This window comes from Poecile atricapillus, chromosome 1 (assembly GCF_030490865.1).
Source record: "Poecile atricapillus isolate bPoeAtr1 chromosome 1, bPoeAtr1.hap1, whole genome shotgun sequence".
NCBI classification, from domain to species: Eukaryota; Metazoa; Chordata; class Aves; order Passeriformes; family Paridae; genus Poecile; species Poecile atricapillus.
The window spans coordinates 72,702,572-72,774,660 of NC_081249.1; the positions used below are offsets into that span (position 1 = coordinate 72,702,572).

The 72,089-nt window shown below is 38.9% G+C and overlaps 2 protein-coding genes across 2 annotated transcripts; one reads left to right on the plus strand and one right to left on the minus strand.

Annotated features, from left to right (window-relative positions):
- Positions 1-558: 558 nt before the first annotated feature.
- CENPJ (centromere protein J) lies at positions 559-17,916 on the plus strand. The gene is made up of 17 exons (XM_058829733.1): positions 559-641; positions 1,984-2,494; positions 3,457-3,580; positions 4,369-4,599; positions 5,251-5,395; positions 6,544-6,649; positions 6,947-8,552; positions 11,149-11,281; positions 12,109-12,274; positions 13,326-13,565; positions 14,177-14,276; positions 15,464-15,558; positions 16,238-16,336; positions 16,442-16,582; positions 16,689-16,773; positions 16,867-16,987; positions 17,593-17,916. Exons 2-17 carry the CDS (start codon positions 2,117-2,119, stop codon positions 17,783-17,785), a joined length of 3,963 nt encoding a protein of 1,320 aa, XP_058685716.1. The 5' UTR covers positions 559-641; positions 1,984-2,116; the 3' UTR covers positions 17,786-17,916.
- A 1,004-nt stretch (positions 17,917-18,920) lies between these two features.
- RNF17 (ring finger protein 17) lies at positions 18,921-60,439 on the minus strand. Its single transcript, XM_058835846.1, has 34 exons — positions 60,203-60,439; positions 57,303-57,358; positions 55,924-56,023; positions 54,713-54,790; positions 53,248-53,345; positions 51,615-51,786; positions 50,210-50,286; positions 47,821-47,895; positions 46,560-46,651; positions 44,832-44,993; positions 44,047-44,239; positions 43,413-43,578; positions 41,895-42,085; positions 41,200-41,342; positions 40,596-40,745; positions 39,785-39,900; positions 38,706-38,826; positions 37,850-37,967; positions 36,033-36,254; positions 34,947-35,097; positions 33,772-33,890; positions 33,085-33,175; positions 32,119-32,234; positions 31,501-31,802; positions 30,200-30,363; positions 29,285-29,404; positions 26,761-26,841; positions 25,963-26,088; positions 23,640-23,744; positions 22,931-23,081; positions 21,890-22,025; positions 20,376-20,565; positions 19,940-20,041; positions 18,921-19,089 (listed from the first exon to the last, which is right to left on the minus strand). Exons 1-33 carry the CDS (start codon positions 60,437-60,439, stop codon positions 19,943-19,945), a joined length of 4,518 nt encoding a protein of 1,505 aa, XP_058691829.1. The 3' UTR covers positions 18,921-19,089; positions 19,940-19,942.
- Positions 60,440-72,089: the final 11,650 nt, after the last annotated feature.

Here is a 72,089-nt window from a genome sequence, read left to right on the forward strand (position 1 = left end):
TTCCGGAGTTTAGAGGAAAACAATAATTTCTCTCAGTAAGACAGAGCGTGCCTAAAGCACAAAATGTCACAAAGCCTGGGGGTGCCTTTTGCCTACTTATCTTTGCGTTCCTCCCGTCCCGCTGCTGTTTAAAGTTTAAAAGACTACGGATAACCGCAGCTAAAGCACACTGTCCGCAGCCTCTCCTCAGCAGCAGAGCGGCGCTGCCCCAGGGGACCTCCGCAAAGGGCCAGCCCGGGAGCGGCCGGGAGCGGCCTTCGGGAGCCAGGGAGAGCCGCGGTCCCGGAGCGGATCCCGCCGCCGCTTCCCGCCCGCACGAACCGGGGCACGGCCGCCGCTGTGGGTGCCCATCAACGGCCTTCCCGCCGCGGAGGCTCTCGGGAGCTGTAGTCGCACTCCGCTGCATTCCCCGGCTACCTGCGAGGCGGTCCTGCGGCGCTCGAACTACAGCTCCCGGCATGCAGGGCGTCGGGGCGGTGCCCGCCTGTGGCGCCGGGAGGCTGTGCGATGGCGGCAGGTTTGTAATAGAAAGAGAAGGCTGTGGCAGTCGGAGCTGAGCGCGGTTGCGGTGGCGACCTGAGGAGCGGCGCCGGGGCACCTACCTCGCTGTATGCGAGGGTTCGCGGATCGGAGCTGTCGTGGTGCGGGTGCCTCGGGGCCGGGGGTGCGCTTGGGGCGTGCTCTGTGAGGGCGGTGTCGGTGAGGGAAGGAGGGCGCTGGGCCCGACGCCTCGGCTCGGCTGAGCAGCAGGGCTGTGCTCCTCTCCGCGATGTCGACCTCTGTGGGGGTCCCTCTGCCCCTCCTCCCCTTCCCGGGAGGAATCAGCCTGATCCCTGCCGGCTGCTCCGGTTGGCACGAAGGTGCTGGTGCTGTGAATTTCACGGGGAGGTTTAGACTGGCAGGCGGCGTCCAGAGGGTCTCCGAAAGGGGATGGGTAAAACAGAATGTGAAACTCGCAGTCTTAAATTTGCCACTGCAGGAATCTGCACCTCGCTGGGAAACTTCCCTTTAGCATCTCAAAACAGAAAGCAGTCATTTCTATATGAAACATTTCTATAGCGTTTCTCCCAGTCGCGGTTTCAAACTCGGGCTGGAAGCATAAGTATTTTTACTGCGGGAAAGTTGAGAGCTGGCATGAACTGATCTCTTGGGAATGAGGAAGCTATAAGTAGTCATTTCCTGATAAGCAGGGCTCTTGAACCTGGGCTGCTGTGGTTGTCTGCCCTTGGTGCCCTGGCCCCTTCTGTCCTCTGTATTCCCCCTGGCACACCACATGCACAGGCAGAGAATTATTTGCCCTGGGATTAGTTTGAGGAAGTACGGCTGAGGGGCCCGGCTCCTGCTGCCACACTGTCACCAGCAGCAGTTGTGTCTTTTTCTGCCTAAGTGAGGAAATCACTTTGGGTCTCCTTCCTACATGAATTCATTCACGTGCTATGGCACTTGTAGGATAAGTTGCTGTATTTAAAGTTTCCTTTGGATGGATTTTAAAGAAGCTTTTTGGGAGAAGGAAGATAACAGGCAGCATAGTTGTAGCGTTTCCGCGAGAAACTAAGGAAGACATGAAAATGATAAGTGTTGCATTGAAATATGTGCAGTAGAGTGTTTCTATTTAGATGGACATATCTGAAACTTTGCATTAATACGAAGGTCATGTGGTGGAGATCTCTCAGCTCATCAAATAATTTCTTTTGTTGCAAGTGTTTAAAAGAAATTTTGAATCCCTCAGTACTACTGAAGGAAATATTATGTACAGCTTTATGGTATTTGAGATTATATTAGCTGCACTCAAATAATATGATTACGAGTTGGATTATGTTGATTTTCTGCACAGAAAGTGTTTGTTATTTGTTGTCCAAATTGTTTCTATTGATTATGACTTATTTTTATAAGTACACTAGGTTGGTTATAAGACAGTAACTTTCTTTAACTAGGAATCTATTATTGTAGATTTCTGATTTTGTTTATCTGCTTAATTTCTAGGTGCTAGAAGTAGATAGATAACCATCCATACCAACTACCTGGAACTCTGAAAGTTATATTGTCTTAACCCTACAGAACGTAATATTATTGTGTTAATGCTGATCAGAATAGAAATTGGAATACAATTTGCAAGATGCCAACTGTTGAAAATCTGAGCGGTGAGCAAAACTTCAGTGCACACTGGATGTTCAATAGTTCCCATGCTGGAGTCCTATTAGGTCCTAGTTTTACTGGTTTGAACTTCAAGAAGGAAAATTTGTTACCTGGACTTGGAAACACCACAGCTTTACCTGAAGAAGTGCAGCACCTTTCAGACAGCTGTTCTGTAAGTGATGACTCCCTGTGTGAAGAGTCTGCCAGCTCTCAGACACTCCAGCAATGTACCACTGGAACACCTTTTCCAGCAGCAGCTGGAAACCTAGAAAGCTCTAAACCAGACTTAGTCAGTGGTGAAGTGGATGGCCAGAAGAAATGCAGTCACAGTGATCCACTCTTACAAAAGCTTGAACAGGTAATAAATATACCTAGAATTCCTTGTCATACTTACAGTAAGATTTATTTTGTTACTGCATATGATTTGTCATGCCTGTAAGTAAGCGAACCCTGCAACGTGTAGGCCACAGCAAGCTTAAAGAGCAAATCCTAAATTCCAGTTAGGCTCACATGAAAGTTTGTGTCCTCCTCATGATGTGCGTTTACTGAGAGTGTAACTACTGTTGTTTCCAGGTGGCAAAAGTTACAGTTTAATGTGAAATCGTTCTCAAAATCATTTTACCTGGAAAGGTGCATACAATGTTTCTTCACTTGAGGCTGTGGAAATGGGGTGCTGGTCATTACAGTGGTAGTGCTTGGCCACAGATATTCACAACACACTGGAGTTGAATGTTCTTGTATCTATAGCAACATCTTTTGTTAGTTCTCAAAGTAGGTGTGACATACCAGGTTCTGTTTAGATGAGGAGGTATGTTAGTGTTGAATGTGATAAAGTATCCAAGACAGAATAAAAAAAGGCCTGGAATTATAATGCTGTTATGTTACTGGTTTTTTTTTTCTAATGCAAGTGTGTCAGTCAATTCACTGTAAGTGGCTGTGTGTTCACTTAAAGCTCTTGCCAATTACTGGATACAAACTGTAAGCCTTCAGCAGCACTTTAGATCTTGCTGTTAGGGTCAAAGAAGTCTTTGTCCACTCTGCCAGCAGCTATGTGTGTCTCTCCAGAGTAGAATTCCATGAATTACCAGGTGCTATAAAAGTTTTCTTCTGTATTTTATGTGATAGGAGAATACTTACCCACTTTTAAAATATTATCAGTAGTATCAATCAGTGGCTAAATAAATATTAGCTGATTTATTGGTATCTTAAGAGGAATTATTAAGTGTCCTTAGAAAGTTACTGACAGTCTATAACAAAATAATTTTATGGTACATTCTAAATAAACCTAGCCTCTAATTATTTATTTATTTGTTTGAAAAGCTGAAGGAATTGCAACAGCAGAAACAAGAACAGCTAAAGAAACAACAGATGGAACAGCTTCAAAGGTTAATGGAAGAGCAGCAGAAACTACTTAGCATGGTATCTGGCCAGCCAGCAGCTCTTGGTAAGTTGAAAAAGAAAGAACATGATGTACTTTGTATAAACTGAGAAATTTAAGCTCATTTTCCAGTTAAAATCTGAACGTGTCTTCTGTGTTCTTCATTTGAAGATTGCTTGATCAGTTAAAGATAAATGCTGCATTGCTTCAGTGCCTGAAAGTTGAGTGCTACTGAAGAAGGAATATTGTCCTATTTTTATAAAATGCCAGGTGTAATTGTAACTTGATCAATATGTGCTGTGATGGGAGCCCTTGCTTCAAAGTATAAAACAATTACTTTCCTTTCTTATTAGCCACTTCTCACAGTACTTTTGATTGCTTTAAGCTTTCAGTGTAGCCAAGTGAAGTGGTCCCTCCTTGTTTGTGCTCACACATACCACATTCAGGTGATGAACTGAACTAGAATAGAGAGCTGATCTGTATTTAAAAACAAGTACTTGTAACCTGTATCATTTTTCCGGTCTTGTTTGCTGGGTGCAAGGAGAGGGGACAGCTCTTGGCTGGGAAAAGCTTTTAGAGCTGAGGGAGGGTACATTCTGCTCTTGGCTGTGTCAGTCCAACCTGACTTAAATGATTGCCTTTCTTCCACTCTGCCTACCTGAGAAGATTAAATTAGAGCTTATTTTAGGAGAAGAAAATCAAGATTGCCTTGTCACTTATTGTTGGTCAGTGACATAAGGTTGGAGGCTGCCTGATCAATGCTGCCCTTCAGTGCCATTTCTTTTCTCCCGTGGAGCAGTAGTTTTGTGATACAAATAGAATGACGCAGGCATTTTATTCCTTCTCATTTCAAGGTTATACTGTAATGGCTGAAAGTCAAAAGCTAAGACCTGGGCATTCTACAGGCTTAGCACCTTCCTCTCAGTTGGCATCGTCTGGATATCAGAGTATCTTTGAAGACAGAGCTAATGCTCTGGTTGTTTCTTCCCATACACAAGACAACGACTCTTTACAAAAGCTCAACAGAGAATGCACCTCATCTTTGAAGAATAATCTTTCAGAAGTGTCTGCCTGTGAAAAGCAAGGTCTGTGTGTGCCTCTGAAAAGGCCAAATTGTTTGAAAAACTAGGAAGACAGATACATTACTGCTTAGTCATTTACAGAAAGATAACTTGCTGTGTGGTGCTTTTTTCCCCCCTTGTCACTGAGAACAATTTTCTGCTACTTATTTTGAATGTTTTATGATTTTTGTTGGTTTACTTGGTATGTTGGTTTGTTCACTGACAGCTTACAGACTTCAGAATATTCCTGTTGTTGTCCATTAGAGTTTGGTTAAAAACAGCATGTCAAAAATCAAATTCTTCTCAATTTATGCATATATTTGTGGGAAACAGCTTGATAAGAAGGCTCATCAGTACAGCAGACATCAAAATTTGTTCAGTTATGTTTTTAAGCCATACATTAACAGTAGCAAAGCAGATGAGCAATCAGAACAGATTATTTAAGGTCTGTGGAAATTTTTTAAATGCTTAATTGCTTGTTCCTTTAAAAAGAAAGTGCAAATTCAAATAAGAATTAATTTGGGGAAATCTTAGGACTGTTTTTTGTAGGAATTCAGATCATATGGCCATGAAGCTCCCTTCTGGTTTTCACCTGACCTGAATGCTGTTTAAAGTATGTGCTGAAAACTGATTTGTTGTTGAGATGAAAAAAACCCCAATCTGTTACTTTCACAGGAAAAAACATGTGGTGTCCAGAAAAAAAGATGGAATTATTAATGGAGAGTGAAGATAATCACATTGATCCTTTAGGTGTGGCAAGCGCAGACGTGTCTGAAAATTCCAGTGGAGGTGAACATTTATTGACTAATACAGAGGAAAGGTAATTCAGACTATGTGCAATTTTTATCAAGTTACACAAGTTTGGTTGAATTCTGAGTCCTGATTGAAAGAGTCTGATACTCTGAATTCGTGCAATTTCTTAACAAAGGATTTGATTTGTCTAGGTACTGTGGAGACCTGTGGTAAGAGAGGCTCTTACCACATTGAATTGCTTGTGCTATGAAAGATGAAATGTTGTGTGTAGGATGAAGAGGTGTGTGTGCATCCTGGGGTAATGACAGCTTTAGAAGCACCTTTCAGTATAGCTGGGTGTATAAGCAGTTATGATTGCTGTTCCCAGTTTGATTTATTACAATGTCCTATCCGCTGTTACATGCTGAAAGTAGTAATGAGAGGGAGGAGGGCAAGGATGTGACTTTAGTTTATTATGAGTTAGGATTCTTTGAAATGTTCAAGTCCAGAATGAATGGGGGTCTGAGTGAGCAGCCTGGCCTAGTGGAAGGTGTCCCTGCCCACTGCAGGGGGGTGGGGAGGTTGGAACAAGATGATCTTTAAAGTCCTTTCCAATGCAAACCATTCTGTGATTATGTGATTCTATGAAATGTGGCTGTGTCTTCCCTGGAGTCTTCCCCCAGCCTGCTTCCTGGGGGGGACAGCAGCATGAAAAAGCAAAGAAAGCCTTGTTGCTGTACAAGCAGGGTTCAGTAACAGCTAAATATTTATTATGTTATCAGTGCTGTTGTAGTCTCAAAGCCAAAATAGCTGTGAAAAAGCTCATTCCATGCCAGCCAGACCCAGCACTCCTGTGAAGGAGGAGGAGTATCAAAGGGGGAGACAGGGAATGTAATCTCAGTAGTATTGCTGAGTGGAAAGGTGATACTGTAGGAATTGGCAGTGTGATTAAACTATGAGTGGAAGTTTGGTGATTTGTCTGAACGAAAGGGTCATTAAGAAAAGCAGTGAAAGAAAAAACCTGCATACAGTGTCTTTTAGATATGTATGTTAATTATTGCAGGGATTGGATAAACATGTAGTATTAAAATTAATTTCTCAGATTAAATTAATGCCTGAAGCACCTCAGAATTTGTCATCTTTTATGCAATTACACCTTAGGTCTTTGAATACCAATGATGTTAAACATAGTTATTTTATACAGAATTGTAAAAGTTGTTTTTGTAATTTCTCTAGACCTATTAAAGCTGCAATACATGAGAAGAAACAAACTTTTGAAGAATTCTTGGAAGAGCAGATACAACTGGAAGAACAGCGTCTGGAGCAAAACCAGAAGTTACAGGTTATTTATTATTACTTTAAAAACCTTCATTCTTCTTTATATATTGTGCAAATATGTGATAGGTGCTTTAAAAGTGTACAAGGAAGATGCTAGCAGGGAAAGATACCACTGAATGCAACATTCACATTCTTAAAAATTATAAGCCCCAAGTACTCCACTTGCTTAGGTCTTCAGAAATCCAGTAGAAAGGTACCATGTAAATTTCTACTGGTATGTGGGATTTATTTGAAGCAATCTTCAAACTGTGTGAGGAGCTTTTTAACATTTTATCATTTGCTTTTCTTTACTCATTTTCAGGAGACAAATGGATCAGCTGTCCAAAAACCAGTGGTGAAGAGACCCTTCCTGAAACGAGGAGAAGGTTTAACAAGATTCACTAACGCCAAGTCTAAAATGACAAAACTTGGAGAAAACACCTCAAAACTTCAAGAAAGGGCTTCAGATGATAGAAATGTTATTAAAGCACACAGATCACAAATACAGAAGAAAACTGTGCCTCTTGGCAAAGAACTGGTTTCTGAAAATCCTTTTGCACCATGTAAAAAATACAACCATCCCAATAAAGTAAAACATTGTCCTATTCTGAAGACAGTGGTACTCAGGAATCACAATGGAGAAAATGTCTTGCCATTAGAAACAAGAATGCAATCAGGAAAAAATTATGATGGACAGATGAGAGATTCATACCCGTCAGAAATTAATAACAAAATAGAAAATAAAGAGAACAGAGGAGAATTTGCTAACACTGGCAAAATCAACACCAAAGTACCTGGTGCAGAAAAGTCTCAGTTGTCTCAAGAACTGACTAGTGCCTTTTATAATTCTAAATGTCCCAAGGGTCACCCTGTAAAAGATTCAGAACTGTCTTTTGAACTTTCATTTCAGAATAAACTAGAGAAGTGGGAAAAAGAAAAAGAAAAAGAGAACCTAGAATTAGATGAATTTTTGTTTCTCGAACAAGCTGCAGATGAAATATCTTTCTCAAGTAATTCCTCATTTGTGCAAAGGATCTTGGAACGAGACCAAACTTTAAAAGGCCGTAGGATGTCTTCTACTCCTATCAAGGCAACACAGCAGCAAGTCAAAGCGCTGGCAGTCGAACTTACAAATGAGAGAAATAAAAAGGCAGACTGTGTGGCACCTGAAAATATAAATGATAGCCCAGTTATGCATACAGCCTCAAATTCAGGAACAGATTTTAGAATGAAGGATCCATTGAGTAAAACAGATGGTGTAATATTCTCAGCTTCTTCCATGAAAGCAGCTCCTGCTTTAAAAAATAACCACTGGATTGTCAATGAAGATAAGAGTGAGGGCAGTGGTGATATTACTACAGATTCTGAGAGTGAATTTGGGGCCACATTGAAGCATGCCAACAAAGATGCTAAGACAGCCCTTGCGAACCACAGAGAAAGTGATCCAGAATTTTTTGATTGTGGAAGTTCTGTTACAGACATCAGTAAAGAGAGCAAAAATGGAGATGCTGACCTTGGCTTGTCAGACAAAGATTGCAGTGCACTGTCAAAGCAAAAGATTAGAAAAGTTACAGATGATCACAGAAGCATGTTGTGTATAAACAGGAATGAGTTTGAGTTTGATGATGAAAGAACATGGAGTGATCTTGATGAAAACATCATTGATTTACCTGAAAAATACACTAAAACACCTTTGCAGATGGACTTTTCCTTTAAGAATGATACAATTGTCCCAGATAAAGCCATAAAGAGAAAAGTTGCCTCAAAGAAAGATGAAATGTCCAAAGAGTCTGCAGTGAACAGTGATTCAAATGGACCTCCTGTATCAAACCTGATGATGAAACTCTTTCCTTCACTGAAGCCAAAGCAGAAGGCAGGCTGCCATCCAGAGCGTGAAACCAAATCAAATGTGGAACCGAAGCTGGGAGGTGAGAGAACAGCAAGGTAGAACACTGGTAGGAAGTGGTGAGGAAGGCGTATTGACAAGTCTTCCCCACTGGTGCTTAAGCTCCAAGCTGAAATTACACCAAAGGGTTTAAGTACAGACTTCTACTGCAAGCAATGGCCCTAATCTTCCCCTACATCTCTGGTTGCATGTCTTATGCCAGATCTAAAAATTACAGAGCTTGCAGAATGAAATCTGATTGGCAAAAACTTCTGTTTAAAAATCTGTTTATTTAATTCATGGGATTTTTTTTTTCCCTTCCCTCTGGAGGCTTCAGCTCATTGAAGTAACTTGATCTGAAGCTGCTTGATCACTGTTTCTGAATGAAGGAAAGTATCAAGGGCAAGCTGAAAATGAAGTGGTACATTCCTTTCCACCACAGTGAATTTACACCACAGTAGGGTAATACTATTCACTGCTAGGTTAATTTTTTTCCTCTTATGATATATAAGGGAGCGGCAGATTTGTCTGAGAGTAGTATAGTATCCACAGAGTTGACATGGAATATAGGAAATGTGGATTCATTTTTCTGCTTTGCCCAAGTTTGATTTCATCTATATGGTTACAGTCTGTGCAGGACTGACTCTAAAACCCCCTGTTGCAGCTGTTGCATTTCTGCTATCATTAAAAATGGAGTTGTTCAGTGACAGCATGATGGCACAGCATAGTATTTAAATATTTTGTCTGGTTGTGATCTTGGTTTCAGAATCTGCTCCACTGAATGTTTAGGATTTTGTTTAGGTTTTTATGGTAAGCCAGTTGATGCAATCTTTTTGGATTTCAGTAAAGCCTTTGATTTCATCTCTCTCAGTGCCCTTCTGGACAAAATGTCCAGCATTCACAAACACATCATGTGATGGGTGAGCAACTGGCTTACAGGTCAGGCACAAAGAGTTACAGGGAATGGGGTGACATCAGGCTGGTGACCTGTCACTACTGGGGTTCCATGGGGTTCTATTCTCTGCCCTGTGCACTTCAACATCTTCATAAATGACTTGGACACAGAACTGGAAGGAATACTAAGCAAGTTTGCCAACCATGCTAAATTGGGAGGAGCTGTTGACTCTCTTGAAGGCAGGAAGGCCATGTAGAGAGACCTGGACAAATTGGAGGGCTGGGCTATCACCAACCAGATGAAGTTTAGCAAGGACAGCTGCCAGATTCTGTACCTGGGATGAGGCAGCCCTGGATGTACTGGGGGATGAGATGCAGGAGAGCAGCGCTGCACAAAGGGACCTGGGGGTCCTGGCTGGCAGAAGGTTGAACATGAGGCAGCAGTGCCCTGGCAGCCAGGAGGGCCAACCCTGTCCTGGGGGGCATCAGGCACAGCATCACAGCCGGGCAAGGGAGGGGATTGTCCTGCTCTGCTCTGAGCTGGGGCAGCCTCACCTCAGTGCTGGGGGCAGTTCTGGGTGCCACAGTATAAAAAAGACATTAAACTATTGGAGAGTGTCCAAAGGAGGGCAACGAAGATGATGAAGGGTCTGGAGGGGAAACCATACGAGGAATGGCTGAGGTCACTTGGTCTGTTCAGCCTGGAGAAGAAGAGACTGAGAAGAGACCTCATTGCAGTCTGCAGCTTCCTTATGAGAGGAAGAGGAGGGGCAGGCACTGATCTCTTCTCTGTGGTGACCAGTGACAGACCTGAGGGTGAAACACAGGCCTCACTTGATATCAGCATCTTAGCATAAATATGAATTAAGAAAAACTTAAGTGTGACTGCTGCATCTGGCTGAAACCACTTTTGCAAGCAGGGAACTACCTGTGGTGGGCTAAAGTGGCAAGAAGGGAGAGACATGTTGGCTGTCACAAAAGGCTAGAAAAATGCCAAGTTGAAGGATTTGTTTTCATAGAAAATGAGGGGGAGGGTAGGGTTTTTTTTTACAGCATTTCAGAATATTTAAGGGTGAGAAAGGAAACCACTTACACAGCAACATCAGTATTTTGTCTATTCTGTTGCATACTCAGACTCTGAAACCCTGGAGATTCTTAAGTAATGACTGAACAGCAAACTGGGATGGGAAAAAAGCCTGCAAAAACCCCTCTCTATTATCAAACTCTGCAATAGATTCCCCATCAGGGATGGGTGTGAACAGACTTTGTAGTGACTAAAACTTGAAAAAATTTACAACCATAAACTTTCCTGTTTGATATACCCATCATACATGTACCTGGCACATATAAATGGTATGTACCTAGACATGTGCCATATGCACTCATTACACCCTTATACCTTCATTTTATTTCTCTGGTTTGACATGAAGCCCTTCACGTTCCACTTCCAAATACAGCTTTAGTTCTACCAAGATGAAAGATACATTCACTACTTAAAAGTACTGCAGAAGCGATGGATCTACTCCATATTTGAAGTATTGAGTAAATAGTGCTAAGTGTTTTAAAACATAACTTCTGTGTTATTGGGATAGTAGAAGTTTTTTACAAAATTACTGATGCCTCTAAAATAATATTTACTTGTTTTTTCTTTTTTTTTAACAAATTTTAAGCTGGTGTGTGATAATTGTTTACTTCAGTCTAATGAATGCCATTTAGATAATGTGCATGTGGCTGTGCTTTGACAGGAAACACTGTTCCATCCCAACTACTGAGAGAGAGACTTGCCGAGTTGGAAAATGAAATTGAGAGATTCCGAGCTGAAAACACAACTCTGACTAAACTCCGTGAAGAAAGAGAGCACGCCCTGGCAAGTATCAGGTAATTTTTAATTGAAACGTTTTGGTGCATTCGCTTCCATAGTGTGTTGCAGACTCTCCTAATTTCCAGTTACCAACAGCACAGGTAAACAATTCATGTGTTCCAATAACAGTGGGGATAGGTCTAGATACAAGTTGTTGCCCTATGTGTGTATTAAACTGTAATTATTACACACAATTTATAGTATTAAGAACCTCTGCTCAGTTAATATGATGTCCCTAAAGGCTGTATTTCGGAGAAAGTATACTTTTGTTCTAAAGGTTAACACAATCCAAAACTGGCCCTGCAGAACTAGTCTTAATGCTTTTGCTTTGGATTTGGTATTTGTGTGTACACACTGAGAATTTTTTAATTTGAACTGGGTCATTTATAGGTAGCATATAGAACAGAATAATTACCTCTGATGACATAAATGGGGCACATCTGTTCCTACCACAGCCACCTTTGTTTTGTTTGGGAACAGCATTGTGTCTTTGGGTAATGTTTATTTTTTGACCTCCTATTAGCAGATTCTTTGGTGCTTTTGGGGGATGATGTTCTAATGTTTTGAAGAATGGAGTAAGATTTTAGCCAAAGCTTTTCTAAAGTCAGGATAATGTTTGTGAATAGAAGATGTAAAAATATATACTGTTGGACTTCAAACACCCACTGTGTGACAGTTCTTACTCCTTAAATAAGTAATACCGTTTCTATGTAAGTCTTCCTGGGGGCAATAGTTGCTGAATTGCAACCTGTGACCACAAAATACTGAGTCTTCACTTTCTTTTGTAAAATCCAGATATGAAGGAGATTTTGGCTAAAGCAACAACTTTGTTTCATAATTACAGGAAAGAAATTGCAGACTTTGAACAGAAGAAAGTCCAAGAACTGGCTGAAATAGAAGAATATAAAAAAAAGGAAATTAAAAAACTGCAGAAGGAGCGTAAAGTTTTTGAAAAATACACCACAGAAGCTAGAGCAATTCCAGATAAAAAAGAACGGGATGAAATTCAGGTATAAGAGTGTATTATTATTCTAGTCCAGGAATATGCAAGTTCACTTAAAGGCAGTCAAGAACTAAATTCTAACTTAGTTCAAGTGCTTTCAAGATGGGAGCTGCTCACAGATGTGGGTTAATAGTGAACTTGGCAGTGTTGGATTAACAGTTGGACTCCATGATCTTAAAGTTTTTATTCCAATCTAAATTATTCTAATTGAGGAAGGGAACTACAGTTTTCACAATGTTGTTTGACGGTTTTAAGGCAAAAACTCCTCATGAGCAAATCTTTTTGTCACATTTATATACTAAAAACTGCTGGTGACTGATAGAATGATCTTCAACTTTGAAACAAAATGTCTGAAGTTAAAATATTAAGTTGTAGGTTTTTATTCATGGTTGTGGATCAGAACACAAATTAGAACTCCACATGGGGTTTATTCTGTCTATAACTCTTGTACAGTCTATGCAGTAATCTACAATTTTCAAAGTTACATTATATTATCACTTATAGGTCTTTAGGTATCAGCAATGTAAGGAACAAGATCTGTTTGTTCCTTCATTGTTAGGATGTATAGTACATGATACATATAAACAAGCCATATTAAACACCACACAGGGATTTCCCTCTTCCTTCCCTACAAATTTCCCTTACTTCAAAAAACTGAATTGACATTTGCTAAACTAGGCAGATTTACACGTGTTTTGTGTGATTGTGTCCTCCATGTTTTCCTGTGCCAAGATTTTTAAAGGGCCCTCCAAGAGCAGTATTAATGATTTTGTGTTTTTGTCTCATGTGTATTTGTACTGGCCAATCTAGGAAGTGTAAAGGATGCCAAGAAAGCAAGAAAAACAATTCCTGTGATTGTACTAGAGCTTATAAATTTGATAGTCTAAAGTAAATAGGAAAGAAAACTCTTCCTTTCCTTTCACCCCTGCACTATTAAGCTGATTTGACTTTTTTGCCACTTGTGCCCTTTTTGCTTGTGTTTGTATTTCTATTGGAAACTAAAATATATTTTACTATATTAAAAATGCAAACTCTTTATAAACATGCATTTTTCTAAGGCTTTAAAACAGCAGATTGCAGAGTTACAGGAAGATCTAAAACGAAAAGAGGCAAAATGGTCAACCACCCATCGACGCCTGAAAGATCAAATAGAAGCTTTAGTAAACGAGAATTTTGAGCTAAAAGAGGAAATCAGAATTATGGAGAAGTTTCGTCTAGAAGCCTGGAAGAAAGTAGAAGCTGCTGGAAGCAAGAAGAAAATAGAAAATTCTGGGATGAGTCTAAATAGAGCAGAATCTGTAAGTTATTAATCTTAGTGCTTTAAATGCATTTGTGTCAATACTGGTGAGTCTCCTGTTACATACTTGGACTCTAATAGCTACAACTTAGCTGTTTACTTTTAATTTACTGATTTGGGGACTGTACTAGTGGTGACAGACAGATTTTTGTTCATGTCATATTCTCTGCAAGTGTCAATGCGCACAATGTGTAGCATCCCTTTTGTTGAGGAACTGATCTTGGAAATTAAAAAGGATGAAAGTATGAAAGAAAAATAATTGATGGAATCTAACCTGTGAACCTCTGCCCCTTTGGGATGAACCAGACAAACCAAGCAGTTCATGATTGTCTAAACAGTTATGTTAGGTTTTGAAACTATAACTATTACTCGGGATCTACTTGCATCAAATTAACATTCTGGAGTTGTTGATAGCAAGGCAGCTGATGGAGGAAGAGCTCTGAAGTGCAGCTTGGGCTACTTCACGCAAGCCCTTCTGTTGATCAAGTCTCAAAACTGTATAGTTTGTGAAGAAAGTTTCCAGTGAATTTCATGTCATATAAATTTTGTTGAGTCTGTATGAACAGTTAGGATTTTATGTCACATAAACCACAAATACTTCCTTTCTTTTAGTGTCTACCAAATAGAGGCCCAAGAAGTCGAACTGCATCTCCGCTTCTTCTAGTACAGAAATGCAGCAAGATAAATGGCAAAAGTTATTCACAGGCAAAAGGTAAAAATACTTGTCTATGCAGAGAATTCTGTTAAGTCTTTAAAATAAAATGAATGTGAAGTTTAGCTTTGTGGAGTACATCACCACATCAAAAGGAGATAGAGTGGGAGCTGCCACAGGCTTGAGCATATGGATAAATACCTCATAGGGTGGGATTCTGGAGAGAGCTGTGATGTGACCAATTTTGGAATGAAAAATGCTTCTGGTCATACTTGATTGGTCTGGAGCACTGCAGAAGCTGCTTTCTGTAATCAAAAATTACATTCATTACTGACATTGGTGTTCTCCAAGCTGCAGATGTTGGTTAGATCAGAGTCACAGAAGGGTTTGGGTTGGAAAGGACCTCAAAGATCATACAGTTCCAACCCCTTGCCATGGGCAGGGACACTTTCCATTGGACCAGGGTGTTCAGAGCCCCATCTAGCCTGGCCTTGGACTGTTCCAGGAACAGAGCATCCTCAGCTTCTCTGGGCAACCTGTTTCAGTCCCTCATCACCCTGACAGTGAAGGATTTCTTCCTAATGTCTATCTGAGTGTGTTGATAGCATCAGAACTGCTGTGTCTCTTCAGAACCTTCTGTTACCAGGATCTGTGATCACATGAGCAATGCTGTGGCAGGTGTTCCTTGTTCACAGTTAGGAGCAAAGGCTGTCTGCCTTCCTAGGGGATGATCACCTATGGAAAGTAACTGCAGGGTACTTTCTTGACACCTCTGACAGCTCATCTGACCATCATGTTATCTGTTAGAGGAGTATGTTCCAGAATTGAAGGTAGTTTTATTTTGGTAATTTGATAGGAGAGACATGGAAAAAATACGCTGATCAGTTCCTGTTAAAAGCTGATATTCATCTTCCTTTGTTCATTATAATGCATAACTAATAAAGTTGTCTAAATTTCTAGGAGAGGCAAATCCTTTGTAAATGTACAGAGATAAAATAGGAGAGGAAGTGCAATAAATGTCCACTGTAACAATTCTTCAGTTCTAGCTTCTTGCTGACACACAAAGCAATGGCAGTGATTGATTCTTTTCTGGGCATGTGCCTATTCTTTTAATAAATATCTCACTTTCAGTTTCTACTGCAGTAGAATGTGGGTGTCCTATACAGCTTGAATTCCTATATAATTGTAACTCTTACATCATACTTTAATTTCTCAGTCCAATTTAACTGTTACTTGTGTCTCAGTAGGAAAACTTTCGAGAACACCTGCATCAGGACCTGCTAATGACAGAAACAACTCTGAGGCACTGACAGCACTAGAAGATTCTGCTCAGACTTCTATGGTAGTAAATCCTGTGTCTTGATTTGATTTTCAAATCAGGAGGAAAAAAAGCCTAAAATATAATAGCAAATGAGTGCCTGGAGGGTGACTGATGAGACTGTTGATTCTTCTATTTATGTTCTTGAACTTTTATTGTCGTAACAGAAAATGGCTGTGTACCAGTCAATGAGGAGTGTTTTACCTTTGCCTAGTAGTTGTGTTATTCTTTAGCTCAGGAAAAAAAAAATAATTGCCTGCTCTTCTGAATTTTGCAAAATGTTTTACCTTTTGGGAGGACTGAAGAAAGATGGATGTTCATATGCTCCACGTAGGGCAACTATGCAAGGATCTTTTAAATAGTTTAATTAATTCTTACATTAATTGCTGTAGGTTATACTTAGGCATTAGAGAACTTGTTTTGTACCATGACATGGATTTCTGAAGTAAATTGAGCACTGTATTACAGCACATCACTGAATTCCACTTCAGTCCACTGACCACAGATAAACAATGATTGCTCAGTCTCCATCTCTTGTAGCACTTGAATTATACTTGGAGTTGCTTAAACCCCAGATTGTGTTTATGCCTCCCCATACTCATCTTCCTTCTGTGATGCTCCTTGTTTCCTAAAATACGTATCAGCCTAGGAAAAAAAGCATATAAAGACAAAGCTTGATTTGAGTTTTCGCTTGTCATCTCAGGATACCTCTCCTAATGAAGCTTATGTGTCACTACCATCTGCTCCTGCATTTACAGGCAGTGAAGAGATACAGAGAGAAACTGCTTATCCTGATGGAAAGGTAAAATGAGAGCTTGGCACTTGGAAATTCTGGAAGATGGCTGTTGAGGAAGATGAGAACATGCGTGTGAGGGCTCAATGCTGACCTTGCTTGTGTTTTCATTAGGTTGAGAAAGTTCTGAAAAATGGCTGTCACCTTATATTTTTCCCAAATGGAACACAGAAAAAAGTGGGCTCTGATGGGAAGACTGTAACTATAACCTTCTTCAATGGGGATGTGAAGCAGATTATGCCTGATCAAACAGTGGTAGGTATCCTGTATCTGCATTTTCCAAAAATACTTGTTTATCTGCATGTGTACATTCATTTAAAACTTCTCATTAGTTACACTAAATCTCAACTGTTGCCTGCAGATTTATTACTATGCTGATGCTAAGACTACTCACACTACATACTCTGATGGCTTAGAGGTCTTGCAGTTTTCAAATGGACAAATAGGTAAATAAATTATCCAACCCAACTTTTGGAATTATTGCCCATATATAGATATGTATTTATGTAATAAGCGTATGATCTCAAAATACATTTCAGAGAAGCATTATCCTGATGGCAAGAAGGAAATAACCTTCCCTGATCAAACAATTAAGAATTTATTTACAGATGGCCAAGAAGAAAGTATCTTTCCTGATGGCACCATTGTTCGTGTGCAGCGGTGAGCTTTTCCTTCTTGGGTCCTCTGGCCTGGGCAGGGGATGGGAACACCTGGGGCTCAGGGACAGGGGCACTCTCAGGTGCCAGGTGTGTTTCTACAGCTCCTGAAGGTTTACATTTCAATGGACTGTACTGTGAACACATACTTACTACTCAAGGTTTGGGTTGGTTGTGTTGTTTGTTTTTTTTTTTGTACATGGAAAAGGCATAAAGACACTGTATTGTCTCATACCCCAACCTAGGAGACTTCTCTATTTGTACATAATTCTAGAAAAAATAACTAGGAACCTGGCTGTTGTTGGGAGCAGGTGTGACTGAGAGCAGATAACTGAGAGTGCTCAAAAGACCAAGTTTGAAACTTCCCTTGTACTCTAGTGATGGATTTGAGGCAGATAAAGTGCAATGGAGGCTCTGAAGTATAAAGAAGTTGTATCAGTTTTGCAGAAACAGGTTTTTGAGTATGAATCACTAAGATATTGAACAGATTTTTCCACAAATACTATTCTTAAAATCTTCCTTCATTTAGGCTTACACATCTGATGCTTGTTCTGAGACTGATCTTATACCAGTGCATAATCCTTGGGGTTTTTTTCCTCTTTAATGTAGAGATGGAAGCAAAACTATAGAGTTCAATAATGGCCAGCGAGAACTCCACACATCACAGTTTAAGAGACGGGAGTATCCAGATGGGACTGTCAAGACTGTGTACATGAATGGACAGCAGGAAACCAAGTATGTCTCTGGGAGAGTCAGAGTAAAGGACAAGGATGGTAATATTATCATGGACACTAAGGTGTAGACCATGTCAAAAATGTTGAAGTGTTACCACATCAGCAGAAATAATGTACATTTCTGTAAACAAGTGAAAATGCTTAAAGTTTGTTGTGTATATATTATTTATAGTTTTCTCTAAATAAATTTATTTTTCATTGGGTGCTACTACATCAGAGCTTTTCCTAGTTCTTTATTCCCATTTCATTTAAGAAACAGTTCATTGATTCAGTATTCAGCCATGTGGCATTAAAAGGGTGCTTTTTAAATCAGCTGTCAGTGAACACTAACAGCTGTAGACCACACCTTATTTTAGACATCAGTTTACTTACTGCTTGACTTAAAAGACCAAAGGAATGGCAGTCTTGGGCTTTTCTCTCTCCTTCATCATCTTCTTTTCTTCATCTCAGACTTAGGCGGTAACAGCATTAGCAGACTGCAGTGTCTGTTCTATAAACTGCTGTTCTGTACTCACAGGCCTAGCACAGGTGAGACTGGGGAACAGGTACATTCTCCAAGCTACTCAGAAACACCACAAAATTACCAAAAGTCATCTCATCCAGTTTTCTCACCTAACAGGTATTTTTAAGCCTTTTGGGTCAAACTGCTCAAACAGCTGCTGTTACATAATTCAGGGCTAGTCGCTTTCAAGATGGGTGACAAACAATGGGGTTTTGGTCTTTCTTAAATGAAAACATTTTGAAAATGCGTACGAGCCTGAGCTCTGGAGTATTTGTCACTGCACTTAGGCCATGTCTGGTTAGTACCAGAATATGTACCTGCAAGTGTGGCAGGATCCTTCCACTGCTTGTCCCATTGTGCCTGGGCACCGAGGTCAGCTTTGGACCCTTGCTTTCATGGGAACTTGAAGGGAGAAATGTGTGCAAGGCTCTGTGTGTATGAGCACAGACTGAAGCACAGCAGGTTCCCTCGGAACAGCAAGAGGCTGCTTTACTGGGAGGGTGACTGAGCCCTGGAACTGGCTGCTTGGAGAGGTTGTGGAGTCTTCATCATATTCCTGGATAATCTAGACAAAGCGCTCCCTGGAGAGACTGGGAGGGGCTGAGCTTTACAGGTAAAGGATTTAGTAAAATAAAGAGACACCCAAAGAGACCTCACATACTATAGCAGTAAAGGAAAACAAGCCTTCAGTTGCATGCTGACCAAACTGTTTATTCCCAAACTCTGAAGTGAAAGAGGTGTAACACCATCAGAAAGTGAAAACAGAAACCAGCAACAATGCAAATGTGTTTCAGAACAAAGACAGTAATGCAGCCCCAGTGGTTTGCTCCCTATCTGGTGCTGCGTGGAGATGACTGTCACCGAATAAACCTGAAACACAAACAAGACTTATGTCACAATAAAGAAACTATCATCTTCCCTCCAAGTCTTCAAACAAGATACTAGAACAAATGTCCCAGCATCAGGTTTTGATCTAATTCTTTACCATTATGCATTAGTTCCATCTACTCCTATGAAAAGGGTATCAGGGAACAATACTTAAAGGTCCAAGGCCAGAAAAGATTGAGATGTGGATACGTAGTTTCACTATTTCAATATTAGAAAGTGTTAGGAACATCATCTGTTCACATCTGCTAGAAGAGTGCTTATTAAATAGGAAGGCAAAATATGATGTAACACTGTTGGCAAAGAAATGTGAAAATCCAAGTCTCTGGTATTCCCCATGGATAACACATAGTATAAAGCTCTTCATTAAAAATATTCCATGTTTATCTAGACATGTGGACACCAGTATGCTATCATGGATGTTTGCCTGGGCAACCACCAAGAACCACCAGCACCTGATAAAGATTAAAAGCAGAAAATAAAGAAGATTGGTTTTGATTGTTCAGGCAGAGTACACTGCCACATCTGCAAGTTGCCTTCTTCATGTGTTGGCAGCAGCTCTTTATGTTATACCACCCTAGTGTTCTTTGTTTCAGTGTCTGTAAGTTCTTAAAACTGCGGGGTTTCAGTCACGGCGTGTAAAGAAGTTAATTTTTAACAGCTTTTGGTTTTACATTAACTACTTTACTAATAGAATGGATGTGTGGATAGAAGGGATTTTTTAAAAAATAAACTCTAGTTGTCCACATCTCTGGCACGTCATGCTTTGCTTAAAACTTCTGAAATCATCCCTCCCCCATGGTATGAATTTGTAGTTCATGATCGCTGTACTTACGTGTCACTCATCCAATTCTGCAAGACCCATTTCTATCAGCTTTAGATGAACCAGATTTTTGTCATCTCCATACAAAGAAATGGTAACCTCTGGTGAAACAGTCTGAAAGTTTACAGTGTTACAGTTACAGATTAAAATCTCAAACTGATACTAGAAGATTTTACTGGTTGCACTCACTGTCTAAATGGAACTATGAATATAAAAAGGATACCTCTGTTTTTAAGTAAAGAAAACTGGTTTCAAAATAACAGGAATGCTCAGAAACTTTGCAGAATTAGGAACACCACACCATTTTCTCTTAGCAAAATTCCTTCACAGTAAATGGTTTTCAATTTTAAACTATGAAGGTTCACAGTAAAATGAAGAATAAGTAAGCAAGTAAGAATTTTAGGCTCAGCAAGAACTAGGAAAAAAAAAATAAATAAGCATTTCTTACAAGTATGGAAGCAGAGAGACGCTTTCCTTCAACACAGTCCACCATGGTCCACAGTGCTTTCAGGCTCCACTCTGGGGAGTAAGGAATTCTCTCCACATTTTTGTCATCTGAAGCAGGTCTAAATCCTGCCAACAGAACTCGTACTGCTTGAACTGGATACTTCAGCAGATGACAAGGTATGTGACGCAACCTGAAACCGAAATGAGAAGTGCTTGCCCACAGCAATCCACCTGCCCGGAAGGACATCAGGATGGCTGAGTGGCTCATGCAGCACTTTTATGGTGTGGGAACCAGGACTGGAACGAGGACTACTCACCTGTAGAGAGTGCCTGCTCTATGGGAACACGCCAACATCAGACCCAACAATTCTTCAGACAGGGCTAGGGCCCTCTGAAGGACTTAGCACAGAACTATCAAAAAGCAGCCCAGGATCAGAGACCCCTCCCCAAGAGCACGGATCAGAGCACAGGAATCCAAGTGCGAATCATCACAATGCAGCACCACAAACCTCTGTGGTCCAAATGCTTCACACCTGAATGTGCTCTAGACACACTACTGGAAATAGGTACCTGGGGTTTACATTATCAACTCCCCATTCTTTATCTTTCTATTCCAGAAGCAAGGGAATGGGGAAGCAGAGTAGGAAATGCAACTCTGAAATGGAAGACACTGTCTCCCAAGACTCTAACAGACCATAAAGCACAAAATCTGTTCAAATCCCCATTTTTTGCATAATCTTCAGCAAGGAAGTGTACATTCCACAATAAGCTTGAGAGCAAGTCATTGTGATTAAGGAGCACATATCTGTGTGTGTATATGTGTGTGTGTATATATGTACTATATATAGGTTCTATATATGCACTGTAGTACTATGTATCATCCATAGATATATAAATGTATTTGTATGAAAAACTCAGACTTAGGGAGCCCCTAAAAGCCTGGGATGTTTGAGACACTCAGCTGACATCTGTGTCAGCACAGGAGCAGTCCAGAGCATCTCAGAACTGCACAGAACAGGGATTTACACTTCCATTTTCCACAGAGGCAGAGCAGGGTGTGTCCCACTCAGATACTCCCTTACCCCTTTTCTTTATTCCCCAGATGTCTTTTCTGTAGACTACAGTCACACAGGATTGGGATTTGTTTGTACACCTGAAGTGCTCAGCCCTTGTTTTGAGTAAGGTTCTCAGATGCAGAAGCAGACTAACCTGAGCCCACTCATAGGTTAAGTAACCACAGATAATGAAGAAACCTGATATTATAATAATGGGCTTCTCAGAACAACCTGAAGTGGAGAAACAGGTGCACAAACCCCACACCCTGCAGACAAATTATTTAACCAGCCAAACCACTTTAAATGAAATTGAATAGTAAATTATGGTAAAGAATATATATATGTAGTTATATAAAATAACATACATATATTTATTTGTAAGTACATACTTTATGATCTAAGTGTATACATACATACACACACACAGACATTTTACATGCATTTTTTCTTACTTATTTACCTGCTTGTTGGGGCAACTAAGTAAGTACCATAGTCAACAAACTGAACCAGAATCTGAACAGGGACAAGCTGTGCAACGGAGAGGAGCTTTGCTCTATACCATAAACCATCCACATACTCTGCAAGGCAAGGTAGTTCTGTAAAAGAACGAAAAAATCAAAACCATCATAATACCCCACAGGGCTCAGTGCAGTACAAACTTGAAAATCCACTTTACTTTGTGACCAAGATTAAGTCTCCTCTTCCTAATCAAAACTGTCCTATGATTTTGTTCCATGCATCCTCCAATTATCTCTGAACTCCGCTCCAATTAATACGATGCAATTTAAGTCAAGTTTCTCTACATCACATGGCAATGGTGAGAAATAACAGCAAATTGCTTGGTGAAAAGACAGTGATCCAAAGAGTTTTACGTTCCAACTTTGCAACTTGGACTCATCTGCACAATCCAGTTAGTAAACAGATTGATCTCCAAGTCAATAGACACAGGTCTGGAAGACAGGAGGCAGATAATGCCGAAAATCTCACCACAGCTTTATGAGTTGGCAGAATCAAGTACGAGGGAGAACTGTTTTTCTTCACCAGGTTTTAGACAGCCATACTTGTGTTAGTTTAGGCCCAACAGCTCTGGATATTAAACTGGTGCTCCTTTGGGCTCACACAACTTCTAAACCTTTATAGCATGATTTTCTGTACATAACTTTTGTCTTTTGAATGCTTAATAAAATTTTCATATTTCAGTGACAGATGTCTTTAGGGAAAAGTTTTATTACTGACAAATAGGATCTAAAGTCAGCTCATAATCTAACAGGCATCAGGAGTCTGACTTCTGTCCATCCTTTTCCAGTGGAGTAGAATGACACAAAAGCATCAATTTAATGAAGAGTAAAAACCTATTATAGTGTATCATGTAATTGTAGTGTGATGTTACCCCTTACTCTCCAAAATGTTTATTTAAAAAAGATACATAGAAATAGAAAAGGAAACTCAGGCTTTCTGAATATCCACATGAAACAACAGGGAAAATAAACACACAACGTACCTTTTTTGAAGTTTGTTAGATGAGGAAGAGTCTTTACAATTTTATTGCACCACTTCAGGGCTTTAGTAAGGTTCTCTGAGTCATGGCTGGCAGCTCTCTCTGTGGCAGAGTGCTTAGTAAGGTTCCCAGCAGAACCAAGACAAATATAAGCCTATTCAAAGAAAAGGCTCTGATGTTACTATTTTTGCAGTTTAGAAACTAGGAATTCCAACCATTATTAGAAGATTACTTTTAATCCAAATCCCACCTTTAAAAGGTTCAGCACCTCCCCTTTCTTCTCTGTTTCATCATTCAACATTCAAAGTACATGTAGGAATCTTTTATCTGATCAATGCACAGGACATTCTGCCTTTTGCCTGGGAGATGGGGCAGAACTCCAGGTAGTTGTGTGGGCTTACACAGAATTCGCTACTGCTCTGCCACATTAAAATCCAATGACCTATTTTCTTAATAAAAAAGCTAAGTACCAGACTGCAGTAGTGTTAATTCTTTAAATACATTTTTCTAGAGAAATGATTAGTGTTTCACTGCCCCCACCTATGAGGTTATGTCAAATGAGTTAATTCAGAGAGCTGCCCCACACAACCCCCTGCCCCAATAGCTCAGGACCATTCTGTAGCCTCTAACGCTCTAAGACTACCAGCTGTGATTTCCTTTTCACCAGCTCTATGGGACTGCAGCACGTGAGATGCTGACCAGACACACTTACCTCCTTAGGGGACACCAAGTGGGTAACTGTGACAGGAAAGGTTTCTCCCGGAACAGGCAGTGGCTGCAGCAGGTACGAAGGCGAAAGGTCTCCTTCAAATACCCCCTAGACCAAGACAGACTTCAGCTGAGCATCAAATTGATTAACAAAATAGAAACTAACTTAGGTATGACTTCTGGCTCAAAGGGGTTACCTAAGAAGGCAATAATAAAAAAAAAGCAGTGTGTCCCTGATGGAAAAAACCCAACATTGCAATGTACAGATAGAGACTTTTCTCAGCAGCACAGGTGTTGTCCAGTGTATCTTCTTTTAGAACCATGCATTTTACAGCTTGTATTCTACATGTCATTACTGCATTTGGTTCACCACAAAATAAACCCTAGTGCATTAAATTAAATGTAATTTAAAAAATTTACACTTTTAGAAGGATATATGGCACACAGCTCAGCTGGATCATAGGTCATGCAGAGACCTATTATCTCTAACTTAAAACACGATGTGTAGCAAAATGTACTATCTCTTGAAAATACATTTTTACACATTTACTTGAACACTTTTCATCATGCCCTGAGAAAAGTAGAAGCAACATCCGTAACTGGAAAATGAAACAATAAATTATGACCCTTTCTCTCCCCTGCAGGATCTGACAGAGGATGCAGTATAAAAAATTATGATGTTCCTCAAACTTTAACTAGGAAAAAATAACTTTGTCCATTCAAAGTATGTACTCCTACAAGTAAAGAAAGGATGTCTGACTAAATCATAGATACAAATAAACTGAATGCCAGATTTCTGCAAAACTATCAGGAGCACTCTGAGTCAGGAGCCACCTGACTACACTTGGACACACACACCTGGAATGAATCACTGCTGTAAATCTCAGCACACTTGGAGGTTCTGATACATTCTCCAACATTCTACTGCCCTACCAAGAACCTTTCAGGCTAATGCCTAAGCTAGGATTGCCATATGGCAACAAAGCCCAGCTCCTAAACTCATCAGCGTAGCTCAACACAACTGCATCTCAAAGACAGTGATGCAGCACTGCAGCAATGGGTACAGCGAGCTCTGCAAAAGCCACTGCCAGCAGCCGCGAGGCTCGCAAAATAGAATAAAGTCCTTAAAAAATGCACTTTAGCTGTCTTGTGAGCATGGCTGCTGAGTCTCTACAGCTAAAACCAGAACTGATTGCATTTGAATGTGTTCAGAGCTGCCTGCTTCCCACTTCTGCTATTTTTGAAGTGCAGCTCGATGCCTTGCTTCTTTTCTGGTCTACAACTGAACACTTCTGATGCTCATTTTCTTACAAAGTCACTTACTCCTGGAATGGATCTGCTTAATGCTATTAATTCCTTGAGGAAAGCACTTCAGGCATTCTGAATGCTTCTTGCTCACAACCTTCTTTACACAGCTTTATTTTTGTTTTTCAAATTTAATTTTCATGTTAAAGGTACAAATCTCATTTCCAAATCTATATTTAGTTTGCTGAAAGCTGCGTCGTGCTGATTTTATGAAAATGCAATAAGAGACTGATTTACAATTAGGTTTTCCATGTTATTCAGTTCTAATATAAACTGAGGGAATTTTCTAACTGCATCATGAGCCCACTGCCAGGAAACTCGAGCCTTGCACCAGCAGTGACAGCAGCAGACTCTGTACTGGAAAATTATTTTCTGAAGCAAAGATGAATGTTGGAAAGAAAAGTACACTGGCAGACTGTAAGAGAATTAAGAGAAAAATGTCTATACAAAGTCTTAACCTCAGATTTCAAGAAACAAAAAAATTAAAATAGAAATTACTTATGTATGGGTTTTTTTGTGTTAAGACAATGAAATTAGATGGAAACTTCAATTCTCCTCTAAAGAACATCAGGTAAGTGTCCTAGACTCTTGGAATAAATGTTTCTAAACTCCCCTATAAATCACTGGATTTATGATGAAACACTTTACTTAATTTACTCCATCCTTGCATATATTTCTATGAATAATCCCTTCAAGTGATAAGAGTATTACCCTACTCTTTGTGTTTCAGAGGAACAAAAAAAATAGTTGGACTTTAAGCAGAAGTGCAAAAATCTGTTTTCATTACAATCCTTGAACAAACTCTTGGCAATTCGCTGTTCCAAGAGTCTTATCAGCACATTGTAGCTCCCTGTGCTGTGCTGCAGACCTGTGTGCTTGGTCCTACTGCTGCTTACAGCACAAAACCACACAGAAATACTAAAAAAATAACAAATCCTCCAAGGTTACAACAAGCAACTGAATAATCTTTCCAATGTTAGAACAGCAAAAGGGACAAACACACACAGACACGTGTGTCTCACCAGCTTTTGTATGTCCTGGCAATCTTCAGCAACACAGTACTTCTGGTACGCCATGAAGGATGAAAGTGACATCCCCCCAAAATACAGGCTGATGGACAACTTGCCCCATGGGTTATCTGGTAATTCCTATTTACACAGGACAAAACAGGACTGTGATAGTAAAACTGGGACTGAAGCTATAGAAATAATAACCAAAAAATTCAAACCTCTCATGCTGATATGCTTAACACTCAGAGATACAAGACTGAGATGCCTATTAATATCAGTTATAAAACAAAAGGAAGTATCTCTCTTTCTGATATGGCCGCACCAATTGCTTATTCTAACACTAAAATATTATCCCAGGTTTGCACACTCAAACCCTTCCCCTTCACAATTTATCATTAAACTGGCTTGTTTTCAGGCAGCTTTTTACAGATTATGTGTTCCCCTATAATTTTAATAAATAAATTTTATTTTAGTAAATAAATTTACGCACATCCATACTTAATTATGTCAGAATTTTATCACTTAAAATAGAATTTACAACCATTTATGCTGCTGATAAGTAGGTTACTTGGCAGAACGACAACTCAGTATGAACAGGTTAAAAACAGCACTAACTCCAATGGACATATTTAAGACCTGAAAACTATAATAAAGGTAAAGTCATGGGAGAAGGAAGTTTAGTTGTGTTTTCTGTTTTGTCTAAGAAATACATTTACTGCTATACTCCTTCATGTACCATTCTTAATGCCAGTTAAAAGGAAGACAACAAAAACTTTGCTTCATTCCACATTTGTGAATGAATTAGGCTACCTCAACATGAATTTCAACCTCTTCATTTTTCAGAAGTTCTTGAAGGTAATCCACTGCATCCTGCTGCCAAAAATTTCCAATCTATTTAGAGAAAAGCAAGAAACCCACACATTAAGATGCTAACAAGCAATATTCTTCCTGTTCTTGGGGTAGATGATAATACATGACTATCATTAAAAGAAAAAAAAAAAAATCTGACTTGGAAAACATACATCATTAGTTTGATTTGTCTACAATGATTTAAATGCTATCTGCTATTTGGTGCATTAAAATTTATGTGACAATGCAACCCACAATTTTCAGATCCTGAAATGGCTTAGAAAGAGATGCTGCTTTGCAAATCTAACCAATATCATGTACACAATAATTTATGCGTACAAAATTATCCTAAGCATAATCCAAAGAATTACAGAATCTAAGATACTGCATAACAAAACACAGAATACCTTAAATACTTTTTATTCTCTGCTGTATCTGCTTTCCAACCTGTATGCTTACAAGCCTGTCTTTCATAGAACCATAGTCTAGTTTGGGTTGGAAAGGACCTTAAAGATTGAGTTTCAACCCTCCTGCCATGGGCAGGGGCACCATCCACTAGACCAGGTTGCTCCAAGCTCTCTCCAACCTGGCCTTGAACACTTTGGGGACGAGGCATCAACAACATCCCTGAGAAGCCTGTTCCCATGTCTTGCTACCCTTGTAGCAAAAATTTTCTTGCTAGTATCAAATCAAAACCTGCCCTCTGTGAGCTTGAAGATACTCCCACTTATCCTATCACTCCATGACCTTGTAAGGAGACCCTCCCCAGCTCTCTTGTAGCCCCCTTTAGGTACTGGAGGGTGCTGAAGGTTTCCAGGCTGGAGCCTTCTGTTCTCCAGAGTGAACAGCCCCAACTCTCTCAACCTGTCTTCACAGGAGAGGTGCTCCAGCCCTCTGATCTTCATCGCCCTTCCCTGGACATGCTCCCACAGGTGCTGCTCTTCAGGCACACTCCTGCTGACCTGAGATGTCTCTCCAGGATTGGCATGCCTATGGATCAAAGATGCTCTTCCTCTTCTCTGAGAGGTGGGCCCCACAGCACCCCAGCAGACCAGATTCCTCAAGGTGAGTGCCATCATCCAAGCAGCCCAACCACCTGGGAGGCTGTGGGAACAGTCCTGTAATCATTTCTTAACTCACCAGACTGGACTGCACCTTTCAAATACCTTCCCTCTGACAGACAGGACTGATGAAAAAACAACCAGCAGACCACAGATCCTTACAAACACTCTTGGGATTGCCAACCCCTGCGGATACAGCCAGGAGCAGTCTGAGGAGTACCACTGGTGCTAAGAGGAAGAGGTAACTCTTGCAGTGGGTAACAGTAAGTGGACTCTGCAGGGCCTGGCAGCCTCTCAGCAATGTCCCAGATACAAACAGGCAGGAGCACTCTCTAGAGAGTGTCAGGTCAGCACAGGGTTCCTCAGAACCTCTCTAAAGGGAGAACCCACTCTGTCACCCACTGCCTTTTGTCAGCTGCACTAGGGGTTATGTAGGGAGCTCCCCTGCTCAGCCCCAGCCTCTCTCCTGGCTTTGTCCTCAGCAGCAGCTTGCAGAGTGATGAAGCAGTGCTGCAAGTGCACCTCACACTCTAGGGAAAATCTCTTCTTCTTGCAGGTTCTTGCCATTGCAAGCTTTCATTCTTCTGCATTATTGTATTGCCCCTTCTCTCTTCTACCCGTGCTGCTGGGAGGGTTTCTGGCTGTTTGGCTGCAGGTCCACTGCAGACTGCACTTGGAATCAGCTCCCCAACTCCTCCTCAGCCTCCCTCATGCTACACAGCCCTCTCACCACCTGCTACAGGAGGTTTCCTACCTGGGCATGCTACACTTCCCTGGCAGGTCTGCTGCCCGTCCCTGCCCCACATATTGCAGGCACCCCACTGCCCCTGCTGGGGCGGCAACCTTCCTTACTCTATCAGTTTAACTGCTTCCAGCAATAAAAGCAAGCTGGTTATTCCAGTAATTAACTTTTACTAAGTGCACCATTCAGAGTAAGCAAGGTGTGGTGGTATGTGAAGGTGTTATTTACATACCAATTACTTACTGACAAAAACCCCTAAAACAATTCTCCTGTATTAGTTTAGGTAGTTTCCTACACAGCCAAGTTCTGAATGTTAGAAACACAGTTTTGCAGGACTGCAAAATTTCAGATTGTCTGGGCATTCTGCATCAAGAAGTCCAGCACTTACTTTTTGTTGCTGCCATTGCAAAATGAATTACCATTTCAGAGTACCCCTCTGCCAACCCTGCAGTGTCCTGTCTCACAAAGGTTTAACTCCACAGACAGCAACCTTTCAAGCATGGTCTCCTCATAAAGCAAATCTGTTGGGTCCTGATACAGACCTGATGAAACAATCCTCATGATCTCTCCTCTGAATCCTTGCAGGCAAGAGAAGACACCAGCAACTATTCTCAACCTTTCTGACTAAGCAGGGTATTGATTTGAGTAACACCTACTAACACACAGATGTGCCATTACTCACCGGCACAGTCTTGTAGAGCTGGCATGGGATGCAAAATGGAGGAATGCTGGTGTAAAATGTAGTTGGATACAGGTGACACTGAGGAATGCTCTCTATGTAACCATGATCTATGTACTGTACCTATAGGAAATGCAAAGCTTTCTTGAAATAATTTCTGGTTTCTACATTAAGTTTAGTAAGGGAACGAGTTCATTTACAGCACTACTTTTATGGAGGGAAGAAAACCTAATGGTTTGATGCTAAGTAGGTGATATGACAGAGGAAAAGCAAGAAAGGATTAAAAAAGCAGCAGATTAGGAATTCAGTTTAAAAGCTTCTCTTGCAAGAATTCCTACCTGTTGTGGAATAACAAACATCAGCTTAAAATTGAAAGGAAAAAAAATTGTGAACTAGGATCGATTTTGCAAATCTGCATTCAAAAATCATGAGCAGACTCAAGAGCTTAGGTAAGATTAACTGCTAATGAGAAGCTCTACACCTGTGCAGCAGAAAGAATTCAAAATAGACAACTGATACTTTTTGGGTGGGGTTAGAGCAGACATGGGATGCTAAACTTAATTTTCAAAGCATTCTACATATGGTAAGAACAGTAAAATAAAAAACCTAGAAAGAATTACTTACAGGAGATCAAGTGCAGCTTTTTACTTAAGAAAATTTATCATTGCTAAGGAAACTACAGGAAAAATTGTGACAACTGAAATAGGTAGAGAGATTTGATCTTTAAAATAAATGTGAAAATGAGGGCAGTAATCAACACTTTTCAGCAGAATAAACATCTGCATAATCAGGTCAGCTGAACAAAAAAATGTGAAATCCATTATTTATTTTAGAGGATTAGATGATATGCCTTTTTTAAACACATATATGCAGATGTACATACATTCTCCCCCCTTCCCCTCATACAATCAAACTTACCTGGAGAGTACTACTGCTGACTTCTACAATTCTAGCTCGATACCACATAGTATCTGATCCTCTTACAACACAGGCTTCTCCCTTTTTCCAGCAGTAGGGTATAAGGAGACCAAGGCCTTTGAAGGTATTTTGTATTTCAGCCATCAACTGGGTTAGTGCAGTTTCTTAGGAGAGAGGATGAAAAAAAACAAAACTTAAAAATAGTCCCTAACATTCATGCAAAATATTTCCATCATTAAACCCCATCAGATTCAGATCAAGACATGTATAAATATAAGACACATGTGCTTCTCCAAGATATATTTTCCAACACTGATACAGTATGTATGTTCAATATGAGTTACTACTTAAACAGTAAAGTGCATTCATTTCCAGTTCTGAAGCCATTAGTAATTCTGAATTCTAATCTCAGAAGAACTTCTACAAGAGTCTATAAATTTTGTAACTGACACCTAGGCAGCGCTAATATCAGAGCCAAACAAAGCATGAACAAGACAACAACTCCCAGACCACTGTTTCAGTGGTAGGACACCATGAAACAGCACAGAAGAGGTGTCCAGAAAAGCCTCTTTTGCTGTGGGTACAGCCTACAGCAAGAACTGCAGGAAGGATACAGAGTCTTTTGTGCAAATGGAGTTACTGTACTCTGAATTTCAAAGTTCTATGAATAAAAATACTTACATAATCTAGTAGTTAAATGTACTTGTGGAGCAAAAAAGATAGAATTAATGTCCTCATATGTAAATATTTCTCTAAAGTACAATATACTAACATGGAACTGAAGACTGACACTGCAGCTTTCAGAAGAAAATAATACAAACAGAAAACATTGTGAGATATAGAATGTATCACAATGCAAATAAACAGCCTGAAGAAACTGTATACTGAGCTTAAACTGAAGGAAAAAAATACAGCAGTATCTGAGAACCAAGGTAACTTCCAAGAATCATTATGACTGTATCTCCATCACTTTGAAGTAAACTACATTATCAGTCAACATTACAGAATAAAGCACTTACTGCATTATCCATTACAGCCTAGAGAAGAAAGGCAAGTAACTGCCCATCCAAGTGCTTTGGGTTTTTGGATTTCTTTTTTTCTGGGTTTCTTTTGGGAGGGTGGAAGGACAGAAAAACTGATTTAAGGACAGAGAGAATCCTTGCCCCTCACACCAAAGGATATCACCTCCCAAGAGGAATCTTTCAGAACAGTGAACATGTACCAGACAGGTGTTCTAGTATACACTCTGATACCCAAGAGCACTCAGATTCATAAATGTATTTTCTTCTATGTAAACTCACCAAATGATTTTGGTATTATATAAATAGTTCCATCACTTCCAATACAACTCACTACAGCCTGGAAAACTTTTGCTTCAGGAAAAATGGGAGATTTATATACATCATCCATTTCTGAATGAGGCAGTGGCTTGTCTGTTTTGAGTGACTTTTGTTCACTCTTTGAAAGAGTGGTATTTTCCTCTGGAACATTCTTGTTTCTTGCATATGTAATTTTGGAATTGCAACCATCCAGCTGTGCATTCTCAAAATGTACTTCAAGATGCTCCGTGGAGACTAAGCAAGCCCCATCAACTTTACCAGTTCTAGAAGATTCAATCAAATATCAATATATTAACTGACAAAGAACTTGAAAAGTGCAAAACTACATAATAATGCAAGTAAGAAAACCAAAGACACAGAAGTGGCAAAGGTATCTCAAAATACTGTCAAGCATCTCATCTACAAACTTAAGAGAACTGAAATGTGCTGTGGATACAAAAAGGAACATCATACTCAAGGAATTCCATTGAAGATGGAGTTCTATTTCTAGAACTGTAGAACATGATCCAAATTTTTTGATCAAGTTTGGTCAAATATGAACATCAGAGTCTGAGAGACTATTAAAAAAAGTATCCAAACCTTCTGTTTCTAAGAGCCAAACCCTGTTCAATAAGGAATTCAGAAGTATCAGTCATTTTTCCTGTTTCATCTTTGAAAAGAATTTTCACAGGCAACGCACAACCCACATCATTTTCCTGGAAAAAATGGGAAAGCTGGATAACATATTACAAATACACATTTCCTCTAAACTACAGGCATATTTTTCATTTTATTGGTACTGACTGTCAATCAAACATGCTTGAACAACTGATGCCCACATGAGAAGACACAAATTTATTTAATCCGTATGACAGTTCCAATAATTTTACCAATTGTTCTACACAGGACATTAAAAAAAGTTGTAGAATAAAAAACTGCTCTTTCCCTCAGCTTTTTTAATAGAATCAAGTGCCAAACACTTGTTTTTCAGAAGGAGATTTAAACCCATGCATAAATAACTTCACTCATCACTGCTTTATTTCCACACACACTGAAAAATACCACTGGCAGCTGCCAAGAGATGCTGAACAAATCAAACTCTTCTAATAATCCTGGTTTGTTTTTTCTTTTTTTTTTTTAAGCTGTGGAAGAGATCAATTACTAACGATATTCATACAGGACTGGATTAATTCTTTCAGTCTCTGAGGCCTGAAAACTAATATAGTAGCTGCTGAAATCATTCTCATCAAGAACCTGAGCAGCTTGTTCATCTGACATAAAGGCTGTCAGCATCTAGTGATCCCAAAGGTACACCTACTATTCTTCAGCAACCAAATCTATCAAAGATGAAGTTCTCTCCACACCAGGTAACCAACTGCTCTAACGCTCCAGTGAGTAACAGAAGTAAAACAGAAAGAAGAAGCAGCACCTTTTTCCCTAGAGCAAACAGCTATACAATCAAGTTCTATTCATGACATTTTGAAAGGTAAAATATTCAGGAAAAAAATCCCAAATTAGCAGAAAGCGTAACAAATTTTATAAATACCACTGGTTTTGATTACAAACCTGTATGACTATTTTTACTTGTGCTCCAGTTAGGTAATAGGATAAGCGTTCACACACTGTTGCTGTCCACTGTGTGCTTCCACCTGTCGGTCTAACACAGAACAAATTATACTCTCTAGGTACAAAACAAGTTGGCATCTCTTGAGTATAACCACCAATTCTTCCCTCTACTAAAAACTTGACTTTTTTTTTTAAACTGGCTAAAACAATCTCTACTACAGTCAAGAGTAACATGAAATCATTATGAATTTCTGGATTTCTGCATGAGGAAAAATTAAAAAACGCAAGCCCAAAACTTCAAAATGAGGAGGATCATGAGTTCTAGAAGTTATGACACCTGTCATAACACTCTAGAAGAAGAGACCCTTTTTCCATAGTTTCATGAGATCAAATTCACCTCAAATTCTGAGCCAAGGAAAAATGAGTATTCAATGAAATAAATCTGTTCATTATTTTGTGATTCAACCTATAAATATTATTTATTTCTACAGCACAGTTTCTGCTTTACTACTATACAGTATAACCCTTAGAAAAACTCCAAACCTTTATTTAATAAATCACAGCCACCACCCCATTTCTTTATTCAAAAAGAAAACCACATCCAAATCTTAGATAATCAGTGCTAACAAATAATAAGAAGTCATTATTAGTTTCCAATGCTGTCACTTAGTATAAGGGAAAGACTACCTTATTTCTGTCAGTGAACACTCTATTGCTAATGTCCTAATGGTCTTCATGTTTTCCTCTAGTTTTCTCAGACAGCTCACTTCCACTGTTTTTTCAGCTCCAGAATCATAAAGTAGTACCTGTAACAGGCAAGAAACAACAAAACCCCTCTCTTACTGTTATCTGTAAGAAATCATAATTCAAAGCATCCCTGAGGAGGTTAAAAAATTCCAAACATTACTGGGATTCAACAAATGCCTTTTGAAATACTTCACTGAAATACTTCATCACAACTCAAGCAACTACCACAGCATAGCCAAGGGACAAACTGTACAATTGTGCTCAAAGGGGGTTAAATAACTTTACTGACTTTTTGGTAAACCAAGAAACACTGAAGTAGCTCCCCTCCATCCCTTGCTTTTTATTCTGATGGGGTTAAATCGCTGTTTGAAGGCTCTTAGGCTCAGAAAGCAGGTGATGCAAACCTGAAGTACATTAAGTCCCCATTTCTGCTTCCTGATAAAAAACCCCTGGGCACAACCTGATAATGGTGGGAAAAAAATCAACAGCAATCCAGTCCTGGGTTATCTGTATGACCAAAAAGCCACTCTTACTTTGGAGACACAAGTATCTAGTCACAAAATTGCTTATCCTGGTGCTCATTATTTTCAAATTGGTACAACAAAACTCATGTTTCAAGCAGTGCTGTGTGAGCTTAATTTGTAAAATGTCATAGCTACATGGCACAGTGCATCACCATCAGTTTAGGGCTCATGCAACTGCACTACCTGTGTTCCTGTGGTGTTGCACTTGGTTCAACTGGCTCCATCTTTTAACAAGGATCATTACGTTTGAATTACTGCGACACCCGCTTTCACACACTTTCTGGAATCTAAAATGAATTGTTAGACTTTATCTTGGAAATCTCTGCCATCTTCCAAAGGGTAGGGCAAATAAACAGAAAGTCAACCTCATGAGCCTTCCTCAACTACCAGATTCCCTGCTAAAGGCACCTGAGTTTTGACAAGACAGTCAACTGATTTGCAGCAATGTACAGCACAACTTAAACTCTCAACAGAAGCAAAAGACTGCGAGAAAATATTAACACAGAAGAAACAAAGATATGACTTTATTTTGTTCAGTGAATGCTTTCAGGCTTAGAAATAACAGTATGAACCCTGTTATAAGAGCTTTACCTCTGCACTTGTTTCAGAGACAATCCTGCTTATCTGACCTCTTTGCCACTGTCCCACATCGTGTACATAAACAGCACAGTGCATTTCACTCTCCCACTTCACACACTGTGGCTGGGATTCCTTGTAGATGGAAGCCATCTCCTCCTGTAAACTAACATTAAAAAAATGCTGTTCTAGTGATAAAATCTAATGCAGAAAAAAAGGGCTTATTCAGTCATTATTTAACTAGCATACAATGAAGTTCTACTGTTTTAACAGATGCACAATACTGCAGTTTTTCTTCATGACATAGAAATACATGAAATGGGAGTTACAAAACACATGCATCCTGATTAAAAGTCTGTAAAGCTATCATGTTAACTTAGACACTGGACTTAATCTGAGCAACCCTGAGTGCTTTGTATGGCACTATTTGAAAATGACACTGTTTTCTCCTGACAGCTTGAGCGTGTGGTACTAGATGTCATGACTACCTAAGTGGAACTCAAGGTAGTTACAACCAAGAAGATGTGAAGATAAATAAATAAACAAACAACTTGCACTAAACCATGACACACTCCTTTAACTATCTTCTAAGAGTAGGCATGACTACCTGAATGTTACCTAAGTATCTACCAAAGGCAGACTGATAGACACCATGTCTAGAAATTCTCTTTAAACATCCTAACAGGATACTGGAAACATTTTGAAAAAAAATCCCTGCTATTATTAAGTTCTAAGACTTGGGATACAGGTTTTATTTAACCAGATTTCTAATGAGGGAATGGGAAGGAGAGAAGAAAAAGAAGGAAGATTTAATCTTTTTGGACAGTGTTGCCCTCACCAGGCCCCAATACTTACTACAATAAAACTGATTTGAAATATGATTTAATTTGGAAACTTAATTTGGAATCAGAGCTACTCAGTAAGCCACAATATAGTGCCAATCTCTCTTCTGCTCCTATACTTTCCTCAACAAAGGCAAGTAAGTCCTTTAAGAAGTACACTGTGTCAAATGCAACTCTCACCAGAGTTTGTTCTAACTGTATTTCACCACCCTGCAGTAAGAACACCTTAACTGAAGGAAAGTTCTTTGAATTTTAGTACCTTTTCAGTATACTTTCTGATGACAGCAACTGAACAAAAATTTTACTAGGAGACACAACATGACTAATTCTCCCATGTAACTCCTTGTTACAGAGTGATCTGATATCTCCTTCATCTACAGGTTCTGTGTCAATAGGAATTAAAGCTTCTGAGGTTTTAGAAATTTCTTCTAGAGGATCATCCCATATTTCACTGGGCCTTACTTCAGTTCTTTCAGTGTACCTGTAAAGAGCACAAAATAATTAGAATGGAAAGTTTAAACAGATTTTAAACAAAGTGAAAAAGGCTCAACGACAAAATAACAGGAATTATTCAACTTGAAAGAAAGTGAATTGCAGCTTAGACAAAAACATTTTTAAGTGCTACTTCTGAAACACTGACGATAGTAACATTTTTATTCTCATTCAGAAGGTATCCTTGAACATCCAGGGAACAGAAGAGCTAGCACAGGGAACACCAAGATCATAAGAATAGATCTGGAGTGGGCCTCTTGCCCCACAAAATAAGGGACAAAGGCCTGTGGAGGGTCCATCCTAAAGCACAGGAGAAAAGAAGGAAGGATCAGCACGGCTAAACTGCTGCGTCCTGACTCCAACTCCCTGCACTACTCACTGCTTCCCTGAATGCACTGAGTGTAAATTAAGTGCATGAGAGGAAAGAGGAGCGTGGAATAAACTTGACCCTGGGAATGGGCGAGGGTAGGTGCTACAAATGCTTGTCTTCTGTGCACCAATGCCTCAATTAGTAATTAAATCTTTATGCTAATTAGTAATAATTAAGTAAAATCAAGCCTGCAACAGTACTTGGTAAGTGATTTCTGTGTCTTTATTTTGACCCATGAATTTTCTTGCTTGAGTTTCTTTATTTTCTTCCCAGTTCAACTGAAGGAGGGGGAGTGAGCAAGGGATCATAAAACCCACTTTATTCAAGGGATCAGTGTTACACAGCAACTTACGCTAAAGGAATATACCTGACTGAAGGCTGGAAGCATACATCTAAATACAGATGGGACACAAAGTACCTTTGTGACAGGGAAAAAACAACTTGGCTCTCCAGGTTATATAACAGAAAAATCTTACTAAAAATGGTGACTGTGACAATAGAGCGTTTCTAAGATTTAGTTACATTTCTAAGCTACCAGAGAAAATCCACTTACATCCTTCCTCCTGAAAAAAGCAAATTCAGGAATTTCCTTTCAGAATGAAAACTTCCTATTTAATGAAGTATTTCCATCAGTATTCAAGAATTATTAACAAAAGAATAATTATAGATTTTCATGAATATAGCCCATCGATTATCTTGGTAAAAAGCCAGCAAATTAAATGCAGCAGTGTTATATCCTCATCAGCCTCATCTCCCTCACCACACTTCCCAACTCTGCTGTCTTCCCAACTCTTCTGTTGCTGTCACAGCTGTTTACCCAAGTGTTTTCTAGTAAGAGATCTCTCAAGTAGATGATTAACCTTAGGTACAGGTTTAAGACACAAATTCATTTTCTTACTGCATGGGAATGAGAACCTTAACAGTGAACACTTGGGAAGATTTGGCACTTAGGGACACTGCAAGTATGATGCAAACATTTGACCTCCAATTTTTTCACAGACACAACTTCAATACATTATTCAAGATTTAGTTTGAGAATTTAACTATGAAACTGCAGTTACACTCTACACCAGCTGATGAATGTGATTTGAAAATTAATTTATCACAGATATGGTAAATTCCAGCCCCTGGAGGTGACACACCAACACCGGCAGTTTCAATACACAAATTTTGTATTTTCAAGTATTTTAAAAGTTATGCATAAGTGTATTTACCCAGGTATGTAGGATGCTAAGTCCTCCTCAACTAGCTGGCAGTTAATACTCAATTTTCTCCCGTTATCAGCAGAGGCATTGAAGAGTTCAACAGATAAGATGTTATTATCTAAAATTTCTGTGAATGAATAACATCAACATAATTAGTGCCAGTCAATGTCAGTAGGAAGACTATGGTTTTAGAGGAATGACAAAAAGTACTAAAAGACAGAATTCTCCAAAATTACATTTCTTGTACAAAATAATTGATTCTGAACATCAACAATATGCAGATGGCTAGCTTTGCACATATCTATAAAATTAACTTAAAATACACCAATAATCACAAAATGCTTTTGTACAAAAATCCAACTGCTACACATAATTCCGTTTATTAAATGGGTTCCAAATCATCATTCCACAAGGGCTGAAAAGTAAGTAGCTACATATGAACAATATATGGTATTGAGAAAAATCCTACTAAGGCATATATGTGTTTTCTGAAATGATTTTAATTTTTTGGCAATATTTTAGAGCAGAAGCAATCATACTCCCAGATACCAGTAATGTCAGGAAACATCATGGATAGATAGTACCTTTGGAAACAAACCCATCTGAATAACCAGAATACTTACATCATGTAACACTGGTGTGGTCTGTAAGACAAGACATGAACAGAGCTTTTCTTTCAAGTTTTATCTGTTATGCCTCCTCCAATCAGAGGACATAATTTAGATATTCGTACTCCAGGCAATCTCCAGCAGGTATGAACACAAGCATTTCAAATAAACACTATTTAAATATAGAAGTGATTGCTTCTATACTGAATCAACTTAATAATATGTAAAGAGAAATGAATACACTACTGGCAACTTACCAATAACTGAACACAACATAAGCTTATCTTCAGTCATTTCTTTAAATCTTTCCTTGGCTTCTCTGTTCCACTCATTTGCCCCTTTGAATGGCTCAATGCAAGCCAGCCTACACCTGATTGCCTGAAGAATAACCCAAGATAATGCAATAAGCATCACATACAGTTCAAAATCATCTCATTACAACTGGATCGTTTTGCTTTGTACTCGTGCAAGACAGTACAACCTTGGCTTCTGGTTCCACATTACCACAACGTGATTTAGTTCAAAATGACCCCTCCCTTCCCAGCAGCTGAGCATGAAACTCACATTCACAGACCTTCTTGCTGAAACACAAAGAGCTTAAATCTCTTTGCCTCCCTTTATAAGGCATAGAACTGGTGCAGAGATCAGTAAAGATTATTGCACAGAATTGATAAAAAAAGCCTACTGGTGCCTTCAGCTAGTTAAAAAAAAAATAACCTAACAACAAAATGAAGTTTCAAAGTTCAGCACAATTGTGATTGGTAATCAAAACTATCAAATGAATAGCAAAGTCAAAAATAACTTCTATTTATGTGCATTGTTTTAATTTGACAGAAATACTTTGCCATTTTCATTCCCAGTCAGTTTTCCTCCTTGTCAAAAGGGGGACACTCCAATCATTCCTCAAGTTAAAAAAACACCAAATTTTAAATGCTATAAACCAAACAAAACTGTATTAAGAAAAATCCCCTTATTATGAGATTATAATTTAGAAGGGAAAGACTGCAAAAATTAATTTGGCTTATTATGGAAATAAATGTAATTTAAGGGAATTAAAAACACAGCTACATACACATTGTATGTATATGTCTTCTGCAGTATTTATACTGCAGGGCAACATCAGATTTAATTTACACCTGAAAGATATATAAAAAAAATAAATCTAAGGGTTTTCAATAAGCACCCAAAACACTGAGACACTTTATAGTGGTGGGCAATAAAAGAAGTTCCTTAACATTTTATTTATTTTATGTATTTCAGAAGGTGAACAACTCTCTCTTTCCCCTCTCATTCACTGAGATGCCGTTAATTTTGAGTTTTTAATCTAGTCATTTACCTTTTCCGGAAAGCTCAGAAACTCCTGCTCCACTCTGCGTATGTCTTTATTAGTTATGTTGGCGATGTTGCCATAGTCAACATATTTTACCAGAACTTCCTGACAGCTTGGCAGGCCTTCAAGGAAAACAACCCAAGTTATTTTAACAAAAAATTAGTATCTGATACAGGTTAAAGCACCAGAACTTCAGAGCAGACCCCACATTCAGGCCATATGATCACCCAGTCAATTTTTTTGAATTTTTATAACCCAATCAAAATGAGTATTCTTTAGGAGCCAGCTCTCTCAGGCCCCTGAAATGACAACCCTGGTATTTTGGCCCCCTTTGTGAGACACTGGCACACTGAACACATGCCACGTAAACATGTGAGCACAGACATGCTACGCTGCCCACATACAGGCAACACAGACTCGGTATAAGCACAATCCCCCAACTCCCTTTGGAATTGTTATGGAGAATTGTTAACCAACACCAAATACACTCACAGGCTGGCTGGAATAGCCAAAGCTATGGTTCAAACCATAATAATAAGAGAAATACTACTTTAAATAATTATGTAACAGAATGTCAATCTCTAGAAAATGGAATATGCTGCATCTCTGCTTAAAAAAGAACAGGTGTATAAACCAGTCTATTAACAGAAAAGAGTATGAATTAGTAGTACTGACTTTATGAAGCTACCTAGTAGCACCATAATTCCTGGTAAAAATAATGGCTTGATGTTACTGCTCACATCCAGTGTGTGACTCTGACCTACCAGCACATCTGATTTTACAACCTAGCATTAGAGAAAAAGAATCAGTACTTCACCTATAATCTGTGCTCTATACCAATTCCCATCCTCCTGTTTTGCAATGCAGGCCTGACCTTCAACCGGGCAGAAAATTTCCAAGTTTTTACCATTCTCTTGTTTATATATTTGCTGAATTTTCTCTGGAAGAGCTAAAGACTCCACACTCTCTCTCTGAAATAAAAACAACAAAACACACATGCACAACAGATGTTCTTTCTTAATGGCATTTTTTCTCTTTGAAGGGATAATTTTTTTCTAGTACTGTACTTTCCAGTCTTCCCTCCAAAATTAAAGTGGTCATGAATACATAAAGTGAATTAAAGAGCCTAAAAATTATTGAGCAGTTCACTGTTCAATCACCATTTTACCTGCACACCCACGAAGGAATTAATCATGTTATATAACTGACAAAAACTTTCTGGGATTTTAAGAATTCCTGGAATATACCTATGCTGAATCAAGGACTGTTGGAATTAATCTCACCTATTAATTCAAGGAATCCTATCACCGGTCAAGTGACAGAACTTAACAGAAGTTGTAGCTTATTTATTGTGGACTATAAATAGCTCAAAATTAAAATGTTTTTTCATATTTTCATCTAAATAGACTTCATTTCTAAACTTACCAAGCAGAGATAGAAATCACTTGGACTATTAATGTGACAAACCACAACAAAGACCTCTTCTCCTTCCTGTGGAATATTTGGTGGACTGTAGTGTGAGATGGTGCAATTTTCCAACTGATTGGGAAACTGTAATTTAAACCTAAAGTAAACGAAGTGAAATTTTGAATAAAGACAGTCCAAAATAACTGCAAATGAACCCTTTTAATGTCAAACTTTTCATTAAAAAAAACACAAAACAATTTTATAAAAATTACTTGATTCATATATATAGCTTAAACTTTCCACCTTGCAGGGGGTGCAGCCAATTACCTGTAATGCTTCTCCCACTGTCTACCAGCAAAATCAAACAGATCTCAGGCTCATTTCTGTATGGCTTTCTGTGACAGACCCCAAGGGCTTCTCATTTAGCCCTTCTGTTATTTAAAATTCACACAGAAATAAGTATTTTGCCATTTTCTAAAATAAAGTTACCTATTTAAATGAAGCTTGACTGGTGCAAATGAGTATATCATGGTCCTTACTGGTGAAGGTAGAAAAAGGAAATCAACAGACACTGCTGAAGGTTAATATATCACACATTAATACACGGAACACTGCAAAAGCAACCAACTTAGTAAACTTTATTTGGTAAGCATTATTCTGTTGTCAGTTACAGCGCACAGGAGCATGAACCAAAGGAAGACACACATACCTTGCCAAATCTAAGAAAACCAATGCATCCTTGAGAGACAGTGGGATGTTACTGTTTATTTCATTAAATGGAGGTTTTCTCAAATCCACAATGAGAACACCATCCTCTTCTCCGAACACCACCATTGAAACAACTTTATTATTTACCATTTCTAAAAATTTTGTCTTTGCCTCATCTCCCCAACCTTCATCCTGTATTAGAAAGAAAAAGTTACTGAGGATGTCAGAAAACATTAAAACAAAAAATACAAACTGTAATTAAAAATAAGATAAAATAAATTCAAGGAAAAGCACAGATGCCCCTGAACAGATTAAATACTGAACATGGTCAGACCTGTCTAATCCATAGCCAGGACAGCATTGATTAGAATTCTTTTATTATGGATTGGTACCTGTATTAAACTGTATAAAACCCAGTCAGATCAAAGAATTGCAGTTTCCATCATGTTTCTTCTGAAGATCCCCTCAGATTGTTTTAATACAAAAACCAGAATCGTCTTAACTGTTTCATTTCATGACTTTCCCATGAACTGAGAGCAGAAATATAAGTTTATCTTCTTGTCTTTACACAAACGCATAACGGGATTTTGATCAATTTACACACTACTGCTCCCCACAGCATCCCGTGTAACATTTTACCTACCTTGAAAAAGCATGTCTGAATTTACTTCTCTGGGATCAAGTTAATGCATTTCTTGTTTGATAGTGCAACTCTGTGCTTTTAGGCACAGAAAAAAATGAAAGTGCACATAAGGAAGGCATTTTACCTACCCTTGTGAAAACTGTTCCAGAATTTGCCTATTTAAAGATATTTCAGTCAACATCAGACTGGTAAAAACCCCTCAAGACTGACCAACAGTTTGTACTGTCAGAAGTGCACAGCTGTATTGGACTTAGTTAATTTTCATGTGACTGTGGCAAGAATAAAACAAGCCTAATAAAAAGTGAATACTGAAAAAAATAACACTGAAATATATATGCTTTTTTTGGTAATGGATTAAGGGTTGACAGTACTTTACTTGTGGTTATACTGAAAGAGAATAAATAACACTTTTCAATAGTAGCAAAAAATTTTAAGTAACAAGTGCAATCCCTGAAGAGATGCTGTTAAAATTTTTTAAGAAGCCATTTATTCTTTGGCTGGATGATTTCTGAAAGTTACTACTTGCATAGTTATCAGACAGACACAAAATAAGAGGACCAATTTCAAAATTAATTTTTCAACTTCACAAAAGAACATGTCTAAAGTACGAGCAGTGAGATTTAAACATGAAATATGCATTTGTAGTCTCACAGGCTTTTTAAGACAGACTGCTATAAGCTCTTGTTTCTATTCCAGTGAAAGCGATGCAACACATCCTTTTACATGAGAATTTAACGTAAAAAAATATACACCTGGTATTCTTGAGTTTCCTTCTGTTTATACTGGAATAAGATAATTTTAAATTCCATTATTTAAATTCTTTAACAGAAATTTTATGAATAAGTTTCTAAAATACTTCAAGCAGTTTGTACTTACTTCATTTCTCGGAACTACATCCTTCAGTGAACACCGTACTGCTAAAGGAGGAATGGCTGCAAGCTCTGCCTCAATGTGCTGGTCAGGTTTCCTCACAAACAGACAAATGTCATGGGTTTCAATAGTTTGCAGAGTAGCAGAATCAGGCCTTTCAGTGGGATCACATCTAATGGCAATGGGAATAAATGCAGCACTAGCTTAAAAGCAAAAAAAACCCCAAACCCAACACCTAAAACCCCCCAAACCCCAGACTTTAATTTTAAGTTATTATTGCATTTGGCAATATAATTGCCAAATGCAATAATAATTGGCATAATGTCATGTCAATAAAACAGAATTTTAAAGTAAAAATTCAGTAAAATGCATTTTTCAAAATAATTTAGTACTTACCTGCTCCCTTTTACAACTCAAGTCTCAGTTAAATATTTTAATATATGCAGGCTTGTACACTTGTGCACTTAAATACAGTGCCACTTTTCTGAGGGGAATATGCATGAAGGAAATACCAGAGCCACTTGGGTGTCTGGTTATCCACCTGTGTGAAGGTGAGGAAGGACTTGTTTCTCCAAAGAGATCCTGAATAACAACAGTCAGAGACAACTACAGACAAAAACCCCTCTCTCCATAAACATACCCTGAGAAAACCACAACCACAGAGCTTCCAAAGTCAATCAGGAATACTTTCAGCAACGCAACATCACACACTTTGTATCTTATTGGACCACAAGACTTCTTCCTCTGAGTTTTACTTTCTACAGGAATTAGTTCAGTTATAGTTCCACGGCTCCACATTCCAGTTTCCTTACTCTTAATGAAAGTTCTAGCACCTACATGGAAGCAAATATGAAAGAACTAAATTCAATATTTTAAATTATTTCACACTGAAACTATAATTACATTTCTGCATAATGCTCCCCTGTTCCCATCCTCTACACAGGTAGTAGAAGTGCTACTGCTACAATAAAGACACAAAGAAAGTAAAAACCTTGTCTCCATAGCCACCAGAAGTTCCCTTCACATTCACTTACACAGTATCTTTAAGGCTGGTAGGCCTTTGACTTGTATCAAGAAGTCATGTCTGGCAAACTTTCTATAGCTCTGAGTTAAGTGGCAAAAACCCCACTGACATATAAAGTTATTACATGCTTTTCATCAGTTTTCTGAACACATTATGCAGAATTGGGTAAGACTATCAACATGTGAGTTAGGAAATCATTTTAATCATTTAAGAATGTATTACTGTATTTCATTTTGATTTCTAGAATGTTTTCTACTCAGTCAGTGAACTTCATAAAGACTGCTTTATTACACAAAGGAGTGGAGGGGGAGGAGAGAAAAAAGAAAGAATATGATACTAAGGAAGGTATATTGTAAGGTAGTATTTTAAGCTGTGTAGACCTTTAGAAATTAACCATTTACCTAGTTCCAAAATGTCTGAAGGCAAGAGATAGGAACTCTTACTACAGCAGAAGTTTTCCAATTTCTTCTGCAAAGCAAATGCTTCTTTCTTCTGTGAGTATCTCCGAATATAGAAATGGCATGGATTTATAACATGGCTTACAAACACTAATTCTGTCAAACCTGAGTAAGACATAATGCAAATTATCAAATACTCTCCAAGTGATTCCAACAGGTATTATTAGGCATATGATTTAATTTATGTTGCATTAATCATGGTAACATTACCTGAAACGGATTTTAACCTGACAAGTCTGCTCATGCTTGTTTCAAACTATTACTGTGTTTGCCTCCTGATGAAATTGTTCTTTTCAGCTACCTCTCCCTTATGCTACCCTCCAAAACAACAGGCTGTCTCACAAAGTGGTAGTCTGAATTTAAGTGGGTAATTCAGTTTTTATTCCCTCTAACAAAGACACAGAAAGCTTCTAGAAAGCAAATTAGAGATTAAGACTCCTATCTTTAAGAACAGGTACGCTAAGCACTTTCCTATAGTTACTCAGTGCATGAAGAACAAAGAACTAGCCAAGAAATGACCCTATGTAAACCAGGACTGGAGACTAAGCATCTAAATCCTCTGTACTGCAGGTACCTCCCTCCATTAGAGATACAAAAGACAGGTTTCTCTTTCTGAGGCTACTCAACAAAGGCTGTTAATGGGCCAGAGGGTTTTAGAAGCCCCACAACCCAAGTCTTACAAGAGCATTTTATACCACAAAGTTTCCTGCCAAGAGTGGACATCATAATCTAGACTGAATGTTATCCACATGAATGATCAGGGCACACCAACCAGACAGATTAGCAACATCGTGGAGCACTGCCACCTCTGAACTGCAACACATCATGGGTGAAAGACTACACAGAATCTGGCATCTGAAACAATCTGAGAAGGTATCTGGGAATAGATAGTTTATCCAAGTTTAGGAAATGCTGCATCTAAAAGAGAGGCAAAATTTCTCTTGGCCATTTACAGTGTGTAAATTGGCATCTGAACAAAAGCTCTGAATGACTTAGAAGATTTCCCCTACAGAGACACAGCCTCTTTTGGATCACCCCTGGTCACCATTTCCAAACAGTGATGAGTCAGCTATCTTGTCTTACATACAGAATCATAGAATTATTAAGGCTGTAAAACACCTCTAACACCTCTGAGCAGCTCCTGCATATAAGCCTGGCATGCTCTGCTGGACTTCCTTCTGTGTGACAGTGACTTGCAGTACTGCAGGGTCCAATGTTGGACCAGATTCAGTCTTAACAGAGGGGAAGGTCCTTCATGGACCCATCAGCTATACTCTTACTAGTACAATCCAGAGAAAAACTGACAAACTGAGAAACTTGATTGTTCCTGCCAAATATCATAGGACAATGGCCTGGGAGAAGATTCAAGAAGCTGAGGTAACTGACAGAAAAGAATTCTCCAGATGCCAATGACAGGAACTCTGAGGGGACTACAATAAACACAAGTCAAAGTAAATCATCACAGCAGATAGTGCTTTCCACACTCTTTGAGAGAGACTGTGATAAAGTTTTCAACAAGCTGAACAGGAGAACAAAAAAATACCCAAAATAATTGAAACAGACACCATTAAAGAACTTGCATGAGCCAAACACACAGCATAATACAAGACCCAAAAATAAGATCACACTCAACAATGGAACACTGAAAGCATGAGGTACTAAGACACTTGCCTTCCAAGTCCTCTTCAAGTATTTCTTCTATTATGACATCAGGTGTTTCTTCCTGGTCATCAAGGATATGAATGTCTTGTCCATTATCTTCACTATATTTGGGAAAAAAATTATTTGGAAACAAATTAACATAATTTAATCTGTTTCCAGAAAAGCACAAGTAAGAGCAAAGGTTTTATTAAGAATGCATCACTATGTTGAAAAATGCCTCATAAGAGCTGCTAGAAATAAACTGAATTCAATTTTTTAATACAAAGACAAAAAAACCCCCAGTAATATAACTCCTGAATTCTAGAAAGAATTGTCACAGACACAGCACATATGCTTGGACACAGCTTACTGCAAGAGCTACCCCCCACCTAGATGATAAGAGATCACAAGTACAAATACAAACTATTTGAAAAAAATGTTCACAGTGTGGTATGACAGCTCATGTTGAAAACAAAAGAGAGATGCTTTTGTACTAACATATACAAGTCACTCTCATATGTAGGATTTTCAAATATTACAGTATGCAATAAGCCTTTTTTAGCATATCCAGTGTTAACTACAACAGCCCTAACAGGAACTCCATTCCATTTTTTCAAGCATTAGTCAAAGACTACAGAAAACAAACAAACCAACAAGAAACAACAAACAAAAAATCTCCAATAAAAGAAAAGCAATTGTAATTTTAAAAACAAAAGGGTTTTCTTTCTTAATCTTAAGAAATTTCTTTTGACATTTGACACAATCAGTATTTAGACTGGAAATACTAATTTTAGTACTTGCTGTTCATTTTAGAGATTAATTTGCACTTATATGCATTTTATGAGCTGAAATTATTAGTATCTCTATTGCATGTACTACAAACAAAGTAGACACAGCACTCTCGCAACATGGTTTAGTGGTTGCTTTGGCAGTGTTAGGCTTACAGCTGGACTCAATGACCTTTTCCAGCCTAACTGATTCTATGATTGAAGCACTTAATGCTAACTGAAGTTGAAAAGTACACAGCATAATAAAATCTGGATAACTGAAGTGATTCAGCAAAATACACTAGGGCAAAACACTAGTAAAGCCAAAATATCAGAACTGAAACACAAACTGGACTGACTGGAATGATGATTGAAATACCAGCATATAAAGATCTGCTTTGCTTCAATATACTCTTAGAATTCCATAAGCACCTACTGCTATTTGTATTTGATCTCAAATAAATACTTAACCACTAGAACAGGTAAATTACTGTACCTATTCTCTTTCATTAAAAAATACTTACTTCCCTGTCATTCTCCATTTAATCTCGCCCAAATTTTCTAATGAAGATGAAATCTCCAAAGTGTTCAGAAACAATCTCAAGAGAAGAGAACAAATATTATAGGTGACAAGAATACCTAAATCATTTTGACCGTTTTAGATCTATGGTGTTTTTCAGCACAGTATTCATGGAGGGGCAAAGTAAGAGATTAATTACCTACTCCAGTTTATTTCTTCCTACAAAAACCAGATTTGGCTGCCCATTTATCTTCATGTTCATACTTAAAAACGCTTGTCTTAAGCTTTTTCCCTCATGCATAGAGTACTGCAACATTCACTCAGTTTTCACATCTATACTCAGTGTAGTTCAATGCATTATTCTGCACAGAGACAAAGAATTTTCTTCTCTTTGTAAAGAACAAAACCGTAACTCAAGCCCAAAATACATGGTTCTGTTAACTGCTACACTATTAACTATTTTCTTTACCAATGAAAACCAGCAAGGTATTTTAAACATTTTTACATTTAGGGTAATGGAACTGCGAATATAACTTAAATAAATGCCTTAGTTTTCCTGTCCCATTCTAATCAATGAAAACTGAAATGTAAATAGTATTGAACAGCATTCCATGCTTCCCTCCCACTGCCCCTTCAGGAACCTATCCACTCTTTCTTCTACAGTGTTTTATGTCTACAGCATGTGCCTCAGCATCTATGCACCTGCTACTTGTAATTTTTTTCACCTTTGGTGCAATTCTGGAGTTGCGCAAGGTACGTAACACCTCTACATTTATCCTTCAACAGGTCTCCTTTGTCCCCTGTTCAGCTGAAGTTCTTAAAAAGTCTTCCAATTAAAAAAAAAAAGGATTTTGTTATGTTTCAGATTTCTTTTAAGCATTGTGCATTTAAACACACTTCTCTGAAATTGCCATTTATCACTGACAGTATCTTCAAAGTGGTGACTTGGTAGGTAGGGCCTAAGTTTTCCTAAAGAGGATTTTATAGATTAGTTTATCCATACTCTAACTCAAGAACTCAACTTACATGACAGGAAGGGTCCTAATTTTTGCCTTGCATTGGAACAACCCACACAGGGATTAGCTGAGTCACCATCCCTGGAGGTATGTGGCTAAGAGAGCTGGGGCTGTTCTGCCTGGAGAAGGCAAGGCACCAGGAAAACCTTACAGCACCTTCTAGAAAGACAGGCACAAGTTTTCTGGTAGAGTCTCCTGCAGCAGTTTAAAACCATTAGCCCTTGACCTAAGGCAATGTCAAGTCAGACTAGATAAAAGGAATTTTTTACAGAAGAGTGGTGAAACAGCAGAACAAGAGGCCTGGAGAGATGGTAAATGCCCCATTCTTGGAAAGGTTTATGGTCAGATTGGCTGGGGCTCTGAGCAACCTGATCTAGCTAAGGATGCCTTTGCTCACTGGAGAACACTTGGACAACACAACCTGTGAAGGTCCCTCTCAAACCAAACCATTCTATGATTTTGTGATTTCAAAGACATGCAAACACTACACTTAAAAACATGGCAGAGGTGGAGCTGGCTAATGGTGTTAGGAGTATGGAGTGTATGGAGTTAGGAGTAGGTGTATGGAGTGTTAGGCTAATGGTTGGACCCAGCGATCCTAGTCGTCTTCCAACCTCAGTGATTCTGTGATCCCACAAAAATTGTTTGCATTTAGCACACAAATAATCAACTTGCTAAGCTTCATTTCTCTGTGCCAGTCAGAATCATATTCCCCCCCACTGTATTCCCAGAGTGGTTCCACATCCTGAAATATAGCTGGATCCCCAAGATGCTCCAAAGTAGCACCATCTTTTTTCTGTCCTTCCAACATTTTTGAGAGTGGCCTTTATACACTCTTGACCAGCCTTATGATTAAGTTGCATAGGGTCAGGTGTACCTCAGCTGTGATCCACTGTCTTACTCATTTCTGCTACAAAAATCATCAGGCACTTCCAGTGAGGACAGCATGGCAACTGGGATTTTCCGTACCTTTCTTCAGACATCAGTAAAGCAAAAAGCATTTAAGTGTTTCCTGAAGGTCAGAAACTGATTCACTAAAAAAATAATTCAGCCACTATTCTCCCAATTTATTTCTACTTTTAAGGGAAGGAGAATTTTAGAAGTGGCAGAAGTCTGCCAGTAATTTTTAAAATGCGTGTGTATTTGTCTACACAGCAGCAAATTCTATGTGCTTCTCTCTGATGCCTCACATGAAGGGTGTTGCTGGTTATTCCTAAGAAGTTAATACTTATGTCTGAAGTAGTAGTTTCTCAGTCAACTGAAAAAAGTGAAGAAGCTCCATTTCTGCTGCTTAACTGTTACATGAACAGTTTCTGTAATTTAGATAACCAGTCCCTCCTTTTATGTCCCTGTATATCTCTCACTCCAATTATTTACCTTGAAAGTATTTTTTCCTTTAAATTCTTCACTCTTGAGAGCTCAGCCTCAACTGGAAGTTTCAAGTCATAAATAATCTGAAATTAAGAAATACAATCTTAGCTTTCATTATACACAAAGTAGATTATACAGACACCTATTGTCTATAGCATGACACCTTTAATTTTATGGTAAAAACCTTAATAGTTCAGACAACAGCTAATTCTTAAATATGTCTTCTTGCCTTACTAAGACTTAATGGTTGAGATTCCTTAATCTAAGCACATAAACAGAAACAAAAGTAATATATTCCCTTTGTTTCAACATCTAATGAGAAAGTGACCTCCAAGTATAAAGGCAGGCCTATGAGAGGAGAGTCATGGCTGCCAGTTCCCTAAAAATCACACTGGTAAGGTGGAAGTAAATGACAGAAAAAAAGCAAGGATTAGACTTCTTTTCTGGGTCAGAAGACCCAGTTTCTTCATATGGAAAGTGACAAATGGATGCAGGTGGATGATTTTCAAAAGCACATTTTTTCAAAGAATGACAAAACCAATTATTGATCCTTTTTTCTCAACACAAGGACTACAAAGGCTCCAAAAGAAATAATTGGGTGGCACATTTTGAAAGAACACAGGAAGCTATTTTACACAAACCTCATTTTAAATAATAAAAGGTGAAACTCACTGACACTACGTATACTTATGTACATATAATGCACATATGTACACACCCATGCGCCACAAGCTTTACAATGACATTCAAGAAGATGTTCCACAAGCTTATGACAGAATAAGGTAATGTTTATTCAGTGTAATGAGCCTGATGTAACCTATTGATACTAAAATCCTTAAGCCTCAGCCTCCCAGATTCTTGGATGCTTCCTCCAAACATCTATCCTCTCCGTTGCCAGATACAGGGGACTTTACAGGATGGACCTTTGCTCTGATACAGTGTGGCAGCTAGGATGAGTTTCCAAGAACAGCAGATATGATGAGGAAAAGGAATGAAAGTAAAGGCCTGGGACCAAAAGGATTGAGTGAGTGTGGCTATGAATTCTGGACTAGTTCAGTTGGAGAGAAGGTTGGAGAGCTCTGGAACGGAAAAGGTTTAAGAAACTGAACTCATCCAAACACCACCCTTCACCTGAACAGCACTGTGACAGTTTTCCTATCCTCACCCCACCATTTCCTGTTTCAGATGCTGAACTCTTCAAGGCAAGAACCACCTTTTTTTGCTTCACATCAGTCACAAGACTGTAACCTGTGACCAAGACCAAATACAAGTTCTGTGTCTATGAAGAGGCAGGGTAAGAATGTAATACCCCAAAAATGTCAGTATTGAAGTCAGCAAACTGAGACCATAAATTTTCAATCTAAATGTGAATATATCCCCTAAAAATAAATTGTTTCACAGTGCATTCTACCTGAGCAAGATCACAGCAGTTTCTTAGAGAATGTGAAAATTTTAATTCCTTTGCTGTCCTAATGGCACCAATCAAGTGCTGCTTCTTCTCTTCGATGGCTTCCTTAGCTTTTGCAACACTAGAACTGTAGTTGTTGATGCTCTCCTTTAATTCCGCAAACAATTTCTTTTTCCTGTGTTAAAAACATTACTTTTCAGAATTTAATATGCACCCAGTTGCACAGACTCAAATCTGAACTGTAACACACAGCTGCCAGCCACAAAATACAAAGTGGATACATCTCCCACACAAGGATCATCTTCCCCAAACAGTGTTTAGTAGGGGCATGGGAAATGCACTTTGTTATTAGAGGAACCACAAACTTAAAGAATTCACACTGATAAAATATTTATTAATTAAATATTAGGAGCACTCCTCCATTTCAGCCTCCTAATATTTCCAAACACATCCAACTGAAAAATAAATAGTGGGGTCTTACAATTCATTCTACTAAGATTAAGACTGTAGACTAACATCCCCCCCCTCCCCGAGAATCTTCTGAAAACTTGAGCTGTAACACCTCTCTCCCCTCAATCTGAAGATATAAATATTTGTGAAAATCAGAAATGGAGTGTCATTGGTCTTCTATCAGGTTGAAAATGTGCAGAAAGTCAATTTAAAGAGCCTTGCTATGTGCTGGTGTGTTTTATTGTTAAATTGCCCCAAATGTTTGCCCCCCGAAAAGGAGCGGTTCCATCCTAAATTCTCCCCACCTTATCCTGTGTCACTCACCCCAAAATCCTTCCCTAATTTCCAGAAGAGTCCATGTCAATCCCCGCTTCTTCCAATCACCTCAGGTTTCTGGTTGCCCATCATTGTAAACCCTGCCTTTTGTTCTAGACCCTTCCCTGTCCATCTCCTCACCTTCGAGGCCCCATTGGCCTAGATGACTGATCCTCTCCACCCCCCTCACCCCGGTTGGTCTCTGTGTTGTAACCCCCTCCCCTTGTTCCTCCCTATTGGGTTCACTATTGGTTGATGATTTGTACCCCACTCTTGCTCCTCTCCTGTATATAAGTTGCTGTAGTCCTGGATCTGTTTTGTCGTTTGGTCCCCGACTCCTCTGGAAAATAAGCCCTCTGGACTTGATACCAAAGACCCCTCCTTTTCTTTTACTCTGGTCCTCGGCACTATCTCTGCAAACCGTAGAGCATTGTGCCTTAGCCCACAGCTCCTGAGCAAGCTGCACCCCAGCCTGCCTTGCTTTCTGGGGGCAGCCCACTCTTGTTGCTGTGGCCACAGCTGGCCAGACTGAAGGATCAGGTGCAGCAACACTGCTATTCCTATTGTTACAATTTATCATCCACAAATAACAGTATTAAAAAAGTTCAAAACTGAGCTTTTTTAGAAAATCAATATTATGACTAGTTTTTGTTATTTTTTAAGAGCAGAGACAGCGTAAGCTAGTGTTTTTCAGCCATGCAAACCAGCTCCAAGATGCCACAATGAAAGGGTAAAAATGAAAGACAGGTACTATGAAATACTGCTATGAAAAAATTCTAAACAAAAATCTAATCATTCACCTGAATTAGAAACAGGTTTGTGATAAAAGTAACTCACCTGTGCCATGCTACTAAAAAAACTGAATTACTACCTTGACAGAAGAGCAATAAGTTCATCAAGTGTTCTATCCGCAGCTTCTGTAATTTCGTCTTTTTTATGCTTTACTTTTAACTCCAGGTATTCCAGCACCTATTTTGTTCAGTATGAATAAACATGCATTATTTATTATTTTATTATTTTCACAATACTACATCTTTTAAAATTCAGAACGGAAGCAGTAGGACTGTGATGGATACCCCAGCATACAGAATGACATTAAACCACTTATAGCTCATTACACAACCCTCTTTTCTCTAACTTGGAGTCAGCTGGCACTGTTTGAATCCTCCTCAACTGAAGCTCTTAGGTCTATGAGGCAAGAAACAGATCCCGGGCCTGCCGTCTCGCTTTCATTACCTGACATTCAAACACTGCACCATACACAGATAACAGCATACTGAGATTTCCACTGTTTTTTAAAACTCATTGTAAGCATAAAGGGAAAATTTAAAAAAAACTTCTTCCTCTGGCTAAACATCAGTTTTGTCACTACAGTTACATTTAATGAAGAGACTACAGGAAATATCTCAATAGTGCAATACCACTCCGGCAGTGTCTCAGTCTTTGTTGAAAAGCTACTGCAGAACCACAGTCATATCCATGGGCTATTTTATTATATTATAACAGCTGAAGAGGAAAGTTCATAGAAGATTCTATTAGTGTATGAGTTAGGAATTCAGCATAGCTTTGCTTAACAGAAAGACTGGCCATTAGAAAGGGAATGGAGAACAGGTCTCAGTGACACTTCAGACCACAGTCAAGAGAACTAAGTTTTTGAAACATTAAGTACTTCATTACTGTGTATCTTACCAGTAAAATGCAAACAGATGGCAAAGAGAACGGAAAGATTTTCTACAGCACATGTAAGAAGAGTTAAAGTTTAAATAAATTAATTATCACTGATAAAGGTCAAAAGTGACTCAATAAGACCAATTAACAGCAATATCTGGTATTTAAGGACTCTTCCTATGTTTTATACTGTGCTTATAAATGTATTACTTGGTTTACATTTTTTCTAGTGCATATTTTACTTCTGTTGCATTCATAACATCTTTTCCACCTTTAAATGCAGAAAGAGTCACACTAGAATTAAAATTCAGAGTGGCTGCTAGGGCAAAAACAAAAGCTGACTTTTACCCTGATCCAAGAAAACACGAATTTGGTACTTTGACTGGCTTACATTGGTTCTGCTAAATGTATGTATTGACCTATTAACTTTAAATTATGCACGGGCTCATGTACTCCTTTTCAGACTACTTTTCAGGCTGTAGCCTGGACTTTAAGGCTGTGTATTCACAGAAATAATATGACCAGTTCAAAGACAAAAGAGATTATCAAAACAAAGGACGGAAAAGCACATTTAAATAGTGTGTTAATGTGTGAGTACTCACAACAAAAACCTTCAGCCTAGGAGAGGATTTATCATTTCATGATTTATTTAGCTGATTTTCACCCACCTTGCTAGCATCATGGAAGTGGCCGAGATTACTAACAGCTATGCCCAAGGCTTCATCAATATCTTGCCCAGTGTAATCCTGAGGAAAGGTATGCCAATGAACAAAAAAAGTTGCTTACACAACTAAAAGACAAGATGGTCTACAGCAATTTGCCATTTTGACAGAGGCATTTGATGTAGGTGACTGATGAGCTATGTGAAGACAATGAGCAGCTCCACAATGACCATCAGGCACAAAATACTTGACTCATCTGAATTTCAGTGAGAACATTTACACTGTAGTATTTCTGAAACAGATTCTAAATTTGTTTTTTTTAAACAATTTAATTGCATACTCCCATACAAAAACCAAATTAAAACAGTACATGAAAAAAAGGAAAATAAAGTTACTAATACAGAGAAAAGAAAACATGGAAGATTGAATGGGAATACTGCAGCTTAGAACAAAAGTAAAATATTTAGGACTATCACTTGGGGAAACCCCCTGCCAAAAACGTAGCTAGCTCCCAGTATTTTGCTGATACAAGAAAACCATTTTCAAACTTTAACGGGCACTGTAACAAAACTACCTAAGCAATCACATCAGACATTTGCAAGTTATGATTTTTTTAAGGTCAGTGTACAGGAAAGTATCTACAGAAGAAAACATGACTGGCAATGGGTATGTAGTTCCTTTAAAATATCCACAGTGGATCTATAGTTCCTTATAGATCACTTTAAAATATCCACAATTTAAGTTCTCCTGGTCTAAAACTTCATAAACCCCATTTAGAAAGATGAGGTTAGGAAATTTAATAAAATTTTTAAAGAGAGATCCATTTGTCCAACAGCCTTGTTGCCCCGAATTACTGTTTTAAGGAGGTGAGCATGAGCCTTGCAGATGCTCCAAATTTAAAAACAAATAAAGAAGTCCCCAGCTCAAATGTTGTGAAATCTGGGGTATCTTTTAAGAAAAGCTAAATTCAAAATACATTTCACAGCAGCTGGACAGAACTAACAGTCTGCAGCTATGATCTCATGGGGGGGTTGTGTCTGAGCTGCACTTCTCTGTCAAATTATTTTATGAATACTGTAGCTGCACATCCATACCATAAGACAGAACAACAGCATGTAACTGTTAAGGCTGCAGGGTTTTTCGTTTTACAAAGTGCACTATTAACATTGCGTGTACAAAACCAAGTGAGAATATAAGGAAATTCCATGTTAACACACCATATCGGATGATGGAGCTAGAGCTGATCCATCACTCAGCCCACCATTGGAAGAAAATGGGTGCTGAACATTTTTCTCTTTGGTATTGTGACTGAAGGACCTGAAAACAAAAAACCTTTAAAGAAAAGACCTAAGCATTTTAAATAAAGTATCAAGCTTCCTACAAATACTTTACACAAGTATTTCAGAATCTATAATTAAATACATATACACACACCTACTTGTGTAACAGATTAATTCACACATACAGCAGATACCCTATTTTCCAAAACAAAAAACAAACAAAAATCTGCTTTTTACTATAACCCCCTTAAAAGTAGCTATTTTTCATTTGACAATTTTGGCAAGGCTGAACAAAACTTTAGTAGCTGGTAGTGATTCTTATCCTCACTGAGAGTAAATGCATACCTATGAACATTCCAGGATTAATTTTTCAGTTGTTACTGTTAAAATCTTTAGAATACATAACCAATAACATCAAAATCATTTACTGGCAACCTGTTAGGAAGGCTCTTAAATACTACTGTATGATGACCCACAGCTGCTCTTCTGCAACAGCTGACAAGACTGCCACAAAAGCAGTCTGCATAAACCAGCCTTACTGCAGGAAGGAAGCCTTGTGTTGCTCTTCCTGGGCTCAGTTTGCTGTGTCTGACCAATGGTGAGAGCATCTGGAGAACACTGCTGCAGAGACTGACAGCCACACATGAAAACTTGCACTTTGGGCAAGGTTAGCTGTGTGTCTTATGTGCACCAAACTCAGAAGATAAATTTCCTACATCTTCCTTTCAGAACAGGTTCCTTATGCAACAGACCTGAAAGACTTATCTGGGACTATCCTTATTTGCATGAACACTGATCTCCACAGCAATAACACTGCAGGGGGAAGATACCCACTTTAAGACTTCCTTTAGGTTCACAATGACCAGGCAAATAAACAAGTGAATGTAGTTTTGATTTGTCAATACCACAGAATATTGCTGGCATCTGATCTTTACATAGTTGTAACTGGTTATTGAAACAGAAGGAGCAACAGGATCAGGAGGTGGTGGGGGGAAGGAGGCAGAGTCCTTCCTACCACAGCCTGGAATTTCAGCAAATCTCTCTCCCTCTGAACCCTCATCAGCCATCTACCACAGTGCTTAAAATTTTCATGTTTTCAAGCCAAACCGATTTGTTTTTTGATGCCTCTTAGTGAAACAATATTTGTACTCAATGTGTTCCCACAGTATTGGACACTCATACTAACAATGTGTTAGTGAAGTTTAAAGAACACATTAAAAAAATCAGACCAAGGAAAATGTCTGGAATCACTTACTTGACCAAGTCTTCCCCCAGGCTGGCATTTAAAGACAAGAAAAAATTTAATCAAGGTTTACCTTGCTTGTCTTTCCAAGCTGCTGCCAAACAGCCCAAGTTTCAAGTCCGCTCTGTTCTAAATTCAGAGGGAAAAAGGAAAACATGTTCAGCCACAGGGTTACAGCCAAATCCCAGGAACAGGTATTCTATAAATCTGTTTTCACCTTCAGTATTCACCCCTGCCACCATTTCAATTACACCAAGCTTCAAAGTAAGTGCTGTTGAATTGTACAAGGGGAGGTCTAAGGAAAGAGCTCCCAAGTAGAACATCTGTAGCCATCAGTGCACCTCTGTGATAAATAAAAAGCATTCCTAGCAAAAGGAATCCTGACTTCCTGTTTGCACTTAGTATTTTCCCCATTATTATGCAAAACTTGTAACATACTGGATTCCTGAACCAGATGCTTCAATGTACCTTTTCAATTAAAGGCCTTTCAATTGAGCCTTTCAAGGCTTAATCGCAGGGCTGAATTGCCGAAGATCTGATTCATTTAGATTTTGCAATAAATAAATCTGAATTTCGTAAGAAAAAAAAGATATTTCATGTTTGTCCAAAATACAAATTTCTATGAAACAATGGCACTACCATGTCATAACACACAAGAGTCATGCACAAGGCATTTTTTTTTAGATACAGAAACAAAAAACCTCAGAACTTGCGGACAACTGGACAGAGCGAAGCTGGGTTTTTTTAGTATCTTTTAAGTCTTTCAAACTTAAAAAGCGTCAGAAAACGTAGATATTTATGAGCTGTTTTCTTGCACACTGTGTGCAATGCAGGAGCATTGAACAGATCTGGCAGTATGCAGCACTACTGAGAACTGTAAACATCTGCCTCTCTAAACCCAGTCTCGACATCTGACATGCACTGCACAGCAACACTGTATGATGAGAAGTGCACTTGCTGGGGATGTAGGTGGCCATAAAGCACAGACCCTCAGCTCAGAGGGGACCTGAGCCTGCTTTCATCTCTCTCAATGAAAATTCACAAGATCCTATAATATTGCTACTCCACACCACCACAGTGACTACTGAACGGAAAGCTTCAGATCAACTTACTTCTGGAGAAGAGAAACAAAACAAATCAGTGTCTTCATCCTTCCCATGACCATGCAACACTGTAAAAGCGAGCACAGAAAAATCCACTCCTGTAGGGCATCCTAACCCATGAGACAACAGGAATACACCATCACCAGTGTAGTCTTCTAAATAGTATTCAGCAAGTCAACAGGAATTAGGGCCCTAACTTTTTTTAATAAGAGAATTTAAGAGCTATGAATAGAAATGCAGACAGAGATAGATACAAAACTTAGCTGAGAATTACAAAGACTGACTTATGTGTACTGATTAGGGCATTATCTGTTATCCTTAGCTATGTATGTTACTACATTCACGGGATAATCAATTGGAAAGAAAAAAGACAAAAAAGCACACATTCAAAAAGCATAGTTAAGTACAGGAAAAAAAAATCACTTCAGACACACCCAAAAATACTGCACATCCCATACAATTTTTCAACTGTTGGAAAAAAGTTACTCATGCAGAAACACCGAGGAAAATGAGGTTTCTTTTAGAACAAACTTGTCCATCACTGTCAAGAAAAGGAGCAAGAGAGGAATCGAAAGGAATTGATTGTTCTTGCTAACTACTGAGTAAGTAGTAAACAAACAATATGTTAATCAAATCTAACAGCCCATCTACTGTCCTTAACAGACCATATAAAATAAACAGTGAGCAGCGCACACAATAGAACTACTTGAAATAAAAAGACCCAAAAGCCTTACCTTCTGCACTGAAAGCTTTTGACATATGACACAAATCACCATTTCTCTGATGTGGTTCTGTAAAATGCTCCTCTAGTACCTTAGCAGATTGCCTTCAGAGATAAAAGTAAAGAATTAGGATCATCAGGAATATTGGTAAGAAACAAATTGTGACTTCCAGCTCTTTTACAGCTAAGCTTATCCACTTTTACCAAATGACATTATAAAGAAGCTGCAGTTAACAAAACACACGACAAAAATATTTGTTACCTTCTCTTAACTGGGGAACTACTTTAGTTCTGCGACAGTGAATTCATCATACATAAAGGTAATACTAGAGCTGTTAGGCATGCAGTATTTCAGGTAACTAGAACCAGCATGAATAAATTGTTATGTAATCAGTTTTAATCACATTAATTCAAGTTATTTAAAACACACTGAATAAACCAATACAGACCAATATGATGTAGTATCTTACAGCATACCAAGTTGCATTTAAAATGCCTCCCTCCACGAACCTACTCCGAATACTGAAACTTCTCACAAATTGAGTATTTTACTCAGGTACATAACACAGAAAAACAGTCACAACGTTGCAGAACACAGACATTACTTTCTACATTTTCTCAAATCTATTTCCTGATAATTACGCTGTCAGAGCTTAAAAATATTAAAGCCACCATCTCAAAATTCACATACCTTACACCTTTCATTCTACTCCTGGGAAGTTCTTTATTACTCTTATCCAACAAGAACTCTTCCATTCTACTCATGGTGCCTAACATAAAAAAAAGTGACAAATTCTTTACAATACAGCCCAGGTCATCACTTGAGCCAACACTGCAGGTTCATATCATTTTGCAAAGAGCGAAATGGAAGTGACAGACATAGAAATCTTATTATGCATACACCTGTCTTCCTTGAAAAGCAAATCTAAACTCAACAGAGCAGCAGCCTGCTCTGCACCCCGACCCACCTACGGGGCACAGCAGGAAACACCGCGACTGCTCTCCCAACCTCCCTCATGACCGCGGATCCTCAACAACAGAACGATTCCTCCTTACTGCAATTACCTCCGTAACCACTCCCCGCATGCAAGCCACCCCACGGGCAGACCCCGACTACCCTTCCTTTAGGACTGCCCCCGCGCCCCGCACCTTCCGTGGTTTCTTTGGTTGTTTCTTGTTTGGTTCCTGCCCGAGAGGAGCCCCCTCTCCCCGCGGTGCTGGCAGAGACGCGCGGCTCCAGGGCGCGGCTGCCGCTCGCGCCGCCTCACCGAGCCCCTCGTGCGCCAAGATGGCGGCGGACCCGGGGCGCCCCTTGTGACGGCCGCAGCCAATGGCGGGCGGGCGCGCAGGGCGGGGTGGCCGCGCCCGGCCGGGTCCCGCCGCCATGGCCCCGCCGAGCTGAGGCGCTGCCTCGCAGAGATTGTGTTCCCGGCGCTCCGGGGTGGGACACTAGCCAGCTGCCGAGCCCTCACGCAGCTAGTCCCTCGCTACCTCACCAGGGGGATCGGGGGGAAAATTGGGAGAGTAAAAGGTAGAAAACCCGCGGGGTGAGGTTAAGGCGGTTTAATAGAGAAAGCAAAAGCCACGCACACAAGCAAAGCAAGACAAGGGATGAATGAACTGCTTTCCTTGGGCAGGCAGGTGTTCAGCCATTCTCAGGAGAGCGGGGCCTCATCACATACAGTGGTAACTTGGGATGACAAAAGCCATCACTCCAAACATCCCGCTTTCCTCTTTCTTTTCCCCACTTTGTACACAGAGCATGGTGTCAGATGGTCTGGAATGTCCCTTTGGTCAGCTGGGGTCACCTGTCCTGGCTGTGTCCCCTCCCAGCCTCTGATGCACCCCCAGTCCCCTCCCCAGCGTGGCAGTACAAAAGCAGAAAGGCCTTGGCTCTGTGTAAGCCCTGCTCAGCAATAACAAAAACATCTCTACCTTGTGAGCACTCTGTTCAACATAAATCCAAAACACAGCCCCACACCAGCCACTGTCAAGGAAATTAATGCTCCTCTAGCCAAAACCAGAACACTTGGATTAGAAGCCATTAAGTCCATGCTTTGGGGTTACTTTATTCTACATGCGTTCTCACTACTTGAAGAAGAAGTAAGAGGTATTTTTGCAGTGTTTTGCCACTCATGTTTTGGCTGTCACAAATGTAGCATGATATTCCCCAGCTATCTGTTTAACCACCTCTAGTGAAATACAGTTAAGTTTTAAAATTAAAAATACATTGATTTTCCTCCACTGATGTCCAGGTGTTAAAAAGATAAGTTTCTTTTTGGTAGAATTGCCCTGTTAAAGTTTTGGGCTTGACAAGCTCAGGGGAAGGTTACCAAAAGCTTATTAAAGTTACCAAAACTTATCAAGTAGGGCATACTACTGATAGTGGGCACAGGGAATGCTGAAACACAAACTTTACCTCAAGGTTTTCTTAATAACAGGGTGTACTGCAGTTGGTGTGGCCAAGGCAAACAATGTTTGTGTGGAAAAAAACGAAAAGAGGAGAGACTACAGTCCTGTCTGCTGAAGGGGCAGGAGAAGAATTTCAGGAGTGATGAGGAGGAAAACATGAAGAAAGGAACAGTGAAGTTCAAAAATTATGTAATTCTATGGACCATGGTCTCATCCACTTTTTGGTAAAACACCCAAATCAAACAAGTTTTCATGGGTTTTTTTATTTACGCTTGAATGAGCCTGATCTGTGTGTGAGGGGTGGAACTTTACAGAAGTTATCTTCAGACAGATTTCCCTTGTAAATAATTTCCCTCAGATGGGAAGACATTAATCATCTCTCTATGTGACCCATAAGAACTAAACCCCCTTCTCCTGCTTTGTGAATATCAGTGGCCTTTCCTCTCCGATTCTCCCACCACTTTTTGCAATGAAGCTAAAATCTCAGGTGTTTTCTCAACATGTATTTAGATTTGGAAATTGCTTCCTCTGCTTCCAAGGTGAGGGCAGGATTGCACACCCCAAATTTTGTCTTCATCTTCCTTATTATGTGTTAATTCCCATTTAAAATTTAAGTCATAAACAGTTTCTTAAGATCATAATGAGTAACAGCTGAATAGTAAAACATAGGATCGGTGATGGCAGACCTGCTGTGGATGTAGCAGAGAAAGGAAAATGATAGGAAGATTTGCCTTGATTAGAGGTCTGAATGCAGCTTTAAACAATCAGAAAATGATGGTCTAAAATGCAGTGTAACTAGCTATGAGAAGCCTGATTAGGCCTAATTAGCTATTTGGTGGGAAGACAGTTCATTCTTGCTTATATTTTAGTTAATTGAACAATAGCAACACATTCCCAAGTCATGGTTTTCTTATTACTAATTGTGTCAAAAAAAAAAAAAATATAGCTTCACATTCTGCTCTCCATGCCTTTACAGAGAATTGTAAAGATGTGCATACAGGTTATGTTATATATCAGGCATATATTTTGGGGTTTTATAGCTCTGTCAGCCTGTATCTGAAAGAATAAACTAACATCATCCCTTCAGTTTTGTGCTCACACCGCAAACAGAACTGTTTGCTTTCTCTATTAAACTGTCACACGGCATTTCTGTTAGTCATTCCTAAAAAAGCGGTAATATTCCTGGAAGGAAGGAACACCTTGTGCCTGTGCCATTAGCTGCTCAGGGGGCACTACCGATGTTCCCTGTTTTAGGCGGCGGTGTTGAAGCAGGAGGGCCGGTGTGTCCCGGGCGGGTCCCCACGAGGTGGCAGCATGGGCTAACGCTGGCCGCGCTCGCTCGCCCGCCGGCGGCAGCGGCGCCTCGGCTGCGGTGTGGTGAGGAGTGCGCGGCGATTGAGGGATGCTGCTGAACACACTGGCGGCTTGGGTGTGAACTCTGCGGTTGTATTCTAAAGTCATAGTCAAATGCAGATTAAAAACATATGTTAGGTCACGACGACTCCGTGTAGCGCCACAGGATCGGGGAAGACTGTCTGGAAAGCTGCCCTGCAGAAAAGGACCTGGGGGTGCTGGTGACAGCAGCTGATCATGGTCCAGCAGTGCCCAGGTGGCCAAGAAGGCCGATGGCATCCTGGCCTGGATCAGCAGTGGTGTGGCCAGCAGGAGCAGGGCAGTGACCGTCCCCCTGGACTCGGCACTGCTGAGGCCACACCTCAAATGCTGTGCTCAGTTCTGGGCCCCTCAGTGCAAGAAAGACATTGAGGGGCTGGAGCGTGTCCAGAGAAGGGCAGTGGAGCTGGGGAAGGGTCTGGGGCACAAGTGCTGTGAGGAGCAGCTGAGGGAGCTGGGGGTGTTTAGCCTGGAGAAAAGGAGCCTCAGGGGGGACCTCATCACTCTCTGGAACTGCCTGAAAGGAGGGTGCAGCCAGGTGGGGGTCGGCCTCTTCTCCCAGGGAAAAAGCAGTAGGACAAGAGAACACAGCCTCAAGTTGCACTGGGGAGGTTGAGGTTGGTCATCAGGAAGCATTTCTACATTGAAAACATGGTCAAACATTAAAACAAACTGCCCAGGGACGTGGTGGAGTCACCATCCCCAGAGGTGGAGACTGGATGTGGCACGTAGTGCTGTGCTCTAGTTGACAAGTTGGTGATTAGTCTGAGGTTGAAGTCGATGATGGAAGTCTTTTCCAACCTAAAAGATTCTATGATTCTATTCTGTGATTCTATGTTTACTGCCATCTGTTATTTCTTCAAATGCATAATTGCATCTTCCTTTCTCATTGTCTGTATCTTGCCTTTTCTCAGCAAGAATTTATGCTTTAAAAATTTAATCACTAAATGCACTAAAACTGTCCAGTTTTAATTTTTTTTAATTGTGATTTGGATGATAGATTATGCAAACATGTCTCTCAGTTATTTGGTATGTAATTGCTATTAGATTTTTTCCTGTACTGTAGCTGTGTGATTAAGTGCTAAGCAGAAACAGTCTTCCCCTATATGCTATGTGATGGGTTCCATGTGTGTTTGCAAAAGGAAAGATACCTGCTACATTACTGCAGGCAGGGCCAGATGACACAATTCAGTAAAGTTTGTAGGTAGGGGTTATGCAGGTGTACTGGAAGTATAATTTCTTTAATTGTGTAGCATTAACAATTGAAGGTTTACACATTAGATGAATAATTTTAAAATGTTGTGGTGGCCTAACACAGAGACACTGATACCTGAGGGATATGTACTTAATGTTAACTACTGGCTCATAGTACTTGTAATTACCTTTCTGAAGTATCACAGATGTAGGTAATTTATATCATGAAAGAGATTTGGCTCCATGATCATCAGATTTTCTTGTTAGCCAGTATATACATTTGTGATTTCTAGATCTACTCAATGTGCAAAATTTCTGTTCTAACAGTACAGCTGGTATTTTCTTCCATGTGGTTTATATGATGATAAATAGTTAATTTTTACAGCTCTTGTATCTGGCAGCAGTCACTCAAAATTTAAGAGTTATTGCTTACTTATGTTCATTTACAATATTGCTTTTATCACTGCACCTAAAATTACTTTTTATGACCAGTTAGTGTTGATCTAAACCTCTGCAGTTGAAGAAAAGGTTGGTCTTGCATTTTTCTCATCCCAGGTGTGTGTTCACTCTTTCCTAGTGTTACCGCTAGTGTTCCTGGCACCATTCTGGATGGATTAGTGAGCTGGTCGTTTAGGCTGCTGTTGAGTAACCATTTAGTTCCCTCAATTCATACCAAGAGCCTTGGAGCCTTGCACTTAACAATGCAGTCAGTGGATGTTCTTATTTGCGCTTAGTAGTACCACTACCCAATAACCACTTAGTGGTGCTTATATTCAATAGCATTATTTATCTAATTTTCTGTGAATGAAATTAGTTGCAGGGTATGCCAGATACGTTTTTATCATTCACCCTGTTGGTTAAAACTAACAAACTATCTGTAAGTGTAATGGTGGACAGTTTGGTCCTGGGTATTTCTGTGGCATTGGTGCTGAAATCACACTGCTTCTTTTCTCTAGAGAGTTCTCTAGAGAATCCTTCTTTCCTTCTGAAACACTGTGTAGGAAATCTGCTGAGTCTGTCCTCATATCTATTAATAGTAAAAATATGACAAAATTCAGAAGAATAGGGGTGCTTAATTTAAAATGTTACTGTGATTTTTACCACACTATTAGTACTTGAATCAAGCATCCAGACATGGAGTGGTTAGTCTGATCCATTGTACTCAGCTGCTTGACAGAACTGAGACTGTTGAAGCTCCATCTCTCTAGGTCCAGCCAGTAGTGAGTTTTGAGTGTGTATTCCCAATTTTGATTTATTATTGAAAAGACTACAATGCACCTTGACCACAGTAGAAGTAGTGATATCTGGAAATAAAGACTTGTTAAACAAGCAAAATGCCTTTTTCTGAGCTAGGCTTTCCATCTCTGAAACTCAGTATGTCTGCAGCAAGGCACAGATTTGGGTCCCATTACACAAATGAATATCAAGCAGAGAGATTGCTGTATCCTGTGGGATCTGACCAAAGCCTCTGCATGGGCGCTGAAGTTGGTTTGGGAGTCTTTCAGTTGCATTTGTTTGTATGGAGAAATATATGGATGAATATATGGATAAAAGATGTTGAAATCCTTCTGCAGATCAGCCATTATTAGGCTCATTGAAGATGAAATCCTATCTCTAGGCAAACCAGGCTTTCTCTTTTGTTAGTAAAATCTTTCAGATTTCTTTGGTTTCACAGTAAAAGTTCCATCTGGTCCCACGATAAGGAGCACTCCTAACAAATGATGTTCTCTTGTTAAGAAACAAATTTATTAGAAGATGTTTTGGAATCACCTATACAAAGTGAAAGTGAAAAGATCAGCAGTGTTATTTTCAGTGCCTGTACACAAGGTTTCAGCAGTTCAAGGTGTAAATATGTAATGATATTCCCTTTACAGCAGATTGTTGCAAATATTTACTACGTGCATTTGTATAAATTTTTCAGCATCCCCCTGAGCAGCTCATGTGTGGTGTCCCTTATTGGACCTCCCCATAAGGCAAAACCATTAGGTTTTTTTTGTCTTTGATAATCGACACATAGAAAATTGCTGATGTCTTAAGAAGGCATTTAGAGGATTTACTAGTTAGAGTTCTTCATAATGCACTGAAAATGGGTAGTGATGAGGGAAGAGTAAGGATTATTTCTAGGGTTAATAAGGCTTTATCTGATGGTTAAGAGCTTAACTACTGAAACCACTGAAATGACAGTTTAGTACCATATTCCTCCACTAACTCCTTGCTGGACCTCAAGCTACCTAGTTAGTTAGTTAGTTAATCATCATTTCCCCTTGTTTATTTTGTTTCTTTGTGTGATGCTCCTCCAAAAGTATAGACAAAGGAGTTGGATGGCTGTTAGTACGACAAATGTCACATACCATTGGTTCTGAATTCTGTTGCTTTACTGATGAAAGTGATGTTGTTTAGAAAGAACAGGATTACCACCCTGTGGCACAATCATTCCAATCCCTGTCATTGGAATTACTATCAAATTAATTCTGGCTATTCTAGGAAAGATAAATTATTTTACTAAAAGGTACTCTGTGTCTTAAAGTTTTTGTGTTATTCATGCATAAAAAAAGGAATTAAGTCAATGACAAATGGAGAATCTGAATTTAAAATGACTGCTAAGCAAGTGGAGCACATTCTCAGAACTGTGAGTTGATGACTTTTCAATCACCACAAGGCATAGTATTAAAAATCCAAGAAACAATCTGTTTGTGGGCCCAGAGAAACAGAATTATATGCCTCTTGTACCTACTCTTCCTGGAAATTATCTTTGTATTGTTCATTTTTGGGGGTGCACACCTGCTGTTTGAAAAAGTATTATGCATTGCTGTTCTGTATAGAGCATGTGAGAATTAATATGCCCAGCACTTTTGTGGAATAAAAAAAAAGAAAAGAGGAGCTCTATTATAAATTTCACTTCCTTAAAAAATACCAGAAGGTATCAGGAACAGAAAGTCCTTTGTTTATTTTGGTTGATATAACTGTCCGCTTCATTTTTCTTTTTCCTTTTTTTTTTTTTTTCAGCAATAATAACTGAAATGTGTGGTTAATAACTTCTATTGGTGTAAAACCTATCTTTTAGTATATTCATATGATGCTGAGCATAAAATTGAAGTCGATAATTATACATGAGGAAAAATTATTCCAAATCACAGGAGTATTCACCTTTATCCTTTGTATTTGAAGGTAAAAATTACTGTGAATGATGAGAAATACACAGAGATTTCTGTAGAAAAAAGCTTCCAAGGGCAATAACTCTTTGGACGGCTGTTGCTGAGGAATGGGATAGAGGATAGAGTATTCTGTAAGAACTTGGGCAGGCATAGTTGTTCATTCCTTCAAAGTAATGTAAGAACTAGAAGGCACCTGATGAAATGATAAAATGACAGACCTTAAGCAAAAAACACTTTTGAAAACAATCTGTAATTAAACATTAAAAACTACTTCCTACAAAATTATAAATGTATTAAGATATGATCAGTCAATTTTGTGGTCCATGAATTAGAACTGTTAGAAAGGATGGTGCACACATGATCGATTGTAATTCTGTTAGTCTCTCAGTGCTCACAGCAAGTTTACTAAGGGAAGCACCATTCCATAATGGTCTATTTTTATGTTTGCTCTAAACACCCACTTATGGCCACAGCAAGAGATAAGGCCACTTTTCTCTAATTGTCTCTTTGTATGTGCCAATTTGCTTGTATTTCCACACTAATAAATTCTGATCCCAAGAATCTAGTAAAGGTCTAATGCAAAAAGTTAATATTACAGAGTGATTTAGGAGAACTAAATTCAGACATGGCACGAGATTAAGTATAGATACAATAAAATTTAACACATATATATTTATTTCAGGTGTGTGATTAATTTTTTATACATGGTCTAAATGCCCTTTCAACAAGCGCATCTGTGCATTTGTATTAGCAGTAATAAAGTAGTTACATCATCTCTTTGTTATCATCACTGAAATACGTTTTGAGCTTTAGTGTATTCCATGGCTGGGTAGTGAGCCAATTAACATATTGGCTAATACACTGACTTCAGCAAAAATGACACTATGAGTTGAGAATAGGAAAAAGGTTTCTTCACGTGAAGATATAATCCTTCCAATAAAGACTGACTGCTTGCTGTTGGAATGCAGTGGGGAATCATTAAGTTAAAGCCCAGGATTACATTTCTTATGGTAGTTGTTCTAGCACCTTATTTCATTTAGATGAGAGCTTTTTTGTGAATTCTTATAATGTGCCTCAGGTGTGTAGTATTTTAGAGAATATGCAGAGAAAATTTATGACATATTCTTAATCAAGGGCTAAAAAAACTTGAGCATTTTCCAGTATCTGTTTTCTGTGAAGGAAACGCTTTGCTGGATTTTCTTTCTATGTTATTTTCTCCATTTTCTCAGTCCCACTTGTCAGGCTGAAACAATGCATGGAAGCTCTTTGCCATAACTCGCTTATGTTCCAGGAATCACTGGAGTTCTAAATGGAAAATGTGAAACCTGTTCTTCTAAACCGAACAACATATATAGCCAGATTGGAGTGGTAGAGCAGTGGCTGGAATGAGGAGAAAAATAAATCCAAAGTTTTCAAGCAGACTTCAGTTAAAATAATGGAATACACTAGAATATTAGCAGAAATGCTAGAAATTCTTCAGAGTATATTTCCATGTATTTACAAAGCAGTGCCCAGTTACATTCTAGGCAAAGTTGATCAGTTCATCCCTGGTCAGTTGTTTTCAGTCCTTCCAAGAAGGTCATAGGTCTAAGAGTCCTGGACACATGTTTAGAAATTCAAATTAAGTTGTTTTCCTGGAGCTGCTGATGAATCCAGGAAAGGGCCTACACATTGGTTTGAAAGTGTAGATTTGTGTGTTGGTTTGTTGGGGTTTTTTCCCAGGTGCTTTTAAACAACATCCATCTCAGACGTGATTCTGCATGGAGTTTGCAGTTGAGGAATGCCATTAGGTAAGACAGGTTGTTTCAGCAGCTTCTGGATGTGGGTTTGAGGGAGATTACTTGAGAATGTACAAAAGAGATATGGTCTTTGTGAAAGTGTAGGTGGGAAGAAGGCACTTAAAGAGAGAAAACTTCACAAGAAGTATATTCATATCTGCCCAAAATAGTCTTCTGAAAATATTATGTGGTTTTACTTAGCTTGTTCTTTGTGTTTTGCTGATGTAGCCATAGAAGCTCTTCCTAGGACTGGTAAGATCCCCTAAGTTATAAAAATTTTTGAGGCTAATGACAGCATGGTGTTTTTCAGGCTTCCTGCAGTATTATTTAAAGGTACAGCTTCAAAAGGAGTTCCAAAGCATATACAGAATACTGGTGAGCTAAGTTTGCTCTCCATTACAATAGTTATTTTGGTAAGGCTGGGAAGAAATGAAGCTGACAAAATATGTATGCCTTCACAGAGGTAACTTAGAGAGACCAGCTGAGATTGGGACATCTGCCTTACAACTTGTGACTGACATGAATTCTGCCCAGATGATTCAGCTGTTAAATAATATGTCTGGGAGAGTTTTCTCTTCTTCTCTTTTCTCTCCAACCTGTACAAGTTCTTTTGCATTCTGTCTGTGCACATTAGCCATGTCCTGGGTTTGGGAGTTATTAATGTTTTCAAGCACGACTGAGAAAAGACCAAAGTGCAGTTGGTTACTACAAATGAAATTTTGAAGGAGTATGCAGAAGGTGCTGAACATTCCTGAAATCCCAGGAACAAAAAGGGAAAGGTTTCATTTTATGACTATCTACAACTGACTTTTCAAAGTCAAATTAATTCAACCCAAATGGTAAAATAATCTGACCATAGGGAGTGCACACATAGGGTGTCTTTCTTTCCACAGAGTAGATAAAAGAGAATTTTTTTCATGCTGCAGTATTAAAGAGACCATCTTTGTGCTCCAAAGTCGTGTGTTTTTATCCACTCTGATGGCAGATTTCGGAATTATCCTTCTGGTATGAAAATTTGCAGAACATCATTTTTCATATATTCACATTATAGCTTTATAAAAAAAGAGATGGGATTATGATGCTATTACTGATTTCTATCCTTTGAGTCTAAAATCCTATACTGTAAATTTATTTGCAATTTGCTGTAAATTGGATTAATATAACTGCCATTCTAGAATCATTCAATTAAATTAATAACATTATCTGAAATTACATGTTAACTTTTTGCCAGGTTTTTCCAAGATAGTAAAAATTAATTCGGTCAGCTTGGCTTTTCCTTATTTTCTTTGTTTCTTTGTGTAATTGTGTTTTCTGTTTGTAATTATTAATCTAATCAGTTGATAAAGATTTATGGCAAAGAATTAATTAAAAGCCATGTACAAGAAAAGCTTGTTTCTTTTTTTTCTAGTAAGATATAACATTTGCTTTCTCATTATTCAAGTGGCAGGTTATGTAAACATTTCTGTTCCTGATCCTTCTAAGGCTTTTGTCTCTTGTCTATTAAGTATTTTGTGGGGGAAAACATGATCATCAAGTCGGCAATCTGCCTAGGATGTCAGAATGGCATGAAAATAAATAATTACACATGATGAAAACATTTAGGATATTACATTGTGATCATTTCATGTCACTGGCAGAGCCATTTCAGGAAGAAAAACAACATTACATAAAGTCTAGTGGTACAGTAAACAAGGGGATTAAAAGCCTGGTGGCTATCACTGTCTGTTCTCTCACTAGGGTAAAATATCAACTGTAATACTTTTAAAATTCTTTTCCCCTTTCCACTTTCCCTTTTCCCTTTCCCCCTTCCCCTTTCTTTCCCTTTTTCTTTCCCCTTCTCTTTCCCTTCTCTTTCCCTTCTCTTTCCATTCCATTCCTTCATGACAGAGAAATCTGAAAGTGTCTGATACATACCTTGGCTTTGGCAATCTGTAGTAGCTATTATTGGAATAGAGGACCTAATTACATAGAAGGATTTCCCTTCAAGATAATCTGAATTTGTAACATCTTACCTTGCCCACCTACCTAATCATCACGAGGAACAGACCTGCTTAGTTCCAGACTCAAGGCCTGAATAGTAGAATGTCTTCGTAAAATTCACAATTCTCTTCAGAATCCAAATATATCTGTTATTCCCCATTATTTATGTCTTTTATCCTTACTCTGACTATAATTCTAATACTCATCTGAACCTCTGCTCAGAAGGAAGATTTTACTTATGTGCTGCATCAAAGAAGAAAGTGAAAATGATCATTAAAAGACAAGGTGACTTAATGTAATTAATCTAATTAATGTAGAACATATGTAATGTGTTTAAAATATCTTATATATGTCTGGTTTTCAAAAGTATCACACTTCCAGAAGACTAGTAGAAGACAGTGGCATGCTTATGAAACAATTCCTATGCCTATAGGCCTATGGAAGGAGAAGCTTTTAGCACCTTCTATGGAGCTATATATTTATCTATACTTTTAAATATTTATCTTGACCTCTTATCTTACAAACTGGATCTACTTAACAAAAATCACAACTTGAAAACCATTTTAAACAATGTTCAAGAAATGTAGTTGAAAAAACATAAAAAACATCCTTGTTTTTTATCAGCCTTTGTGCTTGGAAACCCTTGGAGTCAGGAGAGCAACTTCCATCCATCTTCTAGTGTGAACCTGTTTTAATATGCCTGGAGTCACCTTGGGTTCTCCTATTTGGGAACTGCCTACTACTGAATGAGTGATACAGGATCTCTGCTTCACATTGCTCTTACCCTGAATTAGTGGGAGTTCAGTGAAAGCAGATTGACTGAACACATTTTCTCTTTGAAAGAAACATAGAAACTAAGTTCTGTCAGTAAGGAGTCATGGAAAAAAAACCAGGTTATTCATATGAGAAATTGCTTGTTCTAATTTGTGACATACAAATTTTATTTACAGTGGTGGATCTTGTGGGCTTTATCTTCAACAATAGCATAGAAGATAACAGGTATTATATGCTATGTTAATGTGAGATGATACAGTTAGATTCACTTCAGAGAAAGGCAGGAACTCTTTGGGGCTGAGTGTTTCATGGTGCAATAGGTTTTTGGGAAAGAGAAATGTTTTGCTGTGT

What these genes read in the sequence shown, in the direction of transcription:
- CENPJ (XM_058829733.1), top strand. Translation starts at nt 2,117, where the DNA reads ATGCCAACTGTTGAAAATCTGAGCGGTGAGCAAAACTTCAGTGCACAC. An exon ending in TGGCCAGCCAGCAGCTCTTG is followed by an intron (nt 3,581 to 4,368) that starts GTAAGTTGAAAA and finishes TCTCATTTCAAG; the next exon opens with GTTATACTGTAATGGCTGAA. An exon ending in AAGAACGGGATGAAATTCAG is followed by an intron (nt 12,275 to 13,325) that starts GTATAAGAGTGT and finishes CATTTTTCTAAG; the next exon opens with GCTTTAAAACAGCAGATTGC.
- RNF17 (XM_058835846.1), bottom strand. Translation starts at nt 60,439, where the DNA reads ATGGCGGCGGGACCCGGCCGGGCGCGGCCACCCCGCCCTGCGCGCCCG. An exon ending in ATGTAGTTCCGAGAAATGAA is followed by an intron (nt 42,086 to 43,412) that starts GTAAGTACAAAC and finishes TTTCTAATACAG; the next exon opens with GATGAAGGTTGGGGAGATGA. An exon ending in AAGTAAAAATAGTCATACAG is followed by an intron (nt 32,235 to 33,084) that starts GTTTGTAATCAA and finishes CATTTTTTCCAG; the next exon opens with GAAAATGATGTGGGTTGTGC.